This window comes from Stegostoma tigrinum, unplaced genomic scaffold (assembly GCF_030684315.1).
Source record: "Stegostoma tigrinum isolate sSteTig4 unplaced genomic scaffold, sSteTig4.hap1 scaffold_270, whole genome shotgun sequence".
Lineage (NCBI taxonomy): Eukaryota > Metazoa > Chordata > Chondrichthyes > Orectolobiformes > Stegostomatidae > Stegostoma > Stegostoma tigrinum.
Genome location: NW_026728199.1, coordinates 1 through 71,655, shown reverse-complemented (window position 1 = coordinate 71,655; position 71,655 = coordinate 1). Strand labels below are relative to the sequence as shown.

Below are 71,655 nucleotides of genomic sequence, written 5' to 3'. Positions count from 1 at the left end.
CATAAACATCCAGTTCGGCAGCCCTTTCAGTCTCCTGAAGATTGGTGGATTGGAGGAATCTGTGATCGTCCCCACTGAGGGAAAATAATGAGTGTTGAACTGAAGCAGGGCTCAAAATTTTAACAGTTTGCAAAGATGCTCCCAGATCTGTGGGGTCACTCCATCACAGCACTTCCTGTTTTATTTCGCATTTCCCTGGCACCTGCAGTATTTTGCTTCTATTTGATCCAAACCCGTGTTCACTGGGTCACGTTGCTCAGATGCAAAACTAAAAGCTGTCAAGTATAAAAAAAAACACACCTCCCTTATCCATAGATAACTGAGTGTGGAGCTGGATGAACACAGCAGGCCAAGCAGCATCTCAGGGGCACAGAAGCTGATGTTTCGGGTCTAGACCCTTCATTTTCTGATGAAGGCTCTGGGCCCGAAACGTCAGCTTTTGTGCTCCTGAGATGCTGCTTGGCCTGCTGTGTTCATCCAGCTTCACACTCAGTTATCTCGGATTCTCCAGCATCTGCAGTTCCCATTATCCCTTATCCATAGAATGGTGGGGGGGACATGGAACACAGTGCGCACAGCGAGTGGTTGAGGTGCAAAGTGTTTGGGGGGGGCATTGAAGAAGTAGGATAAAAACATGAGAGGAACAGGAATGCAGACAGTCTCTGGGTTACAAACAGTTTGTGCTCGAGTCTGTGTGCAAGTCAGAAAGCAACAATGTTCGCATGTTGGATCTTTAAAATTACGACACTGTGTGGGATGTTAGTAAGTGTGAGGATCTGTAAGTCAGACGTTTATAAATCAGGAACCCCCAATATGTGGGTGGGGTGAGATGGGGGTTAATGGGGCAGTATAAACATATCACAGGCCTGCTAGCCAGAATGGCCTCATGCTGTAGCGTAATATTCTGTAGGATATTTTAAATCCATTGCTTTATAATCTGCTACAGTTCTATCACTTACTGGTCTCCTCCCCCAGTTCCATCACTTACTGGTCTCCTCCCCAGTTCCATCACTTACTGGTCCCCCCCCCCCAGTTCCATCACTTACTGGTCCCCTCCCCAAGTTCCATCACTTACTGGTCCCCCCCCCAGTTCCATCACTTACTGGTCCCCTCCCCAGTTCCATCACTTACTGTTCCCCTCCCCAGTTCCATCACTTACTGGTCTCCTCCCCCAGTTCCATCACTTACTGGTCCCCCCCCCCAGTTCTATCACTTACTGTCCCCTCCCCAGTTCCATCACTTACTGGTCCCCTCCCCCAGTTCCATCAATTACTGGTCCCCTCCCCCAGTTCCATCACTTACTGGTCTCCTCCCCCAGTTCCATCACTTACTGGTCCCCTCCCCCAGTTCCATCACTTACTGGTCCCTCCCCCAGTTCCATCACTTACTGGTCCCCTCCCCAGTTCCATCACTTACTGGTCCCCTCCCCAGTTCCATCACTTACTGGTCTCCTCCCCCAGTTCCATCACTTACTGGTCCCCTCCCCAGTTCCATCACTTACTGGTCCCCTCCCCCAGTTCCATCAATTACTGGTCCCCTCCCCCAGTTCCATCACTTACTGGTCTCCTCCCCCAGTTCCATCACTTACTGGTCCCCTCCCCCAGTTCCATCACTTACTGGTCCCCTCCCCCAGTTCCATCACTTACTGGTCCCCTCCCCAGTTCCATCACTTACTGGTCCCCTCCCCCAGTTCCATCACTTACTGGTCCCTCCCCCAGTTCCATCACTTACTGGTCCCCTCCCCCAGTTCCATCTCTTTTCATTGGAGAAAAGGAGGAGGAGAGGGGACCTAATTGAGGTATACAAGATAATGAGAGGCATAGATAGAGTTGATAGCCAGAGACTATTTCCCAGGGCAGAAATGGCTAGCACGAGGGGTCATAGTTTTAAGCTGTTTGGAGGAAAGTATAGAGGGGATGTCAGAGGCAGGTTCTTTACGCAGAGAGTTGTGAGAGCATGGAATGCGTTGCCAGCAGCAGTTGTGGAAGCAAGGTCATTGGGGTCATTTAAGAGACTGCTGGACATGTATATGGTCACAGAAATTTGAGGGTGCATACATGAGGATCAATGGTCGGCACAACATTGTGGGCTGAAGGGCCTGTTCTGTGCTGTACTGTTCTATGTTCTATGTTCTATCACTTACTGGTCTCCTCCCCAGTTCCATCACTTACTGGTCCGCTCCCCCAGTTCCATCACTTACTGGTCTCCTCCCCAGTTCCATCACTTACTGGTCTCCTCCCCAGTTCCATCACTTACTGGTCCCCTCCCCAGTTCCATCACTTACTGGTCTCCTCCCCAGTTCCATCACTTACTGGTCCCCTCCCCCAGTTCCATCACTTACTGGTCCCCTCCCCAGTTCCATCACTTACTGGTCCCCTCCCCAGTTCCATCACTTACTGGTCTCCTCCCCAGTTCCATCACTTACTGTTCCCCTCCCCAGTTCCATCACTTACTGGTCCCCTCCCCCAGTTCCATCACTTACTGGTCCCCTCCCCAGTTCCATCACTTACTGGTCCCCTCCCCCAGTTCCTTCACTTACTGTTCCCCTCCCCAGTTCCATCACTTACTGGTCCCCTCCCCCAGTTCCATCACTTACTGGTCCCCTCCCCAGTTCCATCACTTACTGGTCCCCTCCCCCAGTTCCATCACTTACTGGTCTCCTCCCCAGTTCCATCACTTACTGGTCCCCTCCCCAGTTCCATCACTTACTGGTCCCCTCCCCAGTTCCATCACTTACTGGTCCCCTCCCCCAGTTCCATCAATTACTGGTCCCCTCCCCAGTTCCATCACTTACTGGTCTCCTCCCCAGTTCCATCACTTACTGGTCTCCTCCCCCAGTTCCATCACTTACTGGTCCCCTCCCCAGTTCCATCACTTACTGGTCTCCTCCCCAGTTCCATCACTTACTGTTCCCCTCCCCAGTTCCATCACTTACTGGTCCCCTCCCCCAGTTCCATCACTTACTGGTCCCCTCCCCAGTTCCATCACTTACTGGCCCCCTCCCCCAGTTCCTTCACTTACTGTTCCCCTCCCCAGTTCCATCACTTACTGGTCCCCTCCCCCAGTTCCATCACTTACTGGTCCCCTCCCCAGTTCCATCACTTACTGGTCCCCTCCCCCAGTTCCATCACTTACTGGTCTCCTCCCCAGTTCCATCACTTACTGGTCCCCTCCCCAGTTCCATCACTTACTGGTCCCCTCCCCCAGTTCCATCAATTACTGGTCCCCTCCCCAGTTCCATCACTTACTGGTCCCCTCCCCAGTTCCATCACTTACTGGTCTCCTCCCCAGTTCCATCACTTACTGGTCCCCTCCCCCAGTTCCATCACTTACTGGTCCCCTCCCCCAGTTCCATCACTTACTGGTCTCCTCCCCCAGTTTCATCACTTACTGGTCTCCTCCCCCAGTTCCATCACTTACTGGTCCCCTCCCCCCGTTCCAACATTTACTGGTGACCTCCCGCGATATTCCACAGTTTCAGATGCAATTTGCAGCAGGCGGAGCTGACTCTCAGCGGTGCTGAACTGTCAGCGCTGATCCCACACTTGACTGAGTGCTCATTTTATTGGTAATTCATATTGGCAACTGGAACCATTGTCCAGATCAATTCCAGCCAAATGCAACTCCCAGCCAGCCTGTGGAGAGAATGATAGAGACAGGCACAGAGAAAGAGAGAAGGAAATGGATATGAGAGATAATGGGAACTGCAGATGCTGGAGAATCCAAGATAACAAGCTGTACAGCTGGATGAACACAGCAGGCCAAGCAGCATCTTAGGAGCACAACGTTCTGTGTCATCTGAGGAGCATAGTCTGTGCTGTGAGACCCGTTCTAACATTGACTGCTCTGTAATTGTTCGTGGAGAGCTACAGAGAGCGGGGAAGGATTATGTTCTGTGGCATTTGAGAAGCATCGCCCTCTCTGCAGGAGATCCACTTGGACTTAGAACGATCTGCAACTGGCTGCTGGAGAAAGAGAAGAGAGATATAGCGTGACGAGGAAAGGGTTATATTCAGAGGCGTTTGAGGGACTATTGTCTGTGCTGGGTGTGGGAGGGGCTGCCTTCAGAGGGCATTCTATTTCTGACAAGGGAGAGGGTCTGAGCCAAGGGAGTTGGGGAGGTGGGGTTTACCCTTGGGGAGTGGGGGAGAGAGAAGCGAGAGAGGGGGAGAGAGAGGGGAGAGTGGGGAAGAGAGAGGGGCAGTGGGAGGGAGGAGAGAAGGGGGAGTCGGGGGGAGCAGAAGTGAGAGAAGGGGGAGTGGGGAAGACGGGGGAGTGGGGGAGAGAGAGGGAGGAGTGGAGGAGACGGCAGGGAGTGGGAGAAAGTGGTGGGAACGGTGGAGGGAAGTGGGAGCGCAGGAGAGAGAGGGGAAGTGGGGGAGAGAGGGAGAGCGGGAGAGAGAGTGGGGGCAGTGGGGAGAAAGGCCAGTGGTAGGGGAGAGAGGGGAGAGTGGGGGAGCGAGGGGAAGTGGGGAAGGGAGGTCTGGGGGTGTTGGGGGTGCTGTGTAACCCTCAGGGATGGAAGTACCAGCTGGGAAGCTGAAGGTGATGGAGAGATTCTTTAGCCCCCAGATGCAGAGGAAAGCAGGACAAGGGGGAGGGGGGGAGTTGCAGGAGGAGGGAGCGAGGAGGGGGAGAAGCTACAGGCCCCTCTCCTCCTCCTCCTCCAGCTCCTGGTCCTCGGGGGAAGAGGAGGAGGACAAAGGCCCCAGGGCCAAGGGGAATCCATTCTCCGCCAGCCCCGGGCATCACTCGAGATCTTGTGGGGACATGAGGGCCTCCACTTCGTCCCCACCCCTGGGGAGACAGGCCCCCACCCAGGACAGGGAAGGGGAGCGAGCGCGGGACTCTCCCTCCCTGAGGAGGTCCAGGTCTGCAGAGGGCTCCGCTCTAGACCTGGGTCTCAAGGCCTTGGGAGGGGAGCTGGGGGCCTCCAGCTCAGCCCAGGCCCAGGCCCAAGCCCAGGCCCGGGCCCCAGGGAGCCTGAGGCGGCAGCGGAAAGCTGAGTTCTCCCAGTTCCTGGATGAGATCACGGTCCAGCTCCTCAGCCCGGCAAGGCTTGATTTCTTCAACGCCAGGCCGCGGGAGGTCCAAGGGGCAGGAGGCCGGAGAAGGAGACACAGCCTCGAGGGCCCCAGGCCCCTCAGCGCGGACTCGGCCTCCAGCCCGGAGACCAGCACCGGGCCCACAGCCTGCACACACCCCACCGGCTCCGATTCCGAGTCCGGGGCCGGCCAGGAGAAAGAGGAGGAGGAGGAGGAGGAGGGACAGACCACATTTGTCACCCGAGGAGGAGGATCCTGCCAGGTGAAAGGCTCTCCCTCCCCCCATGGCCCCCTCCCCTACCTCTCCGATCTCCCCATCCCCCACACCCCCATGATCTCCCCCTCCCCTACCCCACCGATCTCCCCATCCCCCTCCTCCCAGCCTCCCCCACCACTACCCGACTGATCTCCCCATCCCCCTCCTCCCAGCCTCCCCCACCCTTACCCCACTGATCTCCCCATCCCCCTCCTCCCAGCATCCCCCACCCCTACCCCACCGATCTCCCCATCCCCCTCCTCCCAGCCTCCCTCACCCCTACCCCACTGATCTCCCCATCCCCCTCCTCCCAGCATCCCCCACCCCTACCCCACCGATCTCCCCATCCCCCTCCTCACAGCCTCCCCCACCCTTACCCCACTGATCTCCCCATCCCCCTCCTCCCAGCATCCCCCACCCCTACCCCACCGATCTCCCCATCCCCCTCCTCCCAGCATCCCCCACCCCTAACCCCCGATCTCCCCATCCCCCTCCTCACAGCCTCCCCCACCCCTACCCCACCGATCTCCCCATCCCCCTCCTCACAGCCTCCCCCACCCCTACCCCACCGATCTCCCCATCCCCCTCCTCCCAGCATCCCCCACCACTACCCCCCGATCTCCCCATCCCCCTCCTCCCAGCATCCCCCACCCCTACCCCACCGATCTCCCCATCCCCCTCCTCCCAGCATCCCCCACCCCTACCCCCCGATCTCCCCATCCCCCTCCTCCCAGCCTCCCCCACCACTACCCGACTGATCTCCCCATCCCCCACACTCCCACAATCTCCCCTTGTCTATCCCACTCCCTGATCTCGAACCCCTCCCTGAAATCCCTTCCTCCTGATTTGATCATCCCGCTGATATCCTGCTCCCCACACAGTCCCTATCCTCCCCGATCTTCTCCATTTTGCCTCCCCACCACAACAACCCTTTCCCCGCAACCCCCCATTCCCCAAGATCTCCCTTGCCACCTGAACTGCCCCTCCCCCCAGCCCTGATTTTTTTTCCCTCTACCATCTTGATCACCCTGTGCGCACCCCCCGACGATCTTGCCTGTTGAAGCTTCGCAAACCCTCCCCCCGCCCCCAAAATATGCCCCCAATATCCTTAACTCTACCAGTTTCATTCCTGAGGCCCTGCCTGACATCTTGTCCCCTCCTGCTCCTAACCCGGGCCCCACCGAACGCTCCGCCCGATTCCCCCCCTCAACCCTTGAGCCTAATCCTGAACCCTGCCTCATCTCCACTCACCCTGCTCGCTGTGGGGGCTCAGATTTTCCATTAAGTTGGGCCTTCAATCCCAGATTTTACAAATTAAATGTAAACTCACCCAGCCGTGCTTTGACCCAATGTGCTCAGAGTCCTGGGCCTCTGGCTTATGGATCCATTGGCATTTTCCATTGAGGGGGAGTCAATGTTGCACAAAATCCAGGCTGTCCCTCTGTCCGCCAGGACGGGAGAAATGTTGTACAGCTATAGGCGCTCCTCTTCAGTGAAACCATGTTTGCCCCCTCAGGCCACCCCATACGAAGACGATCGGCCTAGAGGCTCGACACCATCCAGGACAAAGCAGCCCCGGCTTTGATTGGCCCCACACCCACAAACATCCCACTCCCTCCACCCACCGACGCTCAGTCGCAGCAGTGTGCACCACCTACAAGACGCCCTGCAGCAACTCACCGAGGCCCCTTAGACAGCACCTTCCAAACCCACCACCACTTCCATCCAGAAGGACAAGGGGCAGCAGATACATGGGAACACCACTCCCTGCAAGCTCCCCTCCGAGCCACTCCCCATCCCCACTGGAAAATATATCAGCCGTTCCTTCAGTGTCGCTGGGTCAGAATCCTGGAATTCCCTCCCTAAGGGGCATCGTGGGTCTCCCCACAGCACACGGACGGCAGCGGCTCAAGAAGGCAGCACAATCTCAAGGGGGCAATTAGGGACAGGGGGCAATAAATGCTGGGCCTATCCAGCGAGGCCCATATTCCATGAAGAACTAAAAACAAATTAACCCTGATTTTAAAGAAAGGGTCATCTGTTCACGATTAAATTGAGGTCTGTGGAATCTTTCTGCGCACAGATTCACAGTAATGCTTCTTGAGTTCCAATGGTGATGACAATGTCGAACATTAACTGTCGAGTATCACCTGCTCAACTAAGTCTGACACAGAGATAATGGGAACTGCAGATGCTGGACAATCCAAGATAATAAAATGTGAGGCTCAATGAACACAGCAGGCCAAGCAGCATCTCAGGAGCACAAAAGCTGACGTTTCGGGCCCAGACCCTTCATCAGAGAGGGGGATGGGGAGAGGACCTATCCCCTCCCTACCTCCCCACCTATACTCTCCTCTCCACCTATCTTCTTTTCTCTCCATCTTCGGTCCGCCTCCCCCTCTTTCCCTATTTATTCCAGAACCTTCTCCCCATCCCCCTCTCTGATGAAGGGTCTAGGCCCGAAACATCAGCTTTTGTGCTCCTGAGATGCTGCTTGTCCTGCTGTGTTCATCCAGCCTCACATTTTATTATCTCGGACATATTTATGATTATTTTCGATGGCTTCGAGAGAGGAAAACAATTTAATTATTTTACTTTTTACTTTTGTCCTCTTCTGTCATCTGTCTTTAAAAAAAAATTGCTCTTCCTTCCCTGTTTGAAGATGCATCATGCTCCCCCCCAACCCTGCCCCGTAATCTCTCCCTTTGTGGTGCCCAATTATGGATTACAGTGTGGATGCAGACCATTCAGCCCATTGAGTCCACACTGACTCTCTGAAGACCTCCGAGCGAGACCCTCCCCATCCCTGTGACTCACCAACCTGCACATCCCTGGGCACTATGGGACAATTTAGCACGGTCAATCCACCCTAACCTGCACATCCCTGGACACTATGGGACAATTTAGCACGGCCAATCCACCCTAACCTGCACATCCCTGGGCACTATGGGACAATTTAGCACGGTCAATCCACCCTAACCTGCACATCCCTGGACACTATGTGACAATTTAGCACGGCCAATCCACCCTAACCCGCACATCCCTGGGCACTATGGGACAATTTAGCACGGCCAATCCACCCTAACCCGCACATCCCTGGGCACTATGGGACAATTTAGCACGGTCAATCCACCCTAACCTGCACATCCCTGGACACTATGGGACAATTTAGCACGGCCAATCCACCCTAACCCGCACATCCCTGGGCACTATGGGACAATTTAGCACGGTCAATCCACCCTAACCTGCACATCCCTGGACACTATGGGACAATTTAGCACGGCCAATCCACCCTAACCCGCACATCCCTGGACACTATGGGACAATTTAGCACGGCTAATCCACCCTAACCTGCACATCCCTGGGCACTATGGGACAATTTAGCACGGCCAATCCACCCTAACCTGCACATCCCTGGGCACTATGGGGCAATTTGGCACGGCCAGTCCACCCTCACCCGCACATCCCTGGGCACTATGGGACAATTTAGCATGGCCTATCCACCCTAACCCGCACATCCCTGGGCACTATGGGACAATTTAGCATGGCCTATCCACCCTAACCCACACATCCCTGGACACTATGGGGCAATTTGGCACGGCCAATCCACCCTAACCCGCACATCCCTGGGCACTATGGGACAATTTAGCATGGCCTATCCACCCTAACCCACACATCCCTGGACACTATGGGGCAATTTAGCACGGCCAACCCACCCTAACCTGCACATCCCTGGGCACTATGGGACAATTTAGCACGGCCAACCCACCCTAACCTGCACACCTTTGGGATAGTAGGATCTCCCGATGCTGGAAAATCCGAGATAACAAGGTGTGGAGCTGGATGAACACAGCGGGCCCAGCAGCATTAGAGGAGCAGGAAGGTTGAAGAAGGGTCCCGAACCGAAAAGTCAACTTTCCTCCCCGTCCTCCTGATCATCCTACCCCCTGATCTCGGTGGGGAGGGGGATGGGTGGTCTTTGATGATGTTGGCTGCCATTCCTCTGCAACGAGAAGCGTGGATGGAGTCCGTGAGATGGGAGGTTGGCTTTCATGATGGCCTGGCCTGTGTACATCGCCTTCTGTTTTGTGTTCAAAAGAGAAGAATGGTTCATTCACACATTCAACCTCGTGGGAGGATGGCTGTTGCAACGTTCACACACACAAACATTTGAGGAGGAGGAAGTGAATGAGAGTAAGATTTTGAGTGAATCATCCATTGGCATCGTTATTTTCTGAGACCAGTGAGTCACTGCCCAGTGATTGTTGATTCAGATGGTCCAAACCTGCAGAATTCCTTTCGAAGCACGCAGAGGCTCAGTCAAGGTGATGTTTCTGTCCGGACATGGTCCACGTTGCAGGTCATAACAGGAATCTCTCAGAGTATCGGACTTTGAGGAGGCATTGGGCCTAGCTAATACTTCCCGCAGCCTCAAGCCTGGTATTCAGTTATAGGGACTTGCAGGTAGAGTAGATGCCAACAGCTGACTGGATTTTATTTCTTACCAGGCTGAGGGAAGAGCTCAGAAACGTATAATTGTGACATTAGTGCCATGTCAGGCAAAATTAGGTTCGACAACTCACTTTGATTTCCCGCATTCTGCACACAAAGTCCCGACAAGCGCAAGGACATGTGATCCTCAGGAGGACGGTGTCCACGACCTTTGGAACTTTCTGGAAATGTCACCAGCTTGCACCGTGTGATCATCTGCAGCCCGTGTTTTAGCCCAGCAAAGTCCATTTTGAATTTCAACAAGAAAATCCCTCTTTTTAAAGCATTTATCCATCTCCTTTCATGTTTTGAGGATGTGACACTGACGTTAGAAAAGGGTTTTTAATTCGAAGGAAAAATAGCTGTTGTGTTAGAATTTCAAGCCTGGGAAGATTTGCATCATCATCAATTTATTTTTGTCTCTTTTTACTTAGGAGACGCTGGTAGATGCCCATTGCTTGAAGTAAGTGTTCATTTTCCATTTTCACACCTGCCATTGTCATCTCTAACCACTATTCACTTTCAGACATTATCTCAGAGTTCTAGGAACTGAGCTGAGGTGTGGCAAATGGAATTTAAAGTGGGTGAACGCGAGGTATCGCATATTGCTAAAACAGTCAATTAAATGTAGGTAACACAGCGAGGAGCTGGAGGAACACAGCAGGCCACGCAGCATCAGAGGAGCAGGAAAGTTGACGTTTCGTTTCAGGCCCTATTTCCGAAGAAGGGTCCCTTCCCCACACCTCTGATGCTGCCCGACCCCCTCTGCTCCTCCGGCTCCACGCTGTTTTACCTCAAACTCCAGCTTCCGCAGTCCCTACTGTCTCGTAGGCGACAAGTGAGTGCAGGCAGCGAGGGGTGGGGACTGGTCAGTGAGGTGGGAGAGAAGGCGGACATGTTGCGTCAGGTCGAGGAGGCGGGGGTGAGAGGGAGGGTTGCACGTGGGATGAGGCCGGGGTGCGGGGTGGGGGGGTGGAGGTGGTGCGTGAGGAGATTTTAAAACTGGCCAATTCCACGTTTAGGACATCGGGCTGTGAGCTCCCAAGGCAGAAGGTGAGGTGCTGTTCCTCCAGTTTGCGACTGGCGTCATTATGACACTGGAGGAGGCCCAGGATGGACGTGTTATCCAGGGGGAGAGAGTCTTGGGGAGCATTGTAGAACAGAGAGAGACCTAGGGCTTCAGGTACATAATTCTTTGAAGTTTGCGTCACAGGTAGACGAGGGGTTAAGAAGGATTGTAGCACGCTTCCCTTCATTGCTCAGCGCTTTGAGTATAGAGGTTGGGACGTCATATTGAGGTTGTACAGGACATGGGTGAGGCCTCTTCTGGAGCACAGTGTCCAGTTCTGGTCTCCCTGTTACAGGAAGGATATTAAGCTGGAGAGGGTTCAGAAGAGATTTGCCAGGATGTTGCCGGGAATGGAGGGTTTGAATTACAAGGGAGAGTCCGGGACATCTTTCGCTGGAGTGTAGGAGGGGTGACTTTATAGAGGTTAATAAAATAATTAGGGATATGGCTAGAGCGGGAGGTGGCTTCTCCTGGGATTTCTAGACTAGGGGGCATACCTCAAGGTGAAAGGAGAAAGATTTTAAAAAGTCACGAGGGGAAACATGTTCACACAGAGTGTGTGGTTTGTGCGAGGAATGGGCTTCCAGAGGAAGTAGTGGATGTGATTAAAGGACATTTGGATAACTACATGAATAGGGAAGGGTTCAGAGGGACGAGCCAGGAGCAGGGTGGGACTGGTTTAGTTTGGGGATTATAGTGGGCACAGTCTGGAGTGACCCTTCCTCAGAACAGGGAGAGAAGGCGGACATGTTGCGCCAGGTAGAGGAGGCGGGGGTGAGAGGGAGGGTTGCACGTGGGATGAGGCTGGGGTGGGGGGTGGTGCGTGAGGAGGTTTTAAAACTGGCCAATTCCATGTTTAGGACATCGGGCTGTGGGTTCCCAAGGCAGAAGGTGAGGTGCTGTTCCCCCAGTTTGCGACGGGCGTCATTATGACACTGGAGGAGGCCCAAGATGGACGTGTTATCCAAGGGGAGAATGACTCATGGGCATCTTAAATGTCCCAATCCAGGCTTAGGGCCTCAGGCCCTGCAGCATTGTGTCAGGTTGTTCACTTTGCGATAGCTGTTCCTGGGCCTAGACTCCAGGCTGTTGTGCCCCAAGAGGTCAGAGTTCAGCGACAAATCCTCATCACCTGCACCTTAAGCTGGCCTGCACACCCAATTCTGTGGCACTAACTTGGGTCGAGGGGCAAACAGGAATGTTTCTGCGGGTGCAGCCTACGTTTTAACATAGAAGTGTCGGTTCGCAGGCAGGAACTGCTCACCCCAAGCTGCTGTGTCCTTACCCCCACCCCTCACCACCATCCAGGCTTCTACAGGAGGAGAACAAGGATTTACAGAGACGCCTCCTCTGTGCCACCTATCGAATGGAGAGGATGGACACAGACTTCAAAGCCAGCCATGGGCACCTGGAGACCGAGCTGCAGAGGGCTCGGGTGGACATGGAGAACCTGCGGGACAAGTTCTGGAGGTAAGTGAGGTTGAGAATAACACCCCAGCCTTGAGCTTCAATTCCCCAGTGCAAACCTGTTTGTAATGGACCCCCTTTTGTCACAGGCGAACAGTTCCCTTTGTACGCCCGTAGAAGCTTTTGCAGTCCATTTCCGTGATTTTTGCTTTGTTCATCTATCTTCATATTCTGTTATCCCTTAGCGATGCACATCATGGAAGCTGGCACTTTGGTCCAACCCGTCCGTGCCAATCTGATATCCTAAATTAATCTCGTCCCAGCATTTGGCCCCTATCCCTCTACACCCTTCCTGTTCATGTCCCCATCCAGATGCCTTTTAAATGCTGTAACTGTACCAGCCCCCACCACTTCCTCTGGCAGCTCGTTCCATACACGCACCACCCTCTGTGTGAAAATCTTGCCCCCCAGGTTTAAATCTTTCCCCCTCTGACCTTAAACCTATGCCCCTCTAGTTTTGGACTCCCCTACCCTGGGGAAAAGACCTTGTCTATTCACCCTATCCATGCCCCTCATGATTTTATAAACCTCTATAAGGTCACCCCCTCAATGCTCCAGGGAAAATAGCCCCAGCCTCTCCCTGTAGCTCAAACCCTCCGACCCTGACGACATCCCTGTAAATCTTTTCTGAACCCTTTCGGGTTGAACAACATCCCTCCCTATAGCAGGGAGACCGGGATCGAATGCAGTATTCCAAAAGTGGCCCTAACCAATGTCCTGAACAGCTGCAACATGACCCTCCCAACTTCTACACTCAACACACTGACCAATAAAGGCCAGCGTCCCAAACAGCTTCCTCCCTGTCTACCCATGACTCAAAGACCTATGAACCTGCGCCCCCCCCCCCCCCCCCCAAGGTCTCTTTGCCAAACTCCCCAGGGCCTTACCATTAGGTCTTGCTCCCTGACTTCCTCTACCTGATCCAGGCCTTGAGGTTTGTGGGCTGCGCTAGCGAATGAAGTGGCTGACTTCAGGCCCTCAGGGAGAAAACTCCTCACTGTGAGCAAACGTATGCTGAAAGCTCCATTTTAATCCCAGGAAATAAATCCTTTGACGTTTGGACACTCGAGATAAATGAGAGAAATGGCAACTCAATCTCAATGTCTGACGTTGGGTTCCCGGAATGGCGCAGACGAGAGCGTGGCCAGGGGAGCTGAAACATCTCATCTGCTTCGTTTTGCAGGCTACAGGAGAATTATTCTAGCGCACAGCAGGCCAAGGAGTTCATGGAAGAGAAACTCTACACCATCGTAAGTAGCCGATGGGCTTGCTATATTGTTTCTAAGGCCAGGCAGGAGGGGTTGGGCAGCTTTGGGAATATCTGCAGGTCATACCTGGGGTGAGGGTGCCATGGGGCAGGCCAGCATTTAGGCCCCAAGAGCATGGGCCTGGAGCCACACACAGTCCAGACCAGGTGAGGATGGCAGTTCTGAGATAATGGGAACTGCAGATGCTGGAGAATCCAAGATAACAAAGTGTGGAGCTGGATGAACACAGCAGGCCAAGCAGCAGCTCAGGAGCACAAAAGCGGGCGTTTCAGGCCTAAACCCTTCATCAGAGAGAGGATGGCAGTTCTGTTCTGTAAAGGGGATTGAGTGAACCAGATGGGCTTGCCTCCAAGAACTGGGTCACAGATTCAGTCAGCTGAGGCTCCAGATTTCTGAACAAATTGAAATTCCACCATCTGCCGAGGCAGGATGTGAAGCCAGCCCCGCAGCGTTACCTGGGTTTAATATTCGCGCGATAATGCCACTCGGCCGTCGCCTCCAGTGAGGAGACAGCCTCCCTGTTGGAGATGAGGAGAATTTCATTTCACTCAGTGGGTGCTTTCAGCTGGTTCGTGGCTGGAATCTTCATGCTTTCGCCAAGGTGGAAAAATCTGCCCAATGAGAATCGGACGCTCCCTGAGGAGATTTTGGGACACCTGAGTAAAGGGTTGGCAAATTCGAAACTGTGTCCTCAGGGAAGAGAGAGAGAGAGAGAGAGAGAGGGGCGGAGGGGTTCAGGGACGTCCAGTCAGATCTCACGGCCCCAGGCAGCTGAAGGCACGGGTCACCAGTAATAGAGGGGGGAGGAGGGTGTGGTGGAATGGGGAAATCGGGGGATTGCAGAGATCTCGGAGGGTCATAGCGAGTGAAGATTACTGTGATGGTTGGGTGAGACCCAGAGTCATAGGGTCAGGGAGATGTGTAACACAGGAACAGACACTTTGGTCCAAGAGATAGTAGGAACTGCAGATGTTGGAGAATCCGAGATAACAAGGTGTGGAGCTGGATGAATGTAGCGAGCCAAGCAGCATCAGAGGAGCAGGAAGGCTGACGTTCATGAGGGGCATGGTTAGGGTGAATAGCCAAGGTCTTTTCCCCAGGGTAGGGGAGTCCAAAACTAGAGGGGCATAGGTTTAAGGTGAGAGGGGGAAAGATTTAAAAGGGACCTGAGGGGCAACTTTTTCACACAGAGGGTGGTGCGTGTATGGAATGAGCTGCCAGAGGAAGTGGTGGGGGCTGGTACAGTTACAACATTTAAAAGTCATCTGGATGGGGACATGGATAGGAAGGGGTTAGAAGGATATGGGACAAATGCTGGCAAATGGGACTGGATTAATTTAGCATGGATGGGTTGGGCCGAAGGGTCTGTTTCTGCTTTGTTTGACTCTACAAATCCCAAGGTATACACCGGTGAGTCCTTTCCTTTCAGAGTGGTTTTCAATTTGGGATGAGAAATTTAAAATTGTAGCTGATAGAGTTAGGGTTAGGGTTAGGGTTAGGGTTAGGGTTAGGGTTAAGGAGCCACAAACTGATCGAATGGCCAAGCAGGCTTGAGATTTTGCAGCAGCTGGGGAAAGGACTATTAAACACTGTGAGAAAACGTTGCATTTCTCGGTGCGTCACGAACCACTGAGCCTTGCTTAATTTGAATTTGTCACTGTTTCAGTCGCAGAAGATGGAAACTGAGAGGAAAGGCCTAAAGCAACAAATTTCTGAGCTGACCAACAGACTGACCAGTGCCCACAGAACCATCAGCACTTTGGAAAGTGTTAATGTAAGACTGATGGCAACACTGTACACTACAGCCGTTCATGCTATGTCAATACGATTGGAAACGAAAGAATTGTAATGTTTGTTTGGTTCAGCTTGTTGGGGAAAATCAGTCTCAACCCTAATAATTCGCCCTCTTATAGCCCTGTATCACTTCCCAAACTAATCCCACTGCCCCACCCTCTCCCATAGCTCTGTATCAACCCCCAAACTAATCCCACTGCCCCACCCTCTCCCATCGCTCTGTATCAACCCCTAAACTAACCCCACTGCCCCACTCTCTCCCATAGCTCTGTATCAATCCCCAAACTAATCCCACTGCCCCGCTCTCTCCCATAGGTCTGTACCCATCCCCAAACTAATCCCACTGCCCCACCCTCTTTCTCCATAGCTCTGTATCGATCCCTGAACTAATCCCACTGTCCCACCCTCTCTCTCCATAGCTCTGTATCAATCCCCAAACTAATCCCACTGCCCCACTCTCTCCCCATAGCTCTGTATCAATCCCCAAACTAATCCCACTGTCCCACTCTCTCCAATAGCTCTGTATCAATCCCCAAACTAATCCCACTGCCCCACTCTCTCCCCATAGCTCTGTATCGATCCCTAAACTAATCCCACTGTCCCACCCTCTCTCTCCATAGCTCTGTATCAATCCCCAAACTAATCCCACTGCCCCACTCTCTCCCCATAGCCCTGTATCAATCCCCAAACTAATCCCACTGTCCCACTCTCTCCAATAGCTCTGTATCAACCTCCAAACTAATCCCACTGCCCCACTCTCTCCCCATAGCTCTGTATCGATCCCTAAACTAATCCCACTGTCCCACCCTCTCTCTCCACAGCTCTGTATCAATCCCCAAACTAATCCCACTGTCCCACTCTCTCCAATAGCTCTGTATCAATCCCCAAACTAATTCCACTGCCCCACTCTCTCCCCATAGCTCTGTATCAACCCCCAAACTAATCCCACTGCCCCACTCTCTCTCCATAGCTCTGTATCAATCCCCAAACTAATCCCACTGTCCCACTCTCTCCAATAGCCCTGTACCAATCCCCAAACTAATCCCACTGCCCCACTCTCTCCCCATAATCCTGCTCTGATTCGGATGACCAAATCTAAATTAAACACTATCTGCCACTCCTCGGCCCATTGGCCCATCTGATCAAGGTCCTGTAGTGCTCTGAGGTAACCTTCTTCGCTGTCCACTGAACCTCCAATTTTAGTGTCATCTGCAAACTTACTCGCTGTACCTCTTATGTTCACATCCAAAGCATTTATATAAATGACAAAAAGCAGTGGGCCCAGCACCGATCCTTGTGGCCAGCATTAGTCATGGGCCTCCAGCCTGAAAAGCCACCCTACCCCACCACCCACCCTCTGTCTCCCACCTTTGAGCTAATTTTGTATCCAACTGCCTAGTTCTCCCTGTTTCCCAAGTGATCGAACCTTGTGAACCTCTCTACCATGTGGAGCTTTGTCAAACACCTTAATGAAGACCATATAACCAATGCTCATCAATCCTCGTTGTCACTTCTTCAAAAAGAACTCCTTCCAGTTCTGAGACATGATTTTCCCATGTGCAAAGCCCACGCTGACTATCTCTAATCCCGTCTATTTTGCTTTTTTTTGATTCACCTGCAGGATGTGGGCATTGCTGGCTGGGCCCAGCATTTCTTGCCCCGTCCCTAGTTGCCCCCTTGAGAAGGTGGTGGGGAGCTGCCTTCTTGAACCACTGCAGTCCGTGTGCTGTGGGGAGACCCACGATGCCCCTTAGGGAGGGAATTCCAGGATTCTGACCCAGTGACACTGAAGGAACGGCCGATATATTTCCCAGTCGGGATGGGGAGTGGCTCGGAGGGGAACGTGCAGGGGGTGGTATTCCCATGTACCTGCTGCCCCTTGTCCTTCTGGATGGAAGTGGTGGTGGGTTTGGAAGGTGCTGTCTAAGGAGCCTCGATGAGTTGCTGCAGGGCGTCTTGTAGATGGTACACACTGCTGCGACTGAGCGTTGGTCGGTGGAGGGAGTGGGATGTTTGTGGATGTGATGCCAATCAAAGCGGGGGCTGCTTTGTCCTGGATGGTATCGAGCTTCTCGAGTGTTGATGGAGCTGTCCCCATCCAGGGGCAAGTGGGGGGTGTTCCCTCACACTCCTGACTTGTTGATGGTGGGACAGGCTTTGAGGAGTCAGGAGGGGAGTTACTTGCTGTGGGATTGTGTTTATTGATGTCTATTTTCTATCTTGTGGGCCCTCACTCACCTTTCTTTCCTTACATGTTTTTTTTGGTTCTCTCTCTCATCCCCCCCATCGCACAGCCACCCCATCAGATCCCCAGCTCCCGGTTGGAGATGAGAGCCCCTCACAGGAGTGAGGAGCAGGGGGCGACGGTCGGCTGCTCGCTGCTTCTCGACGTCCCGGTCTTGGAGCCACCCAGCCCCTTCAGGGATCGAGGGCCAGACACGGCCGACGAAGCCTGCGGAGATCGAATGTCGGGAGCCGCGGCAGGATCCAGTCAGCTTCACCGACCGGCAGCCGCCGTCCCGGAGGGTGGGAGGCGGCGGCGAGGAATTCCGGGCCCCCGGAGGCCGCCCTCGGCCTTCACCCCTTGGACGCCGAGCCTCCGTGCCCCTGGGCCCCGCTCTCTGACGGTCGGGGGTTCCGAGCAGGCAGAAGGCCCGAGGGGCTGGAGGGAAACCCGAGGAGGTGGAGGAGGAGGAGGGGAGGAACCTGGGAGGGGCCAGAGTGCCGAGCCTCAACTCGGGCCCAGGGGTTCCGCAGGCTCCAAGGATGAGGCCTTATCAGAAGGCCGGAGTGAGGCCTTGATGGAAGGCCGGAGTGAGGCCTGTGTTGAAGGCTGGAGTGAGGCCTCGTTGGAAGCCTATGTGGCAGGCCCAGCGCCTGGCTGGAGCTCAGGTGGGGATGCTGCATTGGGAGGCTTCAGGGAAACTCTCCTGGCCCCAGGCCTGTGGGGAGCAGGCCCCACGGGGACCCTGCGGTGGCCCGACCCATGGGCGGAGGAGACTGTCGGCCGACTCCTCAGGGCAGGCCTGGGAGACACCAGAGGCCTGGAGGTCAAGAGGCACCCCCGGTGGCAACAGGAGGGAGGGGAGACCTCTGAGGACAGGCCCGGGAGAGACCACAAAGATGGGGGGCTCCCTCCAAGCACCGAGCAGCCGCAGATCCTGGAAAACACGGCCTTGCGGGACCATGCGCGGGCCTGCAGTCCGAGTGCTGGCCTTCGGAAGGCTTCCAGTGAGTCCGGGAGCAGCGAGACCAAAGGCCGGTGTCTGATCCATCTTGAAAAGGCCGAATGACAGGGCTCACATCAGTCAGCGTGGCTGTGAGCGCATGCCAGTGGCACCACGAACATTACCAGTGCCATGTGTGTAAGAACAGGCCACTGAGACTTGAGCAGATGCAACAAGACCTTGAACTGACGTTATTGACCCAACAAGTCCACACCGCCCCTTGCAGCATCCCACTCAGAGCCATCCCCCAGAACCACACACCCCTGAACCCTACGGGGTAATTTCCCATGGCCAATCCACCCTAACCCGCACATCCCTGGGCACTATGGGACAATTTAGCACGGCCAATCCACCCTAACCCGCACATCCCTGGGCACTATGGGACAATTTAGCACGGCCAATCCACCCTAACCTGCACATCCCTGGGCACTATGGGACAATTTAGCACGGCCAATCCACCCTAACCCGCACATCCCTGGGCACTATGGGACAATTTAGCACGGCCAATCCACCCTAACCCGCACATCCCTGGGCACTATGGGACAATTTAGCATGGCCAATCCGCCCTAACCTGCACATCCCTGGGCACTATGGGACAATTTAGCACGGCCAATCCACCCTAACCCGCACATCCCTGGGCACTATGGGACAATTTAGCACGGCCAATCCACCCTAACCCGCACATCCCGGGACACTATGGGACAATTTAGCACGGCCAATCCACCCTAACCCGCACATCCCTGGACACTATGGGACAATTTAGCACGGCCAATCCACCCTAACCTGCACATCCCTGGGTACTATGGGACAATTTAGCACGGCCAATCCACCCTAACCTGCACATCCCTGGGTACTATGGGACAATTTAGCACGGCCAATCCACCCTAACCTGCACATCCCTGGGCACTATGGGACAATTTAGCACGGCCAATCCACCCTAACCTGCACATCCCTGGGCACTATGGGACAATTTAGCACGGCCAATCCACCCTAACCTGCACATCCCTGGGCACTATGGGACAATTTAGCACGGCCAATCCACCCTAACCCGCACATCCCTGGGCACTATGGGACAATTTAGCACGGCCAATCCACCCTAACCCGCACATCCCTGGGCACTATGGGACAATTTAGCACGGCCAATCCACCCTAACCTGCACATCCCTGGGCACTACGGGACAATTTAGCACGGCCAATCCACCCTAACCTGCACATCCCTGGGCACTATGGGACAATTTAGCACGGCCAATCCACCCTAACCTGCACATCCCTGGGCACTACGGGACAATTTAGCACGGCCAACCCACCCTAGCCCGCACATCCCTGGGCACTATGGGACAATTTAGCACGGCCAATCCCACCCTAACCTGCACATCCCTGGGCACTATGGGACAATTTATCACGGCCAATCCACCCTAACCTGCACATCCCTGGGCACTATGGGACAATTTAGCACGGCCAATCCACCCTAACCTGCACATCCCTGGGCACTATGGGACAATTTAGCACGGCCAATCCACCCTAACCCGCACATCCCTGGGCACTATGGGGCAATTTAGCACGGCCAATCCACCCTAACCTGCACATCCCTGGGCACTATGGGCCAATTTAGCACGGCCAATCCACCCTAACCTGCACATCCCTGGGCACTATGGGGCAATTTAGCACGGCCAATCCACCCTAACCTGCACATCCCTGGACACTACGGGACAATTTAGCACGGCCAATCCACCCTAACCTGCACATCCCTGGGCACTACGGGACAATTTAGCACGGCCAATCCACCCTAACCTGCACATCCCTGGGCACTATGGGACAATTTAGCACGGCCAATCCACCCTAACCTGCACATCCCTGGGCACTATGGGGCAATTTAACACGGCCAATCCACCCTAACCTGCACATCTTTGGACTGTGGGAGGAAACCAGAGCACCCGGAGGAAACCCACACAGGTACAGGGGAGAATGTACAAACTCCACACAGACAGTCGCCCGAGGGTGGGATCGAACCCGGGTCCCTGGTGCTGAGAGGCAGCAATGCTCAGCTCCAATAACACTCAAGAAGCTCAACACCTTCCAGGACACAGCAGCCCCCGCTTTGATTGGCACCACATCCACAAACATCCCACTCCCTGCACCCACCGACGCTCAGTCGCAGCAGTGTGTACCATCTACAAGACGCCCTGCAGCAACTCACCGAGGCTCCTTAGACAGCACCTTCCAAACCCACCACCACTTCCATCCAGGAGGACAAGGGGCAGCAGGTACATGGGAATACCACCCCCTGCACGTTCCCCTCCGAGCCACCCCCCATCCCGACTGGGAAATATATCGGCCGTTCCTTCAGTGTCTCTGGGTCAGAATCCTGGAATTCCCTCCCTAAGGGGCATCGTGGGGCTCCCCACAGCACACGGACTGCAGCGGCTCAAGAAGGCAGCACCTTCTCAAGGGGGTAAGAAATGTTGGGCCTCACCACTGATACCCTCGTACCTTGTGTGATTGAATGCAAAAATATCTGCAGCCGCTGCCCCACAACAAGTGGAAGAGTTCCTGTAGAACCCCAAAACCCTGTTGCCTCCTCTCTGCATAGATACTGCACCTTCTAAGCCTCTCCACCGTTCTCTATGTTTGTTGCATTTTGCCTCCATTACCTGTCCTGGATAGGTCATACAGCGTGGAAACAGACCCTTCGGTCCATCCCGTCCATGCCAACCATAATCCCGAACTCAAACAGTCCCACCTGCCTGCGTTTGGCCCATGTTTCCACATGCACTCACCTATCACCATCCAACCTACCTTCCCTGGTTCCCCTCGCCCAACGTCTCTTTATTTCTGAGCTCCCTTCTTCCCTCCCCCATTTCTGAAGAAGTGTCCTAACCTGAAATGTCAGCTTTCCTGCTCCTCTGATGCTGCCTGGCCTGCTGTGTTCCTCCAGCTCCACACTGTGTTATCTCCTACCTACTTGCTTGCCACCAGAGATTGCTGGGCTAGCGCGCTTGATCTTGGGCTCTCCCTCTTGTTATGAATGCTGCAGCATTCAGTCTGATCTAAACATTCCTAGAGCGAGGGTGTTTTTGTCTTTAGCTCAGTCGCTGAGACTTGAAGGACTTTGGCAGACGTTAGTGTTTGGCCCTCGGCCCAGCTTTCGAGCTCAGAAGAAGTTTTTGAGCCCTGATCGCAGTTCTGCAAATCCACGCGAGTGAAGAACTCAGGCTGGCCGGTGTGCGCACACTTTGTGTGGGGCTGTATGTGACCGTAGCTGGTCGTGTCCACTGGGACACTCTGTTCTGGGCAAGGTCTCAGTGGAAAGGCACATTGAGAATTAACAGAGATAACAAGTTGTGGAGCTGGATGAACACAGCAGGCCAAGCAGCATCAGAGGAGCAGGAAAGCTTACGTTTCGAGCCCAAGCTGCTGGGCCTGCTGCATTCATCCAGCTCTACACCTTGTTTATCGCAGATTCTCCAGCATCAGCAGTTCCTACTATCTCTGCAAATTAACAGCTGCGTCAGGACCTCTCGTAGGGATCAGAGGATTCACACTCTGTGCTTTCACACTGGCTCAGTGCTAATGCTGAATGCTACAGAAATCAGTCCCATTGAAATTTTTCGAACTGTCAAGGACTGACCCCATCTTTGTCTCTCTCTCTCTCTTTCTTTTTCTCTCTCTCTTGCTCTCTTCCTCCTCTCTCTCTCTCTCTCTGTTTCCCTCCCCTCTCTTTCTCTCTCTCTTTCTCTCCCACCCCCCTCGCTCTCTCTCCTCCTTCCCCCTCTCTCTCCCACCCCCCTCGCTCTCTGTCCTCCTACCCCCTCTCTCTTTTCTCCCTCGCTCTCACTTTCTCCCTCCACCCCTCTCTCTTCCCTGCCTTTTTCTCTCTCTCTGACCCTCGCCCATCTCACTCTCTCTCCCCTGCCCCTCCTCTCTCTCTCTCTCTCTCGCTTTATCTCCCTCCCACCCTCACTCTCTCTCCTCCTCCCCCACTCTCTTTCTCTCTCTCTTTTTTCTCGCTCTTGCTTTCTCCCTCCCCCATCTCTCCCTCCCCCATCTCTCCCTCCCCCCCTAACTCTCTTCCCCCCTCCCCCTCTTTTTTTTCTTTCTCACCTTCCATACCCCTCTCTGTCCCTCCCCCATCTCCCTCTGCCCCCCACCTCTCTCCCATCCTCCCTCTCTCTCTCTCTCTCTCCCACCCTCCCTCTCTCTCGCTCTCTCCCACCCTCCCTCTCTCTCTCTCTCTCTCTCTCCCCCACCCTCCCTCCCTCTCTCTCTCTCTCTCCCACCCTCCCTCTCTCTCTCTCCCACCCTCTCTCTCTCTCTCTCTCTCTCTCTCCCACCCTCCCTCTCTCTCTCCCTCCCCTCTCTCTTTCCTTGCCCCCCACCTCTCTCCCACCCTCCCTCTCTCTCTCTCTCTCTCTCCCACCCTCCCTCTCTCTCTTCTTCCCCTCTCTCTTTCCTTGCCCCCCACCTCTCTCCCACCCTCCCTCTCTCTCTCTCTCTCTCTCTCTCTCCCACCCTCCCTCTCTCTCTCCCTCCCCTCTCTCTTTCCCTGCCCCCACCTCTCTCCCACCCTCCCTCTCTCTCTCTCTCCCACCCTCCCTCTCTCTCTCTCTCTCTCCCACCCTCCCTCTTTCTCTCCCTCCCCTCTCTCTTTCCCTGCCCCCACTTCTCTCCCACCCTCCCTCTCTCTCTCCCACCCTCCCTCTCTCTCTCTCTCTCTCTCCCACCCTCCCTCTCTCTCTCCCACCCTCCCTCTCTCTCTCCCTCCCCTCTCTCTTTCCCTGCCCCCCACCTCTCTCCCACCCTCCCTCTCTCTCTCTCTCTCTCTCCCACCCTCCCACTCTCTCTCCCTCCCCTCTCTCTTTCCCTGCCCCCACCTCTCTCCCACCCTCCCTCTCTCTCTCCCTCCCCTCTCTTTCCCTGCCCCCACCTCTCTCCCACCCTCCCTCTCTCTCCCACCCTCCCTCTCTCTCTCTCTCCCACCCTCCCACTTTCTCTCCCTCCCCTCTCTCTTTCCCTGCCCCCACCTCGCTCCCCCTCCCCTCCTCTCTCTCTCTCTCCCACCAGCCCTCACTCTCTCTCTCCCTTCCCCCTCTCTCTCCCTCCCCCCTCACGCTGTCCTCCTCCCCCCTCTCCTTCTCTCTCTCTCTCAATTTCTCCCTCCACCCCTCTCTCTCCGTCCGCCCTGTCACTGTCTCCCCCCAGGTCTTTTTCTCTCTCTCTGTCCCTCCCCCTGTCTCACACTCTCTCCCCCTCCTGTCCTCTCTCTCTCTCTTGCTTTCTCTCCCTCCACCCTCTCTCTCCCTCCCACCCTCACTGTCTCTCCCCCTCCCCCACTCTTTTTCTCTCCCTCCTCCTCTCTTCCTCCCCCCTCACTCTCTCTCCTCCTCCCCCACTCTCTTTCTCTCTCTCTCTTGCTTTCTCCCTCCCCCATCTCTCTCCCTCCCCCCCAACTCTCTTTCCCCGTCCCCCTCTTTTTTCTTTCTCACCTTCCACACCCCTCTCTGTCCCTCCGCCATCTCCCTCTCCCCCCACCTCCCCAGCCCCTCCCTCTCCCTCCCAACATCCTCTCCCTCTCTCTGTCTGTGGGTAATTGTAACTTCAGCATATTGTGCCACGCTTGGTGTTCCTGTAGAATCCCACTGTCCCTAGGAATGAACCCTAATCCTTTCAATCCGAGATAACAAGGTGTGGAGCTGGATGAACACAGCAGGCCAAGCAGCATCAGAGGAGCAGGAAAGCTGACGTTTCTCCTGAAAATACAATTTCTGAAGAAGGATCCGGGCCCGAAACATCAGCTTTCCTGCTCCTCTGATGTGCTTGGCCTGCTGTGTTCATCCAGCTCCACACCTTGTCATCTCAGATTCTCCAGCATCGCCAGTTACTGCTGTCTCACTCCAGTAGACAGCTTGGGCTTCTCTGCGGGTGGTTCGTTTTCAAGTAGATGAAAGAAGCACGCATAGGCATGGTTGGGGCTCACTCAGACCTAGGAAGGTTTCTGATTTTACTTTCAGTTAGTGAAATAATTTCAGCTGAGCTACAGCTTGAGCTCACTGCTGCTAGAATCTTGGAGGAGAGGCCTCCTCGCTGGAAATAAACAGAGGTTGGCTGTATCTTTCAGTATTTCATTCTGCTGGAATGGAGAGGGGCAGCCCGTGAGAACTTTAACTGCTCTGCAAATTTGCCTTTGCCAAGGGTGTGCTCATGGGGGTGCTGCCGATATTGGAGTAGTTGATGTTTAGCTGTTAAATTGTGTATTATCGTTCTGAGTATTTCAGTAGAGTTAGAATTAGTTTGTTCTTGTTTTAATCGTGTTGGAAGAATAAAGTGCATTTTGCTTAAAGCCTACTGGTGAAGCAATGGAATCACATCCGTAAACTCAGTACTATAAAATAAATATAAGAGACACAATCTGGGTGATCTCGTTACTGTAGTTTTGGGGAGCCTGGTCTGATAACAGTGTGGAGAAAGCTGAGTTAAGATTTCGGGTCAAGTAGCTTTCCTCAGAAAGTGGTACATATGGATTTAAGATAACAAGCTGTAGAGCTGGATGAACACAGCAGGCCAAGCAGCATCTCTGGAGCACAAAAGCTGACATTTGGGTTAATTGCTTGGTAGCACAGAATCTAAACACACAGAGGGTGGTTCGTCTGCAGAAGGAACATCCAGAGGAAGTGGTAGATATGGGTACAGACATTTGGATAAGGACATGAACAGGGAAAGGTTCAGAGGGATATGGGCCAGGAGCAGGCAGGTGGGGCTGGTTTAGTTTGGGGGCTATGGTCAGCACGGACTGGATGGACCGAAGGGTCTGTTTCCCTGCTGTATGACTCTACGGCTCTATAAGCACATACCCAGTCATGCGCTGACCCAGATATCCAGCTATTCAACTCGCAGGCCTGGTGGATGTCACGTTATCCATGGTATCTCTGGTGTCAAGAGAGAAACAACAAGACTGCAGGAAGGCAGTCACAGGGTCATACAGTACAGAAAGCAACCCTTTGGTCCAGCTTGAACATGTCGATTGGTTTCTTAAACTTTTCCTCCACCACTTCCTCTGGCAGCTCGTTCCACACACGCACCACCCTCTGTGTGAAAAGGTTACCCCTCAGGTCCCTTTTAAATCTTTCCCCTCTCACCTTAAACCCATGTCCCTCTAGGTGTGGATTTGATTTGATTTATTATCACGTGTCCCTAAGTACAGTGAAAAACTTTGTTTGCAGTCCGCACAGGCAGATCACAGTGGACAAGGACATACAGATATTAGGGTGAAAACGCACATAGACAGAGTTACACTGCATGGTAGGTGCATGAGCCAAGTTCAACATGAACAAGGTCAACATTATTTGAAGCTGGAGAGTCCATTCATCCGTCTAATAACTGCAAGGAAGAAGCTGTTCCTGAATCTGCTGGTGTGTGTGTCCAAATTTCTGTATCTTTTGTGGACACCCCCCCACCTTGGAGAAAGGACCTTAACTAATTACTCTATCCATGTCCTTCATGGTTTTATAAAGTCACCCTTCAACTTCCTAGAATCTGAGGAAAATAGCCCCAACCTATCCAATCTCTCCTTATAAATCAAGCCCTGCGTTCCTGGCAACATCCTGGTAAATCTTTTCTGCACCCTCTCCAGCTTAATCACATTCTTCCTACAACAGAGGGACCAGAACTGGACACAGTTTTCCAGAAGAGGCCTCACCAACATTCTGTACAACCTCAAGATGACGTCCCAGCACCTGTACTCCAAGGCATGAGCAATGAAGAGGAACTTGGGAACAAGTAATCAGCATCTTTTGGGATTATGGAGTTGGAGCGGAATGAAACTGCGACTGGAACATCTGGGCTCTGTCGAAACAGCATTTCACCTCTGCCGTTTAACAAAGGGCACATCCAAACCATCTAAGCAAAGACGGTTTTAGAGCAGCAGAGAAAAATCAGTGAGCAGAAAACAAAAATTCAATACTTTCCACTGCCGGAAGCAACTGAGCTGCAATCTACTGACCTTGCAGAGCTTTCCAATGAGATATTCACCCCATCTCTAACATCTCCTATTTCTGCCTCTATAACATTGAACGGTGTCAGCTGATCAGCTGCAGGAAACCTCCCTAAAGTCTTTGTTACTTTGCTTATTCATACCACTCCCTGATTGGTCTCTGTCCTTCCACCCTCTGTGATAGCCAGAGGTCCTGTACAGTTCTGTTGCTGGCGTTACACTAAGTCCCATTTCCCTGGCATTGTCCCTGTCCCACTGAATGGAACCGGCACCCAGGCAAGGAAGGGTGAATTTCAACCAGAGGTAGTAGGAACTGCCCATCTCTGTCATGCACTCCAGCCCCTGCACCCCCTCCCTATCTCTGTAACCTCCCCCCAGCCCCTACACCCCCTCCCTATCTCTGTAACCTCCTCCAGTCCCTACACCTCCTCCCTATCTCTGTAACCTCCACCAGTCCCTACACCCCCTCCCTATCTCTGTAACCCCCCCAGCCCCCTACACCTCTCCCTATCTCTGTAACCCCGTCCAGCCCTGACACACCCTCCCTATCCCTGTAACCTCCCCCAGCCTCTCCACCCTCTCCCTATCCCTGTAACCTCCCCCAGCCTCTCCACCCCCTCCCTATCCCTGTAACCTCCCCCAGCCTCTCCACCCCTTCCCTATCCCAGTAACCTCCCCCCGTCCTACACCCGCTCCCTATCCCTGTAATCGCCCCCAGACCTACACCCCCTCCCTATCCCTCTAACCTCCCTCAGCCTCTCCACCCCCTCCCTATCCCTGTAACCTCCCCCTGCCTCTCCACCCCCTCCCTATCCCTGTAACCTCCCCAGTCCCTACACCCCCTCCCTATCCCTGTAATCTCCCCCAGCCTCTCCACCCCCTCCCTATCCCTGTAACCTCCTCCAGCCCCTACACCCCCTCCCAATCCCTATAATCTCCCCCAGCCCTACACCATCTCCCTATCTCTGTAATCGCCCCCAGACCTACACCCCGCCCTATCCCTGTAATCACCCCAGCCCCTACACCCCTCCCTATCCCTGTAATCTCCCCCAGCCCCTACACCCCCTCCCTATCACTTGAACCTCCCCCAGCCTCTCCACCCCCTCCCTATCCCTGTAACCTCCCCCAGCCTCTCCACCCCCTCCCTATCCCTGTAATCTCCCCCAGCCCCTACACCCCCTCCCTATCTCTGTCACCCCCTTGAGCCTCTCCACCCCCTCCCTATCCCTGTAACCTCCCCCAGCCTCTCCACCCCCTCCCTATCCCTGTAACCTCCCCCAGCCCCTACAGCCCCTCCCAATCCCTGTAATCTCCCCCAGCCCTACACCATCTCCCCATCTCTGTAATCGCCCCCAGACCTACACCCCCTCCCTATCCCTGTAACCTCCCCCAGCCTCTCCACCCCCTCCCTATCCCTGTAACCTCCCCCAGCCTCTCCACCCCCTCCCTATCCCTGTAATCTCCCCAGCCCCTACACCCCCTCCCTATCACTTGAACCTCCCCCAGGCCTACACCCCCTCCCTATCCCTGTAAACTCCCCCAGCCCCTACGCCCCCTCCCTATCCCTGTAATCTCCCCCAGGCCTACACCCCCTCCCTATCCCTGTAAACTCCCCCAGCCCCTACACCCCCTCCCTATCCCTGTAAACTCCCCCAGCCTCTCCACCCCCTCCCTATCCCTGTAACCTCCCCCAGCCTCTCCACCCCCTCCCTATCCCTGTAATCTCCCCAGCCCCTACACCACCTCCCTATCCCTGTAATCTCCCCCAGGCCTACACCCCCTCCCTATCCCTGTAAACTCCCCCAGCCCCTACACCCCCTCCCTATCCCTGTAAACTCCCCCAGCCTCTCCACCCCCTCCCTATCCCTGTAACCTCCCCCAGCCTCTCCACCCCCTCCCTATCCCTGTAATCTCCCCAGCCCCTACACCACCTCCCTATCCCTGTAATCTTCCCCAGCCCCTACACCCCCTCCCTATTTCTGTAACCTCCTCCAGCCCCTACACCCCCTCCCTACCCCGTGACCTCCCTCAGCCTCTCCGCCCCCTCCCTATCCCTGTAATCTCCTTCAGCCTCTCCACCCACTCCCTATCCCTGTAACCTCCCCCAGCCCCTACTCCCCCTCCCTATCTCTGTTACCCCCTCCAGCCCCTACACCCCCTCCCTATCTCTCTAAACCCCTCCAGCCACTACACCCCATCCCTCTCTCTGTAACCCCCTCCAGCCCCTACACCCCCTCCCTATCACTGTCACCCCCTCCAGCTCCTACACCCCCTACCTATCTCTCTAAACCCCTCCAGCCACTACACCCCCTCACTCTCTCTGTAACCCCCTCCAGCCCCTACACCCCCTCCCTATCTCTGTCACCCCCTCCAGCTCCTACACCCCCTACCTATCTCTGTAACCCCCTCCAGCCCCTACACCCCCTCCCTATCTCTGTAACCCCCACCAGCTCCTACACCCCCTCCCTATCTCTGTAGCACCCTCCAGCCCCTCCCTATCCCTGTAGCCTCTCCACCCCCTCCCTATCCCTGTAATCTCCCCAGCCCCTACACCACCTCCCTATCCCTGTAATCTTCCCCAGCCCCTACACCCCCTCCCTATCTCTGTAACCCCCTCCAGCCCCTACACCCCCTCCCTATCTCTGTAATCCCCTCCAGCCCCTACACCCCCTCCCTATCTCTGTAATCCCCTCCAGCCCCTACACCCCCTCCCTATCTCTGTAACCCCCTCCAGCCCCTACAGCCCCTCCCTATCTCTGTCACTCCCTCCAGCCCCTACACCCCCTCCCTATCTCTGTAATCCCCTCCAGCCCCTACACCCCCTCCCTATCTCTGTAATCCCCTCCAGCCCCTACACCCCCTCCCTATCTCTGTAACCCCCTCCAGCCCCTACACCCCCTCCCTATCTCTGTAATCCCCTCCAGCCCCTACACCCCCTCCCTATCTCTGTAATTCCCTCCAGCCCCTACACCCCCTCCCTATCTCTGTAACCCCCTCCAGCCCCTACACCCCCTCCCTATCTCTGTCACTCCCTCCAGCCCCTACACCCCCTCCCTATCTCTGTAACCTCCTCCAGCCCCTACACCCCCTCTCTATCTCTGTAACCTCCTCCAGCCCCTACACCCCCTCCCTATCTCTGTAACCTCCTCCAGCCCCTACACCCCCTCCCTATCTCTGTAACCCCCTCCAGCCCCTACACCCCCTCCCTATCTCTGTAACCCCCTCCAGCCCCTACACCCCCTCCCTATCTCTGTAACCTCCTCCAGCCCCTACACCCCCTCCCTATCTCTGTAATCCCCTCCAGCCCCTACACTCCTCCCTATCTCTGTAATCCCCTCCAGCCCCTACACCCCCTCCCTATCCCTGTAACTCCCTCCAGCCCCTACACCCCCTCCCTATCTCTGTCACTCCCTCCAGCCCCTACACCCCCTCCCTATCTCTGTAACCCCCTCCAGCCCCTACACCCCCTCCCTATCTCTGTAACCCCCTCCAGCCCCTACACCCCCTCCCTATCTCTGTAATCCCCTCCAGCCCCTACACCCCCTCCCTATCTCTGTAACCCCCTCCAGCCCCTACACCCCCTCCCTATCTCTGTCACTCCCTCCAGCCCCTACACCCCCTCCCTATCTCTGTCACTCCCTCCAGCCCCTACACCCCCTCCCTATCTCTGTAATCCCCTCCAGCCCCTACACCCCCTCCCTCTCTCTGTAACCCCCTCCAGCCCCTACACCCCCTCCCTATCTCTGTCACTCCCTCCAGCCCCTACACCCCCTCCCTATCTCTGTAACCCCCTCCAGCCCCTACACCCCCTCCCTATCTCTGTAACCCCCTCCAGCCCCTACACCCCCTCCCTATCTCTGTCACTCCCTCCAGCCCCTACACCCCCTCCCTATCTCTGTAACCCCCTCCAGCCCCTACACCCCCTCCCTATCTCTGTAACCCCCTCCAGCCCCTACACCCCCTCCCTATCTCTGTAACCTCCTCCAGTCCCTACACCTCCTCCCTATCTCTGTAACCTCCACCAGTCCCTACACCCCCTCCCTATCTCTGTAACCCCCCCAGCCCCCTACACCTCTCCCTATCTCTGTAACCCCGTCCAGCCCTGACACACCCTCCCTATCCCTGTAACGTCCCCCAGCCTCTCCACCCTCTCCCTATCCCTGTAACCTCCCCCAGCCTCTCCACCCCCTCCCTATCCCTGTAACCTCCCCCAGCCTCTCCACCCCTTCCCTATCCCAGTAACCTCCCCCCGTCCTACACCCGCTCCCTATCCCTGTAATCGCCCCCAGACCTACACCCCCTCCCTATCCCTCTAACCTCCCTCAGCCTCTCCACCCCCTCCCTATCCCTGTAACCTCCCCCTGCCTCTCCACCCCCTCCCTATCCCTGTAACCTCCCCAGTCCCTACACCCCCTCCCTATCCCTGTAATCTCCCCCAGCCTCTCCACCCCCTCCCTATCCCTGTAACCTCCTCCAGCCCCTACACCCCCTCCCAATCCCTATAATCTCCCCCAGCCCTACACCATCTCCCTATCTCTGTAATCGCCCCCAGACCTACACCCCGCCCTATCCCTGTAATCACCCCAGCCCCTACACCCCTCCCTATCCCTGTAATCTCCCCCAGCCCCTACACCCCCTCCCTATCACTTGAACCTCCCCCAGCCTCTCCACCCCCTCCCTATCCCTGTAACCTCCCCCAGCCTCTCCACCCCCTCCCTATCCCTGTAATCTCCCCCAGCCCCTACACCCCCTCCCTATCTCTGTCACCCCCTTGAGCCTCTCCACCCCCTCCCTATCCCTGTAACCTCCCCCAGCCTCTCCACCCCCTCCCTATCCCTGTAACCTCCCCCAGCCCCTACAGCCCCTCCCAATCCCTGTAATCTCCCCCAGCCCTACACCATCTCCCCATCTCTGTAATCGCCCCCAGACCTACACCCCCTCCCTATCCCTGTAACCTCCCCCAGCCTCTCCACCCCCTCCCTATCCCTGTAACCTCCCCCAGCCTCTCCACCCCCTCCCTATCCCTGTAATCTCCCCCAGCCCATACACGCCCTCCCTATCACTTGAACCTCCCCCAGCCTCTCCACCCCCTCCCTATCCCTGTAATCTCCCCAGCCCCTACACCCCCTCCCTATCACTTGAACCTCCCCCAGGCCTACACCCCCTCCCTATCCCTGTAAACTCCCCCAGCCCCTACGCCCCCTCCCTATCCCTGTAATCTCCCCCAGGCCTACACCCCCTCCCTATCCCTGTAACCTCCCCCAGCCCCTACACCCCCTCCCTATCCCTGTAAACTCCCCCAGCCTCTCCACCCCCTCCCTATCCCTGTAACCTCCCCCAGCCTCTCCACCCCCTCCCTATCCCTGTAATCTCCCCAGCCCCTACACCACCTCCCTATCCCTGTAATCTTCCCCAGCCCCTACACCCCCTCCCTATCCCTGTAATCTCCCCCAGGCCTACACCCCCTCCCTATCCCTGTAAACTCCCCCAGCCCCTACACCCCCTCCCTATCCCTGTAAACTCCCCCAGCCTCTCCACCCCCTCCCTATCCCTGTAACCTCCCCCAGCCTCTCCACCCCCTCCCTATCCCTGTAATCTCCCCAGCCCCTACACCACCTCCCTATCCCTGTAATCTTCCCCAGCCCCTACACCCCCTCCCTATCTCTGTAACCCCCTCCAGCCCCTACACCCCCTCCCTATTTCTGTAACCTCCTCCAGCCCCTACACCCCCTCCCTACCCCGTGACCTCCCTCAGCCTCTCCGCCCCCTCCCTATCCCTGTAATCTCCTTCAGCCTCTCCACCCACTCCCTATCCCTGTAACCTCCCCCAGCCCCTACTCCCCCTCCCTATCTCTGTTACCCCCTCCAGCCCCTACACCCCCTCCCTATCTCTCTAAACCCCTCCAGCCACTACACCCCATCCCTCTCTCTGTAACCCCCTCCAGCCCCTACACCCCCTCCCTATCACTGTCACCCCCTCCAGCTCCTACACCCCCTACCTATCTCTCTAAACCCCTCCAGCCACTACACCCCCTCACTCTCTCTGTAACCCCCTCCAGCCCCTACACCCCCTCCCTATCTCTGTCACCCCCTCCAGCTCCTACACCCCCTACCTATCTCTGTAACCCCCTCCAGCCCCTACACCCCCTCCCTATCTCTGTAACCCCCACCAGCTCCTACACCCCCTCCCTATCTCTGTAGCACCCTCCAGCCCCTCCCTATCCCTGTAGCCTCTCCACCCCCTCCCTATCCCTGTAATCTCCCCAGCCCCTACACCACCTCCCTATCCCTGTAATCTTCCCCAGCCCCTACACCCCCTCCCTATCTCTGTAACCCCCTCCAGCCCCTACACCCCCTCCCTATCTCTGTAATCCCCTCCAGCCCCTACACCCCCTCCCTATCTCTGTAATCCCCTCCAGCCCCTACACCCCCTCCCTATCTCTGTAACCCCCTCCAGCCCCTACAGCCCCTCCCTATCTCTGTCACTCCCTCCAGCCCCTACACCCCCTCCCTATCTCTGTAATCCCCTCCAGCCCCTACACCCCCTCCCTATCTCTGTAACCCCCTCCAGCCCCTACACCCCCTCCCTATCTCTGTCACTCCCTCCAGCCCCTACACCCCCTCCCTATCTCTGTAACCTCCTCCAGCCCCTACACCCCCTCTCTATCTCTGTAACCTCCTCCAGCCCCTACACCCCCTCCCTATCTCTGTAACCTCCTCCAGCCCCTACACCCCCTCCCTATCTCTGTAACCCCCTCCAGCCCCTACACCCCCTCCCTATCTCTGTAACCCCCTCCAGCCCCTACACCCCCTCCCTATCTCTGTAACCTCCTCCAGCCCCTACACCCCCTCCCTATCTCTGTAATCCCCTCCAGCCCCTACACTCCTCCCTATCTCTGTAATCCCCTCCAGCCCCTACACCCCCTCCCTATCCCTGTAACTCCCTCCAGCCCCTACACCCCCTCCCTATCTCTGTCACTCCCTCCAGCCCCTACACCCCCTCCCTATCTCTGTAACCCCCTCCAGCCCCTACACCCCCTCCCTATCTCTGTAACCCCCTCCAGCCCCTACACCCCCTCCCTATCTCTGTAATCCCCTCCAGCCCCTACACCCCCTCCCTATCTCTGTAACCCCCTCCAGCCCCTACACCCCCTCCCTATCTCTGTCACTCCCTCCAGCCCCTACACCCCCTCCCTATCTCTGTCACTCCCTCCAGCCCCTACACCCCCTCCCTATCTCTGTAATCCCCTCCAGCCCCTACACCCCCTCCCTCTCTCTGTAACCCCCTCCAGCCCCTACACCCCCTCCCTATCTCTGTCACTCCCTCCAGCCCCTACACCCCCTCCCTATCTCTGTAACCCCCTCCAGCCCCTACACCCCCTCCCTATCTCTGTAACCCCCTCCAGCCCCTACACCCCCTCCCTATCTCTGTCACTCCCTCCAGCCCCTACACCCCCTCCCTATCTCTGTAACCCCCTCCAGCCCCTACACCCCCTCCCTATCTCTGTAACCCCCTCCAGCCCCTACACCCCCTCCCTATCTCTTTAACATTCTCCCTACTTCTGGACTCAGACACCGGGGGAACTGTCCTCCCTGGGTTCACCCCTGTCAGGACCTGCACCGTTCAGTCGAGTCGTTCCCATTGTTTGTCACTGCAGTCCCAATAGGCCTGGCCTGTTCAACCCCTTCGTTGTAAGTTTTCTTGAGGTGTAATGTCTCACCCGGCGGCCCACAGCACTGCGAAAGGAGGGGCTTCCAGCTTACTGACGAGATACCGCAAACACTCTTGGAAGCCAAAATGAAGAGAAAGTGAAATTAAAAAAAGACAAGAGTGATTCCAATTGAATGAGCTTTATTGTCATGTAGAATTATAGGGGGCTACAGCATGGAGACAGGCCCTTTGGCTCAACCTGCTGCCCACTTTTCTCACTGGCCCCATCTGCCTGTGTTTGGTTCATATCCCTCCAAAGCCACTCATATGAGGACAGCGAAAATGTTACAGACTGCCACTTACAGCACCATCGTAGGTACAAGGTACAGATTCTTCAGTACAAGTGAAAACAAATTCGAAAATCACACAAATACAAACTCCAGCATTATGGTGCATACGAATAAATTGGAACATTAGAGAACTGAGAAATTCAGAAATACAGTCCTTACACCCCAGTCCACATTGACACTTCGGCCCTAGTCCGAAACAGGCGTAGAATCATCTTCCGGCTTGGAATCCATGCTGAGGCCACACAGGGCTGGGAGACCACCGGACAGGGCTGAGAGGCCTCCACACAGGGCTGGGAGACCACCGGACAGGGCTGGGAGACCACCGGACAGGGCTGGGAGGCCTCCACACAGGGCTGGGAGACCACCGGACAGGGCTGGGAGACCGCTAGGTCGGGCTGCAGTAAGATGGCCACAGTCTTTTTGTTCTGAGTGCCTTCGGGGAAGGACATCGCAAAGACACAGCGAGCCATTGGTCCGCAATGAGCCCCTTTAATTGCAAACAAAAGAGATGTCGGAAACTGCTGAGCTTCTCTGTGCTTCCATCTCAGAGAGAGAGAGAGGGAGGTTGGACCACAAATGTTGACTCTGGTGGCACTATTTGTGGGAGTGGAAAATTTTGTTTTGGCTATTTATAAACAAAACATTTTCCTCAGGCAGGCTTGCCAACTTTTAGGCCACTGACAATCAACTCTTGGAGAGCCTTCTTACTCCCTGGGTACTTCTAATAAACCATTACCAACATTTCGACTGGGCTATTTCTGAAGAAGCGTCTAGGCCCGAAACGTCAGCTCTCCTACTCCTCTGACACTGCTCTGTCTGCTGTGTTCATCCAGCTCTAAACCTCGTTATCTCTGTTTATTACATGTGGTATTTTCCTCAGGGCAGCATGCCAACTCCTGCGGGCATCCAACAACCCTCACGCCATCCCGTCCCTCTGGGTACTGTTAGCGAATCAATGCTTGAAGAAACACAGAAGTTGCTGGAAAAGCTAAGCAGGTCTGGCAGCATCGGTGAAGAGAAATCAGAGTTAATGTTTCATTTCAGAACTGAGGAAGGGTCACTAAACCTGAAATGTTATTTCTGAGCTTTACCAGCAACTTCTGCATTTGCTTCTGATTTACAGCAGCTGCAGTTCTTTCGGTTTTTTTTATTTGGTAGTGAGGAAAAACAGTGCTTTTTAAAGCAGAAGATAGTGTGGGGAGTGGTGCGTTGAAGTGATAGGAAGCTGGTAGTGTAGAGCTGGAGGAGCACAGCAGGCCAGGCAGCAGCTGAGGAGCAGGAAAGTTGACGTTTCGGGTTGGGAACCTGCTTCGGGACCCCATTTTCTGAGGAAGGGTGATGACCCGGAATGTCAACTTTCCTGCCCCTCCGACGCTGCCCGGCCTGCTGTGTTCCTCCAGCTCCACACTGTGTTGTCTCTGACTCCAGCATCGGCAGTTCTTCATCTCTGGTCGTAACCCACAAACTTTTCTCGCTGACAGATGTAGGCGTTTCTGTTTTTGTCTCTGTCTATGCTTCTGACATCCAGCATAAACAAAACATTAGGTTGGGCTCCTTACAAACAATTTAATTTCCTTGGGGTGAGGGGTGTAAGGGCCGATGCCAAACTCATGGGCCACCGACAGCGAACATTTCGTTATCTGACCCCCCCTTCCCACCAAAACCTATCAAAAGCAGAAATTGCTGGGAAAACTCAGCACGCCTGTGAGTCTCTGCAGAAAGAAAGCAGAGTTACCCCTCCAGGATAGATAAACAGGAGGCTGGAAGAACACAGCTGACCTGGCAGCATCTGGAGGAAAGGCGCAGTCCATAATTCCAGTATTCCCCTTCCTCAGGGCATTGTGGGACCCTGCCTCAGAACTGACTGTAACTAGGAAAAGCCTGGAATGAGTCCTGATGAAGGGTCCCAACCCGAAAAGTTGACTTTCCCATTCCTCTCTTTTTCCTGTTATTCATTCACGGGATGAGGGCGGGCCAGCATTTACTGCCCTATCCCTAATTGGGCAATTATGAGTCAACCACATTGCTGTGGGTCTGGAGTCACATGTAGGCCAAACCAGGTAAGGATGGCAGTTTCCTTCCCTAAAGGGCATTAGTGAACCAGATGGGATTTTCCAACTATCGACAATGGATTCATGGCCATCATTTGACTCTTAATTCCAGATACTTATTGAATTCAAATTCCACCATATGCCATGGCAGGATTCGATACAGGTCCCCAGAATATTAGATAATACGGTGTGAAGCTGGATGACCACAGCAGGTGACCCGAAAACATCAAACTTTCCTGCTCCTCTGACGGTGCTTGGCCTGCGGTGGTTCATCCAGCTTCACACGGTGTTATCTCAAGATTCTCCAGCATCAGCAGTTCCTGCTATCTCCCCAGAATATTAGCTGGGTCTCTAGGTTAATGGTTTAGAGACAATACAAGTCACCCTATCGTCCCCTCCCCTCCATAGCCCTTAGACAACAAAATAATTATGTCCATTATCTTGGTCTCTGGGTTAACAGTCCTGCAATAACACAACTTGCTAGTCTGATGCAACCTGACCTGCTGTGTTCCTCCAGCTGCATACTTTATTGAAAAGGTTGGTATATGCTGCAGAGTTGTGGAACAACGTGTCTGAACACATTGGTTGGAAAAATAAGAGCTTAATAAGCAATAGGAAACCAATGTGCACACACTCACATAGATCTATTACTATTTTAGGGTTTTTTTAAAAAATGCACAATTCAAACAAATCTGCATTGGTTTCTCAGAGGCCTCGTTTTGTTTGCATTCTTTTTTTCATGGTCTCTGCACTGCGGAAATCTTTCTGTACTGTACGTGCACAACCGGTTCTGCTGCATGGAGCCCTGCTCCCACAGAGCTGAGTCATGTCCTTGTAGCTGTCAATCATCCTTCCCTCCCCCACCCCGGGATTACGTCACAGACCGTACCCGCGCAGGCGCGCTGGAAGCGGCCGCAGCCGGTTCTGACCGGTTTGACCGCCTCACCATCAACATCGCTCCCCATTCCCTTATAGCCGTCCGCGGCCGACAAACAAATTCAGGGATTGTTTTCGTTTTCAAAAAAAAATGGAGAGGAAAGGACGAGGCCCTCACTCCTCCCTTTTAACCCCCAAATTGGATCTGCCCGCCTGGATGGCACCCCGCCGCTTTGTGCCGCAAAGACCCTGTGGGACTACTTGACGGCGGAGGCAGCCAGCACACTGGGAGGAGGTGGAGGGGGCCGAGCATATAAAAGGTTGAGCTCGGCGCTCTGTTGCGCAGATTGCTGCGGGAGGAAGGAGAGTGTTGTTGGTGTGTCTGAGAGCCGGGCTATGGTGGAATTAATTTGTTTTTGTTCACGGCTTGAGTGGTCAGGGTTGCTTTACGGGCTGAGGAATTTAAATGTGAGGTGGTTTTTGGCGGCGGGGAAGGGAGCGAGGTTGGTTTTACTTATACTCGGCGGTGGGACAGTTGGGGGATGAGGTTGTTCAACCGTCATTAACGGGGGGGGTGTCGTCTAGGCGGGTGGATTCGTTTGCGTCCATTTTTCTTAAAGAAATGGCGCGCTGTCTGGTATTGGGAAGCGGTAGGAAAGTTCTGGAAGGCTGTCGCGTTAGGCTGTCGGGGATGGGCGTGCAACGGTAGGGTTTGTTTTGGCGGTGGGCTCGGCGAACGTTGGGTTTGGAGGAGGAGAGAGAGAGGGTGAGTTCGCCATATTGAGAAGGTCGGGCGGGGAGGGGAGAGACGTTGGTTGCGGTTCGCCATCTTGAGAAGGTCGGGGTGGGCGTGGCTGGGGGCCATCCGCCATAATGTGCAGGTCGCAGCGGGTGGGACCGCCATTTTGTGGACGTCTACGGCTCGGCAAGATAAGGTGGTGTTAGTTGTGGGAGGGAGTCTTCTAGATGAGGCGTTTCCTGCGCACTTCGGCATTGAGTCGCACTTTTTCCAGATCGCTTGTGTTGATGTGGACGAAGAGTGATTGGAGGGTGGGTTCTTAAGGTGCCAAAAATTACTGATGTTTGTTGGGGTAGTGTGGGGTTATCTACAGTTGAGGGCAGTCTTCTGTGACTGGGTTGGGGTGGCAAACAGTTTTTGTGCTTTATAATAGTAGGCAGGAGCAGAATGCTGTGGGTGTGATAATGATGTCTGAAATTCCCCTGCGTGTATGTTGATCTGTGACGTGAGTCATCGTTTTGCCAAGTGGAAAATTTCGTGAACCTCTGAAATGTTGAGAGCTTTGTAAGCATGTTTTGGTAAAGCACCGAAGATACAAAGGTTTTCAGTTGTTGCACTTTGGAAGGCTGAACATATGGTGCGGCTGTTGTCTGCATGACTGTTCCAGATGGCAAAAAAGTGCTTTTTTTTATATCTGCTAATCTTAAGTTTTAGATGCATAGTGAAACAAAAACTAGGCATTGGATCACTTCTTTTAAATTGATAGACTTTGGTTACGCAGAATGTTCAGTGTCTACTTGAAAGAAAGTGAATGTGAAGTTGTGAAGGACTGACGTGAGTACGGACTGGCATGGAAGTCGACCAGAATGAACGGATGAAACAACACGCAGGTTAAGATTGAAGATCCTCAGGAGGAAAGGGTTTGAATAGCAAGAAATTGCTAAAGCAACGCAGAATGAGTTAGCCAGTACAGATGAAGAGTTCCTGGAGGAGCACATTGGCAGAAGTTGAGAGCAGATGGGGGCTGATGAGGCGGTTGTGTAAATGAAGAATGCGTTTCAGGGCTGAAGTCTTACGGAACCTGTCAGATAAGGACAGAAATACGGACTGAGCCTGGTTTGTATGTTGAGTCCAGTAATTTGATGCAAAAATTGAGTTTGATATACTGTTCATGTTGAGCTGCTCCGGGTAATTTTGTCTCAACGGTTTGCTTGGGTGGGCAACATTGTCTAGTTTTATCTTTCAGGCATCTGATTCAAAAAGCAAATCCAGCTTTCTGCCAGCGAGATGATATGGCTGTCTTATTGTAGCGAATGCTGATGTGCAGTTCCAAACCGGAAAGTTGTTTCTTTGCTCTTCGTATTTTCTCTATCTTACCAATAGGTTGAGATTCAATATTACTTGCAAGTGTGTATTCGGGAGACGTGGCTCCAAGTAACGTTCACCTTAAGACAGCTAAGTGCCTGTTTGGACTTAATTAATTGTCATGAGTCTTTGGGTGCTTGTTGATTGGATGATGGATTGTTAGAATTTATTCTTGGATGGCTACTTGGGGGTTTTTACTGATCTCTGGGAGCTTTGTAGTTTTAAAAATGCAGTTGGGATGCTCCTTAGGGCTTTATGCCTATTAGCTCTGGTAACTTAAAAATCGTATGGATGTTTATTTGGGAATATCTTGGTGAGCCAAGATTAGACATTCTGGGCTTTATGCCTGCCATGCAAAAAACTATATTTCCAATCAATCTGACGTTGATGAATGGGCTTTATGTCACAAAGGAGGGGCTGGTGCTGATGACTGGCTTTACGCCTGATGAACTGGGGACTGTTGTGGATGGGCTTTATGCCTGGAGTTTTGGGGTTCCAACAGTGTTACTGATGGGCTTTATGCCTGGTGAGCTGGGAGCAGCCATCAGAGGGTTACTGACAGGCTTTATGCCTGGTGAGCTGGGAGCAGCCATCAGAGGGTTACTGACGGGCTTTATGCCTGACGAGCTAGGAGCAGCCACCAGAGGGTTACTGATGGGCTTTATGCCTGGCGAGCTGGTATTGGGTAGACTGGCTTTATACTTTCCTTATGGAGGGCTGGGGGCAGCTGGGATTGTGGGGGGAGGGGGTGGCAGTGTAATGATGGGCTTTATGCCTGAAGTCAGAAGTTTGGGCAGGGGTCTGATGCGCTTTAAGCCTGGATTGTGGGGCACATAGACAAATTGAGGGCTGAAGAGGGTGGCGATGTTTCTAGTTTTTATTTTGCAGGCCAAACACAGTAATACTATAACCTGGACCAGGCGAGTAATGAAGTTTCTCTTCAAGAGGTACAAATCTGCTTTGGCATCTGCCTTATTGATCGTGATTATTTACAAGAGATCTGAATTAGGCAGTGATTTAGTCCCTTGAATACTTCTGCTTTCTATCAAGACCACCAGAACTGCTTCACAGTTGAGCGTGAGCAATGTTTCTCTTAAATATCACCACTTCTGACTGTAAATGCTCATTACATGTAAAATTTGAAACTTGTAAATTGTGCAACTTATCCATTAGTTGATGTAATTTAGTAAAGGAAAATATCCATTGACAGAATACCAATGTATGCTGGGTAGTACTGATGGGTGGGGCTACAACAAGCTTTCCTAGACTTGTCTTACAGATGCTATAAACTACTAACCAGAGCAAGGCCGCAAGAAACCTAATCTTCAGGACCATGAAGATGGCTGTTGATCTTGAATGTCCAGTTAAAGCCGTTTGGATGAATGAATGTTGGCATCTGCATTAGCAACAGTCTGGTTTTCTTTACCTACAATTTGAGTTAACTGCATCTTGTCAAATCTTATCTGTCTAGCTGAAGGTAATTGTTTCTGCTTTATGCTCAACAAAAGTAACTTAATTGATCAGCTTTGCATGTGGTCCTTTTTTCCTGGACCATTTTGGTCAAAAACTCATTGCTGCTTAAGCAATTAATGTTCTTAGCAAATCTTCCTGAGCAAGAGTAATCTTTGAACAATGATGTTTTAGCATCTAGTTAAATATGAGCAAATTGTTGGGGTGGAACGAGTGTTGTTTAGACTTTTCACAGGCATCCAGGGAGTGAAATGCAGACCTTCAATGAAATGTATGATTTCCACTTTGGGACAAAGCAAATGAGGATTGAGCTATAATAAGTGGTGAGCACAGATCTGCTGCAGTCCAGGGTCTTAACTTCCACAGTCATAAGACAAAGAACTACCTAAGAGTGGTGCTCTTCTTCTGAAGATAAGTCAGCTAAGTATGTGTTTCCTGTTTGAAGTTGTACGCCTGATAGCATGTGGCAAATTTCAGCATACCAAAGCAGTGTATGTTCTGGGTTAGTGTTGCTGGGTCATACTGGAAGTGCTACACTAAAGCCAAATCAATGAGTTGGTATTCCCCCTTGTCATTCACAAGCTTGAATTCCAGCCATGTTCAGAGTCCATGGGACTACTGTGCAACTATGTACAGAATTAAAACTAGTACTGGCGTTTAAACCAACCCTGGTTGGTTTAAAGTACTTGTCTTTGCATTAACAATAAATTTTCAGATTCTGAGGAATTCACTGTTGCTATTTTTTGAATTGGGGTGGGGAATAGAACTCGAAGTTTGTCCAAGATTTTATTTTCCAGGTCCACTCTTTTCAAAGTGTCTGCAAGTTCGGCAAGTAAATCGCAAGTAATATACCTTTTTTAAAAAATCAAACTTGGCAATCCACTGCTTCAGAATAGAGAGGCTTATTCTTTCCTGTGTTCGAGGTAACTGCATAAGATGCTGTCGAATTGGCTTTGAACCATTTTTCAGATTCTCAGTTGAGAAGTGGAGTGCTATTGAAGACCAGAAGGCTTCAACTGGAAGACTAGTTGAGTAGTCGTCATTTTTAAAAATATTTTAAATTCTGTTTAAATCATTAAAAGTGGGAATAATTAATTCAGTTCTACCTACAATGGAACTTGTAGTATGGAAATGGTTTCTGATTGGCTGTCTCTGGTTACTGCAATCTCTAATCATGTTTTGTAGTATATTCCCTGTATTTTTGGGGGATTGATTCAGTTCCTGGGTCTTCCCATGTACCCACTCCTTATGGATTTTAACTTTAATTTGCTAGCTAGTAGTTGCTCTTAAAGTTTGGGGCATTAGATGGGAAAAGAATTAATTGTTGCATGAATTCTAGGTAATGATTAAAATTTAACCAGTTTTCAGTTGAAAATTCAGGAAACATGTAAATTTGAGGCTGTATGCGTGAGTGTTTTATGATTTAATACCTCTGAAATGGTACTGGAGAGGGGAGGGGTTAGCCATTTTCCTTCAGACTTTTGCAGGTGAATACACAAGGCTCAAGCCACAGTCCACAGATGTAGAAGAATCAATGATGAACTTGAAGCTGAGAGTGTTCGTGTCACTGATATCTTGGAATTTGTCATTGTATGCAACATTCTACTTGTATTACAAGCACTTAATACAGTCTACAATCCCCCAAATTATGGGTTGATAATGGAAATCCATCTAATCCAGATAAGTCTCGATTGCAAAGTCATTTTAATTTCAAATTGGAAGGGGAAGGTGGGGAAAATGTCTTTGCTTCTAAGATTTTCTTTTCCAGATGTCCAAAGAATAATTAGAAACTGCTTGGAGCCATAAAATTTGCAACTGATCCAGGTACCCTCACTGTAATGCAGTAGTTCTAAACAGTTGTACTGTAGAGGTGGTAGTCTGTCACCTATTTCTGTTGGGAATTTGGGAAAGCAAAATAGTTCCATGTTTTAAGTGTGCTACTTAAGGAAAGGACACCCAAGAATCAGTCTGGTAAGCAAATTACTTCATAACATTCATCAATAGTTTAACCCATTGACCTAAACTTGTAGATTAAATTTTCAAAGAGCTCTTAAACTTTATACTCACTAAATCTCAAGCAATTTTAAACGTAATTTAGTTTGGTCTAATGGGATTTTAGGGGATGCATGTTGATTTTGTAATTGAAGAGCTGATTGCTCATCCATGTAATGGGTATGGGGATAGGGTTATCAAACAGCACTTCTCTAGTTTTTTCCAGATCTCCAATCCCTTGCTGTTCAAGTGGAACTGGATACTTGCAAGATGCTGGCACATTCTTGAAACTTTGCAGTGAGGTTTAGGATTGCAGCCTTAGTTGTCCCTGCATCCAGCATTGGCTCCATGTGGATAAACAGCGTTGGACAGCCTTCCTGAAGGTGCTAAATGTTTAGTTTTTAGGCTATGTTTGTGCTGCTTAGATAAGCTCATTTCAACTTACGAAAAGCTTAAATGGAGTATTAGTACACCTGACCTAACTGGACAGCTGTAAAACCTTGTTGAATATTTAACACTTCAGAAGGGTTTGGGTGGGGCAATATCATTGTTCTTAGTTCTTTCAGATCTCCAGTTTGTACTGCTTAGCCAAGTGAAATATACCACCACAGTGGACCCAACTGGACAGGTGCAGAACCTTATTTAATATTTAAAACATTCTGACAGGGTTTGGGCTGGGGCATGTCATTGTTCTTAGTTTTTTTTCAGGTCTCCGGTCGTTGCTACTTCACACAGATCAACTATAAATTCCTCATACAGGTGCAAATATAATTTAAAATCTTTGAGTTGAGTGGGGGGGGGGCACAATATTGTTCTTAATTTTCTTTCAGGTCTCAAGCTGGTTAGACAAGACCAACCATACACAGGTGCTCACTTTCTATTTTTTTAAAAAGGGTTTAGGGTGGGCAATGGCATTCTAGTTCTTTCAGACCTTCAGTGTTTCTAACATGAAACATAAGCAAAGATGCTCATTCTTGAAAATTCAGGTAGTACTTAGGATGAAAAACAACATGCAAATTCAGTCTGCTTAGACTTGGATGTACTACCTGTGTTTGGGTAACTAAATCTCATTCCCGTTCAAACCATCTCAGGGTTTAACTAGGGTGGGGAGCATTACTGTTCTTAACTTTTTCAGGTTTCAAGTCCTTGCTGCTGAAGTGAAAATACTATGGACAATCTTTGACAGGTGCCAATTTCATAATTAAAAGAAATTTCAGTGGGTTCTTTTTGGGGTGGGCGCAAACAGCTTATGTTTTTAGTTTTTCAGATCCCTGAATCCTGAAGCTCCAGATCAGCGACTTAAAAAGTAATTCTCCATGATCTCAAGTACTTTTGTACAACAATGTATCAGTAAGCTGCTGTTGTGTGAGCATATAGTGTATGAATGAGGTAGTATTCTAGTGTTGGCATTCTGTATCTTATGAAGCTGTCATTTTTTAGTATTCTGCTCATGTACTGTGGAATCTTTGTTTGAAGAGGCTGTCTGCTGTGTTGTGGTGTTTGTTTGTTTCTGTTCAATTTTTAGGATGTGTATTACAAAACATAATACAATCAATGGACTACATAGATGTTTCATCCTGGGCGTTGTTGGTGATAGCTGGCTTAAAAGGGTCTGCATTTTAGGATCGCAACTATTGATTGGGATTTTTCAGGTTCTCGAAGGCAGATTGTTTTGAATACAGTGGTCTGAGACGGAATTTCTACTGTTTGACTTGGGTGATCCTGGATAAAGTTTGGAGATCATTAGGCAGCAGTTGGGTTTTCTTTTACTGAGAGAACAAATTTTGTTTTCTCAGGTTTTGCTTTTGCCTTACCACTTTACTCCCCCAAAAAAAGCAAAAGATGCTGGTGGTTGGCACTCCTGGTTTCCAGGATAGGGTTCGAATCCCTGCAGTATCTGCTTTTTTTTGGCATCCATTTGTTAGTAATTTGTACTCCATTGGGGGGTAAATGGGTATAGCGGCTCAAAGCCCAATGGAATGGAGTTCTAATGTTAGTCATCAGAATTAATGGTTTAATTTTCATGCATGAATCCATGACTTGGTTATTAGGAAACGTAGCAGCTACTTTGACTTCTGATTTAAAGGTCAGTGAAGTGTGCTCACTAGGCCAAGTAGCATCTTAGGAGCAGGAGAGCTGATGCTTTGAGTCTAGACTGAAGGGTCATTTCTGAAAGGTCTACACCTGAAATGTCAGCTTTCCTGCTTCTATCCTGCTCTACACCTTGTTATCTCAGGTTCTCCAGCATTTACTTGTGTGCTCACTAGTCTGGCTTTGGGATCTCTCAGACTGGGACTTGGACTTGAACTTGAACACCACGATAGCTGTAAATCCCACTTTTTTTGCATCCTGTTTTGGCTTTTTGACCCTGCTGTGCTGTTCAAATTTATAGTTAATCCACCATGCCTTATTGTCAGAATTTGTATCAAAGAGATCATAATCTTGTGTCTCAAATAAAATCCAGTGGCTGTGTAGCTGACTGTTCAGCCATTCTAATCCCAGAAATGGATCTGGTGAACCTTCTCTGAAATCTTGAACAATTGGATCTTCTGAAAGACAGCAACCAGAAATAAGTGGTCACAATCCTACATAGAATTGCATTCTAGTTTTGTGTAAAGATGTTTCATTTGCTTGATTAATGCATTACTGTACTTGCTAACTATTGATCACCACCCTATCAACCACTTAGTTTGTTGGAATGTTTCCTGTTTTAGATGGGACTCCCCTGCTGGCTGAATTAGTATTGTGGGATGACACCTATGCACTCTGTACAAGACTGAGATGAAATTTCATGAGCGCTCTGGCAATGGAACCATGGATGACCAAGAATTTTCTTAAGTCAGACTGCTGCATTTGAATACTTAACCATTGTACAGATTAGCTTTATCTTCATATTAACATTCAGCCACTTAAGCTCAGAATGCATTGCTATTCCTAAAAGGCCTCAATTTAACTAATATCCTCTAGTAGAGGAGTTGGTTATACTGTGGAAGCTGTTGGGTAAGTTGCCACAGATTGAATAATAGACAAAAGTATATTTGGGTTTTCAGTTTCAAGTATTCTACAGCATGACTCTAAACTGCACACCATAAGACATGGGAGTGGAAGTAAGGCCACTCTGCCATTTAAATCATGGCTGATGGGCATTTCAACACCACTTCCCTGCACTCTCCCTGTAGCCCTTGATTCCTTTTGATATCAAGAATTTGTCGATCTCTGCCTTGAAGGCCTCCACTGCACTCTGGCAATGAATTCCACAAGCCCACCACTCTGGCTGAAGAAGTGTTGTCTCATTTCAGTTTCACAACAAGTTAAACTGTTCTTATTGACTGACTGGGATTGCTGTTGTTTGTAATTCAAATGTTGGTCTGGCTGATTTGTTTGATTCCAGCTGTGTTTCCTCTCACCATTGGAAATGTGGGGTTATGAAGATGGGTTGGAGACTTGTTGGAGGGTCAGATGGCTGCCTTCTGTACTAGGGATTCAATGAATTTGTGGAGTCAATGTATTAAATTCTTAACTTATCAAGAATTAGAGTGAGAAACATTAACCATCATTGAGTCAGCTATATTTGAGCTAATGGGCCAAAAGGCCTAGTTCTACATGGTACTACAACAGGAAAATAACAATGTTTAAGGAGTTTGCCCAATTTAGGAGCATTTAGAAAAATACCAAGCCCTCATCCTTGATGACCAAGGAGTTGGAAGATTTTTGGGAATATGCATGAATGTAGAGTTCGGACACAACCAGATGGGCTTCAGTGGCATTGACTACAGATTCAACCTTCAATATCTAGAGCATCTAAAAGTTTGCTTCACTAGTTTTGAAATAAATGTTTCTCCTGACTAAACTTATGTAATGTATGCTTAATAAATCAGTTGTGGAATCTATTTTGATGCACAGATCAATTTTTTTTTTTAGAGGTTCAGGTGGTCAATCCACTAATGGTACACATCACATTGATGTTTGAGAACTGTTTAAAAAAAATAACCTGGAAATCACTAGGAGGAAGGAGGTTGAAATTGCATGTCAGTGGTCTGGGATTAAGAATTACAATTGACTGCATGTGTTTGTGATGCTAGCAACATGTTTATTCCTCCAAGATAGATTCTCCAGCGTCAGCAGTTCTTCCTGAGATTACATGTAGAGCCGGATGTTCTCTCTTCTCCTCCTCCTCTCTTTCCTTCTCCCCCCCCCACTCCCACTGACATGTCTGTCTTCCCTTGAGTGACCATCCCCAGCTACACTCACCTTTGGCTCCATCTTCCAGACACATCTTGCACTATCCATTTCAGAATCCTTTCCCCTCGCCCATTTCTGAAGGGTCCAGATCCGAAATTGCAGCGTTCCTGCTCAGCTTGCTGTGTTCATCCAGCTCTACGTTCCTCTGTTGTTTTACCATTCTAGGGTGAGACTTAAATTATGCACAAAGTCACACAGCCCCCTGTTAGCTTTCAAAGACTTTTACTGCTCAGCTGTGTAATTGCACTACAGTCTCATACAATGAATATCCAAACAGGGCATGATCAGTGTAGAGGTCCCACGTAATGTGAAACCAGCAACTTATCATGCTTTGAGAATCCAACTGTTGCTACAGTTTTTGTTTGGTGCATCTTCATCCACTTCCCATTGTCCTTACATACATACTGCATAGCACAGAATTCCTTGAGAGTAGAGGCTCCAGAAGAAACAAGGGGTGTGGTGGTTAAAGCATAGGGACTCCCACAAATGAAATGGAACACAAAATTGCACTGTCATAGTGATCAGCAGCTGCATCACTTCAGTCAACTTTTCGGCCACCAAGCTTCAATGGTCCTTTGGCAGCTTTTCTCTCTGCTCTCTTTGCCTCTATTTCTCTCTTCCGCTCCTCCCGCTTCTTCCTGGCGAGATCTGATTTGCTTAGTCCTGAAGTGAAGGGAGCAGAGATTACAAAGAATTGGTCAAAGACTCAAAACCACAGGTTACAGATCAGACACACAAACAGCCCCCTCACTGGAATAAAGTGCACCAGAGCGGAGAAGCACAAGACAACCAGGGAACTCTAAATCAAAGTTAACAGAAAAGGGGGCACATGTGGACCAGGTACTGAACGTCCACAGTAACCATCCCAACACAGTTCCGATGTGTGCTAACAATGAGGGTACACGCACACCATCTGGCCACACAAAGACACAACCACGGGAATTCCTAGAAGCATGGCACTCCACTACGAAGGAAAACGGGAAGTGAGGCAATCCAGCTCAATGGACTCGAGTTTAAAAACCAGGACGGGAAAACACTGACGCTGCACTGGAGACCCGCTGAGGATGTTACCTAGCTCGGCCAGCCGGCCTCAACCCGAGCTACAAATCTAGTCCAAAGCCCCTCAGCCCTTGCCTCGTTGGATAGCTGTTCTGCTTGCTTGTATCTTGATCCTTCTGTCCCAAGCCAAGGGTTCAGTTCCTGAGACAGATTGGGCTGGTTCTTTCTGGTCTGCAAGATATCAGAAGTATGCCATTTGTTCTGCATGAGGGAACATTTCACCCAAAAGGTGGTACGTCGCAAATAAGGAACATTCTGCGTATCTTTGGGACTATTGTACAATTTGTGGCCTCACACTACCAGGAACCTAATTCCACCCTAGGGCAACTGTGTGGAGTTCAGACATTCTTTCAGTGTCTGCATAGGTTTGCTCTCAGTCCAGAAATATTTAGTTAGGTGGATTGGCCATGCTAAATTTGCCCGCTATGTCTGAGGATACGCAGGCTAGGTGAGTTAGCCAGAGGAAATGCAGGTTTATAGGGTTGGGGTGAATCCCGGGGTACAAGTGGACTTGATGGCTCCAATGGCCTGCTCCCACACCATTTAGATTCTAAGACACTAAAGACAAGTATTTATATTGTTTAAGTTAGGAGTTGTCCCCTTGACCATGGCATTTCATTCTACTATTCAATAATTCTGACTCCACTATCTCATGTTCTTTTTGGACATAAAGTAAGCTCCCACCTGTTTTAAATAGCCAATCCCCAATTCTAAATTCTCCCACAAGAGGAAACATCCTTTCTGCATCCACCCTCCTCAGGATTTTGTCTGTTTCTATCAAGTCTACAAGTCTAGCCTGACCAACCTTTACCCATTATACTGGAAAATGGGGAACTGTCTTTAGTAAACCCCATTTACAGCCTTGCTTACATTGGGAGACCAAAGTACCCCAGGTGTGGTCTCAGCAATTCACCATGATAATGTATGATCATTTAATTCAGTACCTTGTTCCTGCTTTCTTCCTATACCCTTCAATCCTTTTCGCCCTAAGAACTATCTCTTAACTTTCCTTGCAAACAAATAGTTGACCTCAACCACTTCTTGTGGCAGAGAATCCACTGTCTGTCAATAAATTTCTCATCTCTGTCCTGAATGGCTGACCCTGTATCCTTAGATCATGGCCCCTGATTCTGGACTCCCCTGTTAGAAAGATGTCAGATTCTATGACATCCCTCTTCACTGCCCTAAGCTCCAGTGAATACAGTCCTAACCAATCCAGTCCATTTTCATTTCAATAAACAATAACAGCTTATTGTTAATTGCTGCATCTGTATAATCTGAGATTCATGTGATAGAACACCCAGCTTGCTCTGCAATCTCACCATTTAGGCAATTTATTAATTTTTCAGTCAAAGTGGATAATCTCACATTTTTCCACATAATATTGCATTTGGCAGATCTTTGCCTGCCTGCTTCACCTATCTATATGTTTGTAGCCTTCCAATGTCCTCTTCATAACTTAAGATAGGAAATTATGCATTCAGCAAATTTAATAACCACACCTCTGATCCTCTGTGCACATGGTAAAGGCACTGGTCGCTATGAGACACCACTCATTCCATTTTTACCAACCAGAAAACAACTCATTTATGATACCACTTGGTTTCCTGTTAGCTACCTAATCTGTCCATGCTTATATTATCCCTTGCAATATCCTCAATCCAGTGCCTTACTGAATGCTTTCAGCAGGTGCAAGTACAGTGTATCACCAATTCTCTTTTATCCACAGCATATTACTTCCTTTTCGAAACTTTGAAAAAATTCATCAACTATCTTACTAGCCACCTTTAAGACTCTAGAATGAAGTTTATCAGGAACTTGTCTGCTTGACAATTTGCTCTGTACCACTTCCCCGAAGTGGAGTGAATTCCCCATTCCTCCACTGCATTTCTGGAATTCAATGTTTAATTATATCTAGTATTACCTCTTGGCTTCGAGCAATCAGAAATCATGAGGCATTTGAAATCAAGATGCGTTTCTAATATTCTGCTCTGCCTTCCACCTTTGGATAATTACACGATTCTATTTAAATTCAATGATGGAATTTTACTCTTGTTGGAATCTATCCCGTTGTTCTGAAATAGTGGCTACTGCGTTTCTATTGAGGTGTTCCACATAAGACAGTTCAGTTTAGCTGTCTCTTAACTGGTGTGCCCTCGATCACCCGTATTTAAAATACTAGTCTTGGATGTGAGTTTGCTCGCTGAGTTGGAAGGTTAGTTTTCAGACGTTTCATCACCATTCTAGGTAACCTCATCAGTGAGCCTCCGATGAAGCGCTGGTGTTTCGCTAACCCTAACCCTATCACCAGCGCTTCGTCGGAGGCTCACTGATGATGTTACCTAGAATGGTGACGAAACGTCTGAAAACTAACCTTCCAGCTCAGCGAGCAAACTCACATCCAGAACCTCAACCTGAGCTACAAATCTTCTCAGAACTCGCTAGTCTTGGACTAAGACTGTTTTCTATCCCTCAAACTAAGCAGAAATTCAATGAGATTATGACTGCTGTCAGCCAGGGGCATCAAAGGTCTAGGCCCAAAACGTCAGCCTTCCTGCTCGGCCTGCTGTGTTCATCCAGCTCTACACCTCGTTATCTCATTTAGGCTACCTTTGTCCATCTGATTTGTTAATGTCTACAACCACATTGAAATGGTCATTGCCACAAAGTTTTGAAAAGCTCCCATTGTATCTCCCATTATAATTCATCCTTTCGTGTGGTTACTGTTTGGACCAGTACAGAGCTGGTAGAGTGGTACTGGGGCCGACAAGTGAAATGTGATGTAAATCTGTTTTAATCAGACGGTTCAACTCTTATGGCAGTGGTCACAGACGGTAATTTATTTTGGAAGGGGCAAGAGGTGGTGCTGGAATCTCTAGTCCCTGACCTTGTCCTTAACCCATGATTTCACATCTATTTAAGCCTTCACCTGCAGAGAATCTACATTCTACTCTGTGGGATCAAATCAACATTAATTAAAGCCAGGTTCTCAGAACTCAAATGCTTTCTATTCCCAGGTCTGCTCAAAGCCAAAAGGTACTTAGATTTATAGAACATGGAACTTAACAGCACAGGAGTGTGTCCTACATCATGTTGTGCTGAACAAGATGCCACTCAAACCTCTCATGCAATATTCCATCAACAGAAAAACCACATTTATGCTTTCATTTATCCACCTGCTGTCAACTCCACATTCAGTGAACTGACCTGGTTCAGCTTCGATTGACTCCCAGTTTTCTTCAGTGTCCCAGCCAGCTGTGGGATCCACATTCCAAGTATCCTCGTTTTTCTGTGGAAATGAGGACATGTGACAACTGCGTAAACACAGTTCTACATCCAGCCGCTTCTCACCTCTCCCGTGATGTCCCAACCATCAATGAAATGCTTTTCAAAGTGTAGCTACTGTTGCGACGTACGAAATGCGGCACCAAATTCGTGCACAATAGGCTCCCACTAGCAGCCCTGCAATAATGCTCTTGACGACTTTTCACTGGTGTGGCTAGCTGAGGGAGAAGTATGGGCCCCAGGGAGAACTTTTCGTTGGGCTCAGCCAATGAGAAGTGACAGAATACCAGCTTAAATGCTGTACTTAAGTGTCTGCAATAGGGGCCGCAGCTGAGCGCTAGTTTCACTGGTCCAGATTATAAGGATTTCTGTCGATTCCCAAATCCATCCACTTATGGCAAGGGGGCAAACCAAACCCGAATAACGGTTTGGGCAGTGAGAGGGGACCACACACTTTCAAGCATTCCCCGGTGCTCCCAGCAAAAAGGCGGTTGGTCCAAACCAGACAGAGAAATACCAGGAGACAAAATGTACCCCACCAACCTCCGGATACAACGCATTATCCTCCGACACTTCCGCCATTTACAATCCGACCCCACCACCCAAGACATTTTTCCATCCCCTCCCCTGTCTGCTTTCCGGAGAGACCACTCTCTCCGTGACTCCCTTGTTCGCTCCACACTGCCCTCCAACCCCACCACACCCGGCACCTTCCCCTGCAACCGCAGGAAATGCTACACTTGTCCCCACACCTCCTCCCTCACCCCCATCCCAGGCCCCAAGATGACATTCCACATCAAGCAGAGGTTCACCTGCACATCTGCCAATGTGGTATACTGCATCCACTGTACCCGGTGCGGCTTCCTCTACATTGGGGAAACCAAGCGGAGGCTTGGGGACCGCTTTGCAGAACACCTCCGCTCAGTTCGCAAAAAACAACTGCACCTCCCAGTCGCAAACCATTTCCACTCCCCCTCCCATTCTCTAGATGACATGTCCATCATGGGCCTCCTGCACTGCCACAATGATGCCACCCGAAGGTTGCAGGAACAGCAACTCATATTCCGCCCGGGAACCCTGCAGCCATATGGTATCAATGTGGACTTCACCAGTTTCAAAATCTCCCCTTCCCCTACTGCATCCCTCAACCAGCCCAGTTCGTCCCCTCCCCCCACTGCACCACACAACCAGCCCAGCTCTTCCCCCCCACCCACTGCATCCCAAAACCAGTCCAACCTGTCTCTGCCTCCCTAACCGGTTCTTCCTCTCACCCATCCCTTCCTCCCACCCCAAGCCGCACCCCCAGCTACCTACTAACCTCATCCCACCTCCTTGACCTGTCCGTCTTCCCTGGACTGACCTATCCCCTCCCTACCTCCCCACCTACACCCTCTCCACCTATCTTCTTTTCTCTCCATCTTCGGTCCGCCTCCCCCTCTCTCCCTATTTATTCCAGTTCCCTCCCCCCATCCCCCTCTCTGATGAAGGGTCTAGGCCCGAAACGTCAGCTTTTGTGCTCCTGAGATGCTGCTTGGCCTGCTGTGTTCATTCAGCCTCACATTTTATCATCTTGGAATCTCCAGCATCTGCAGTTCCCATTATCTCTGACAAAATGTATGTTCAGGTGAAGGAGGAATCTTGATGTGGGTTTTCTCAAATTCATTCACAGGAGGGGGTGGGGGTAACACGTTGCTGGTCAGGTCAGCAATTATTGCCCGAGGGTAGTTAACTGCATTTTTATCTAATCTTAAGCTACATCTGTTCCAACAGTGTTCGATGGAAACAGGGTCAAGGAAGTTTTATCTTTCGTTTAAAAAAAAGAGTTGGAGTTTCACTATATCTAACCCAGCCTCATATCAGTCCCTGTCCTGGGGATATACATTAGTTACCTGGCTTGGTGCAGATGGCTGACTGAGCGTCGCAAACAGGTCCTCGTCTTTGCTCAGGCCACTCGTCCCGTCCCAGTTGTACTCACTCGCCAACCGCACCTCCTGCCGACTTGCCGAGGCCCTGACCTTCAGGGTCTTGCTCTGACTCAGCATCAGCTCATTGCCCCACTCGCTGGTCCAGCTGTCTGTTTCCGCAGGACCCTGATCCTGGGCCGCTTTCAGTTCCCAGCTGTCGCTCACACCCCAGCCCGCAGTGTCCCAGTCGGAAGCCACGCGACTGGGATCCTTGTTGCCGCTGGCAGAGATGCTCTGTAAATGGCGAAACACATTTGAAATGTCCTGCGCGCCCCCCCAATTCTCTTCTTACAAAACTGTTCACACAACGTGGGTGGCACCAGCTGGGCCGGTATGTATTACCCACAGCCAACGCTTCCCACCCCCGTGCCGTGGGGGGGGGGGGGTTTGGAGTCACAGGCTGGGTAAGGATGCCCCAAAGGCATTCGTGAATTACTTAGCCTTTTACGACAAGCTGGCAGGAGCTGCAGACTGGTTAGCTAGTTAGTGCAGAGATTTTAAAAACAGAACTTAAATTTCAGCACCTGCCGTGGTGGGATTCGAACTCATGCACCACAAGATGTTAACATGGGTCTCTGGATTACTTACCCAGGGATGTTATCGCTACCCCGTGCCACCCAGCGTCACTTGTGCTCCACGTTAAGTGACAGCCTTCACCCATCTAGTAAACGCCAACGAGTACCGCTACGTCGCTGCCTCCTGTTCCGCTGCTCCCGACCTAACTACTGCTATCTGATGAAAAGCTGGGGTTGATCCTTTTGGAGGAAAGTGGGGGCGCAGATACTGACCAGTTCCAAACCACGAGAGGCAAAGAGACGGCTTCCAGAGGAAGGCAAGTTGGTAACTGGACAGGAACACACTGAGCTAACCGACAGAGTTTCAGATGGAAAACGAGCAGAAATCTCTATGCACTGTGCATTACGATGATCTGGAATGTGCTGGGTGGTGGCTGCATTGATCAATAGGTAAGTTTCAAAGTGAAACCCGTCAATACTTAGACAAACAAACTGCAGTGCTGTGTTAGATAAATGGGTCCAGCTGAGGTACAGGCCATTTGGTCCATCCACTCTGTGCTGCTGTTGCTGGTGGTGCCAGCAAACCCTCTTCCCGACCCATGAAGATCCCTCCCTTTCCTCGTGCCCTCGCCTATTTACCCAGGTTTAAAACGCATCCACCCTGTCTCAGCCACTGTCCTTGTGGAAGCAAGGTCCACATCCAGTCCTGCAGGCTGGACACACACACACACACGACAGCAGTGGTGACCCACATTTATATAGCACCATTAACCCCTGGAAAGGCCTTTCAGGGGAGTTTGAGGGCACACAGCAGCAGGCCGTCTGGCCCAGTTGAATAACTTCTTTCCCAAGAGTCAACGGGCAGAACTACTCCGCTTCAGGAAGCCACCGCCTACCCCCCACCACACCTCGATGCAGCCACCTCACAGGGACATAGAAACACCCAACATTCTCTCGTTATTTACACCCAGTGACCAGTTGCAACTGCTGACACTTTCCCCCTCCTACTGCTTGCTCTCGTTTACAAATCAGGGAGTAACTGGTCACACAAAAGGTTGCAGCAGGACCCATCGCAGCTGGGTACTCCTCTCAGCAACTGCCCCCACAACAAACAGCCACTGACATGCCTCCTTCTGACTGTCCAGGTGAGGTTCATGCCCCCTCTCACCCCCACAGGCACCAAACAAGCACCTACCTCGAGGCTACCCCAGTCTTCGTCATCCCACTTGTCTGCCGCATCCTCCTCGTCGGCTGGCTCTTCGCAGGGGGCCGGTGCTGCGGGGGTGACGGCCGTGGTACTCGGTCCGTCACCCGCCTCTGCTGGGTCACACAGGGCAAGGTATTAATGGGGTCTTCCAGCTCAGAAACAGGCCACTCACAGAAATCTCCGCGCGGGGACGGGCGCACACGCACACGAGGCCCTTAAATACGTCAGCCTAGACTGTCTGGATAATTACGTTTAAAAACAAAATGTGTTGCAGGTAATCGTCCCTTGAGCTGAGGGCTGGGATTTGAACCTGTGCCCCACAGGTAGACGCTGAACCTCCAGATTATGAATCCAGCAGCACTTGCGCTGTGCCAGACCCTGACCCCGTGAGCAGCATTCTCCAGAGCTCCCTATTGATTTTGGGGGGTGGTTATCTGACATTGGTGGCCCTGAGGTTTGGTCTCACCCATTAACGCAAACATTTTGGTCTATGCTGTATTTTGTCAAATCCCTTCATAGAAGGCTGAAAGACCCTCTATTGAGATGACATCTCTTTTCCAGAGAGAACAGTCTTACTGGCTACTCATAGAATCCCTACAGTGTAGATTCAGCAGTGCATTCAGTTCACCAAATCTGCACCAAGCCTCTGAACAGCATCCCACCCCGACCCACCCTATCCCTGCATTTCCCACGGCCAATCCACCCTAACCCGCACATCCCTGGGCACTACGGGACAATTTAGCACGGCCAATCCACCCTAACCCGCACATCCCTGGGCACTGTGGGACAATTTAGCACGGCCAGTCCACCCTAACCTGCACATCCCTGGGCACTGTGGGACAATTTAGCACGGCCAATCCACCCTAACCCGCACATCCCTGGGCACTGTGGGACAATTTAGCACGGCCAGTCCACCCTAACCTGCACATCCCTGGGCACTATGGGACAATTTAGCACAGCCAATCCACCCTAACCTGCACATCCTTGGGCACTACAGGACAATTTAGCACGGCCAATCCACCCTAACCCGCACATCCCTGGGCACTATGGGACAATTTAGCATGGCCAATCCACCCTAACCCGCACATCCCTGGGCACTATGGGACAATTTAGCACGGCCAATCCACCCTAACCCGCACATCCCTGGACACTACGGGACAATTTAGCACGGCCAATCCACCCTAACCTGCACATCCCTGGACACTACGGGACAATTTAGCACGGCCAATCCACCCTAACCTGCACATCTTTGGACTGTGGGAGGAAACCGGAGCACCCAGAGGAAACCCACACAGACATGGGGAGAATGTGCAAACCCCAGACAGTCACCCGAGGGTGGGATCGAACCCGGGTCCCTGGCGCCATGAGGCAGCAGCACTAACCACTGAGCCAGCTTTCTGGAGTTTAGGATTCCAATCCCACTCTAGCAGCAAGTGAAATCTGCATCAAAAGTGAATGATTACATTTGGAGTAAAAGTCTAGCCTAATGTTCAGTGTCGTAAAAGCTCATCTCATTCACTTACGTTCTTGAGGGACTGTGGTTGGATACTTAGCCATAAGGAATTGGCCACATACGCTGGCCCAGTCAAACACACCCATCTCCCATGAAAGATTAAAAAAAGTGATATCTTTTAGCAAATCCTTCTGGTGCCTTCTCCAATGGTTTGTACACCAGACAGGACTGTTTAGTGTGTTAGTGGGGTTGGATATGCAATTAAAAAACAAACAAACTTAAGCCGTAATGTGAACGAAACAAAACCTTCTCTCGTCTCCGGCTTGTCTCCTGGGACCTGTCCTGCAGCTGGCTGCCCTCCAGCTGCTGGATTTCCTCGGATTAACTTCGAAGTGAGAGTGGACACCCCCGTGACAGCCCAGCCTGCCCAACTGCCAGTCATCAGGGCACCTGTGGGACTTGACGAAGCAGAGTTGATATCTTTCTCTACAAAAGAAGGTGAACGCTGTCAGCAGACTGATGATATTGGCTTTCACCCGAGCAGACTGCCATCTGAAAGATAAGACTCTCATACCAGGGCAGTACTCCCCCATTATTACAGCAGTAGTGACAGTAGGAGCAGGGCCTGCCACCTCCAATGCAATTCTTACCTTGCTTCTGGTTTAGGGATGTGGGCAAACGTTGGGAGGGTGGGGGTTAAATCTTCACAAAAAGGGCCTACTAATCAAAGAGGGGGGAAGGCTACTACGATGAAAGTCATGGGATCTCCAATCTCCAAACATCTGACGTATGAATGGGATCCCATATCGGGTGTAGGCTTCAAGACCCAACATATGAACTGTCCTTACAAACTGCTACTTTACACTGTTCTGCATTATGTCCCAACTCGCAAACAAACCCTGGAACTGCGTCCATTGATAACCCAAGAGCTGCCTCCATCAACATTCTTTTTGGAATTTAGATTTCGAGCCGGAGGTAGATGTGTGTTGATTACTTCTGTGAAGGATTTTCTTTATTGAATAGAAAGATCACAGCGCCTTTCTACAGCAATATCTAAATCCAGCGTGTATCAGTAAGGTGACTGCAGAACCTCCGCACTGTAGTCAAGACAATGTCCTTTAAAAAAATTCAGAAACAAGTCAAGGATTGTGGAAGGGGGCTGCTGACTTTAGTAAGTTACCTGACACTCACTGCAAGAGCTGTTAACACTGCTACTGGTTCAAGCAACTGGGCGGGGGGGGGGGGGGGGGGGGGGGGGGGGAGGAGAGAGAGATTAGGACAGACAATCTAGCACAGAGTGCACACAAGATTCAGCTGGCAATATGTAGCTGATAGGTGACCAAATTGTCGACCATTGGCCTTACAACACCTACATGATTTACTCCCAGGTAGCTAACCAGCTCGCGGGTGTGAACGACATGACCGAAAGCCTCCAGACTTCTGGGATGGGTAGTGGTGTCTCTCTGCAGCAGAAAGTACCTTAAAGAAGTCAGTTTGTTTCCCCTCATTCGCTGCTGTTTCTAGCCAACAAGAACCTTAAACAAGCAAGAGACTTCTAAGTCATGCGAGAAAGTGAAAAGCACCTGAAGGAGAAAAATTGAAGAGCAGCAAGCCGTAGAGATCAACTCTGTGAAGCCTGTACAAAGGGACTGCTGAACTGCCTTCGCCGTTTTCCCCTCCATCCATAGTACCACTTCTTTTTCCCCTGGGTGATGGAGGGGTCACTTTAACAAGGTTAGAATTTAAACTAATCGAGTTATATGTTGCTCATTCATCATGTTTAAAAAAATACCATATCTATTTGTGACAGTCATTCTTGCTAAATACAGAAACTCAGTCTGCACTTTCCATTGACCTGGTGGGGAATTGTGCACTTTGATAAAATATTTTAAACATACCTTTATGGGGTGTGATGTCCAATGTGCTACCCTACATTCACCCCCATCCAGTGAGTTGTGACAAGTAGAAAAACGTTCACACTGTTAGGTTGACGTCAGGTAGACGCCATTCTCTAAGCGTGGACCTCAGGCGAATGCTTCGCAAAGAAATAAAGACCGGGAACATTGCAGGTAGGGCAGAGACTTAAAGCACATTTGTCCCCCAGTTCGGAGAATCCAGGATGAAGCAAGTCATATTTTCACGCAGCCAGGGATCAGTTCTTCTCTCAGGAGTGCGCTCAGGGGTTAAATCTGTGAAGCTTCTAAAGCAAAACCGTTTGGTTAGAGAGCTGCAGCTCATTAGAAGTGAGAAAGTCTAGGGCTGTCGGCTTTTGGAAAGGTCCCATGGGCAGAATTGGAAAGGACCCACTGCCCTGCATCCACAGTTTATGGCAAAGACACCAGCTAAGCAGAAATATTGCGATGGGGTGTTATTTCCGAGGACTCATGTTGGTGTTCAGAAAGAAAAGTTCAGACTTTGATTCGCCATGTATTTGTAGTGCTATTATATTTGGCTCGCTTGGTTAATTTTCTCTTAATCTGCGTAATAAACTTCTGCAGTTAAATGCCTCATGTGAATGCGTTTCAGAGACTGACCATCACAGAGAACCAACTGCAAAGTGCAAGCAAGCCAAGTTTTAATCTGGGATCTGACTTGTCCTGCTTTACCAGAAATAACGAATGCAGAACCGAGTTACCGCTGGCTCTACTGCGATATCTCTCTCTCTCTCACCCCGCCTCCCCCAAATGGCACTTTCACCAACTCACTCACCCACTTCCGGGAGTTTGGACGGATCTTCCGAGACCGTTTCCAGCTTTGCCAGGAAGCTCCGCACTGCTTTAAAGGCCTAAGGGGACAGAGAAGATGATCAGCCAGAGGAAGAGGGCTCAAAAACATACCCAAGTAATGAGATATGCCGCTGGGCAAGAGCAATGCCTTTCAATTCCACCACCCCTCAGCCACTGTCCACCGTGCTGTCCTATTAACTCAATAACACGCAGTCACTTTGCCTTGCTGGTCAAGCAGAAACGCTTTCCCCCCTTTCACAAAGGTGTGCGGCACAGGCAAAGGCTGAAGCATATCCCTACTGGTCAAAGGGCTCACCACCTCTTTGCCAGCACGTGGCCCTTAGCTCTGCATACACGGCTTGCTGCTGCCTGGTTGAGATGCTCCTTTGGATGTGAGTCACTATCGTTAAATGGTCAACATCTTGCGGTGATGTCTGCACTTTGCAATCACAGGGGAGAATGGAGGTTAGGTGCTTTTTCGGAGACACAGGCGTGCGCGCACACGCACACAGACATGAGGTGTTAGCGGGGGAGCACTTTTAAAGCTAATAGACATACTGTCACTGGTCTCAAAGTGTTATGGAACAATATAGGCCAGGTTAAAAACCTTACGAATTCTCTAATCCAGGAAGGCAGTGGGCGCTCAGACATTGTTAAAGGTTTAAATTGGGGCAAGGTCAATTTTGAAAATATTAAGACAGGAACTTTCAAAAAAATCGACTGGGGCGTTCTGTTCACAGGTAAAGAGACATCAGGCAAGTGGGTGGCTTTTACTAAAAAGTGAGGCGATGAGAGTCTGGGGACAGCGTGTTTCTGTTTGTGAGATGGGCAAGGCTGGTACAAGAAGGGAACATCGGATGATTAGAAATATTTTGGCTGAGCTCATGAGGAAGGAGGAGGTATACATCAGGTATAGGCAGCTGGGATCAAGTAAGTATAGCGATTCTATGAGTACGCTTAAGAGGGCAAAAATGGGGCATAAGATAGCTTTGGCAGATAAGGTAAAGGAGAATCCAAAGAGATTCTATGAGTATATTATGGGCAAAAAAGTAACTCGGGAGAGTTAAAGATCCATGAGGCCAAACATGTGCTGAACCAGAGGAGATGGATGAGACCCTAAATGAATACTGCATGTTAACAGTTACTGTCGAGAAAGACACTGAAGCTTAGTAACTCCAGGAATAAATAGCGATGTCTTGAAAAAGGTCCACACTGCAGAAAAGATGGTGCTGGAGGTCATAAAATGCATAAAGGCAGATAAATCCCCAGGACCTGACCAAGTGCATCCAAGGACACTTTGGGAAGCGAAGGAGAAGGAGGAGATTGCGCGGCGCCTAGGAGATATCTGTATCATCGACAGCTGCAGGTGAGGTGTCAGAAGACTGAAGGGTAGGTAACATTATGCCATTATTTAAGAAAATTGGAAGGAAAAGCCAGGGAATTATAGATGGGCGAGTCTGACATCAGTGGTAGGCACGTTGTTGGAGTGAATCCAGAGGAACAGGATTTACATGTATTTGGAAAGGTAGGGACTGATTACGGATAGTCAGCATGGCTTTGTGCGTGGGGGAAAATCATCTCTCATTAACTTGACTGAGTTTTTTGAATAGGTGACCAAGATTTAGATGAACACAAAGTGGTAGGTCTTGTCTATGTGGATCTTAGCAAGGCTCCGCACGGTAGAGTCGTCAAGCAAGGTTGGATCACATGGAATCCAGGGAGAGCTAGCCATTTGGATAAAAACATTGGCCCAAAGGTAGGAGGCAGTGAATGATGATGGGGGTGGTGGGGGATGTTTGCTTTTCAGGCTGGAGGTCTGTGGCCAGCGATGCTCCATAAGGATCCACTGCTGTTAGTCATTTATATAAACAATTTGGATGAGAATACAGGAGGTATGGTTAGTAAGTTTGCAGACAACACCAAAATTGGCGACACAGTGAGAAAGGTTATCCAAGAATACAATGGGATCTTGATCAACTAAGCCAGTGGGCCGAGGAATGGCTGGGGTTTAATTTAGGAAAATGCAAGGTGCTCCATTTTGCTACGACAAACCTGGGCAGGACATACATAATTAACCATCAGGCCCTGGGGAGTGCTGTCAAACAGAGAGACCGAGGGATGCAGCGTGAGCCTTGAAAGTGGAGTCGCAGGTAGACAGGGTGGTGAGGGCAGCGTTTGGCGTGACTGCCTTCGTCAGTCAGAGCACTGAGTACAGGAGTTGGGGTGTCATATCACAGCTGTACAAGGCATTGGCAAGACCACGTTTGAAGTACTGTGGGCAGTCCTGGTCACCGTGCCTTAGGAAGGATGTTATTAAACTGGAAAAAAGTGACAAAAACATTGACAAGAATGTTAATGAGACTGGAGGGTTTGCGTTTTAAGGAGAGGCTGGACCTTTTCCCCTGAGCTTTGGAGACTAAGAAGTAACCGTACAGAGGTTTATAAAACCATGGGGGACATGGATAGGGTGAATAGCCAAGGTCTTTTCCCCAGGGTAGGGGAGTCCAAAACTAGAGGGTCATAGGTTTAAGGATGAGGGGGCAAGATTTAAACTGGACCTGAGGGGCATCTTTTTCCATACAGAATGAGCTGCCAGAGGTAGTGGTGGGGGCTGGTAGAATTACAGCATTTAAAAAGGCATATGGATGGGGAGATGAATAGGAAGGGTTTAAGAGGGATATGGGCCAAATGCTGGCAAATGGAACTAGTCAGTTTAGGGAACCTGATCAGCATGGACAAGTTGGGCCAAAGGGTCTGTTTCAGTGCTGTATGACTCTGTGAAACACACACAAGAGAATACAAAAGTAGGGATACAAGTGACGAAACAGTGACACCGGTGAGGGCATTACCGGTGTACTGTGTGCAGTTCTGGGCAGCACATTACAGGAAGGAAAGGACATTTACTAGAAAGTTTCCACGACTGGAGAATCGTAGCTACAAGGAGAGTTCGGGGTTGTTTCCCGTGGAACACAGAAGGCTGTGTGTGAGTATGTGCGCGCGAGCGTGAGAGTTGGGGGGGGGGGGGGGGGGGTGGTGACGTGAGGTAAAATCTTTTTACACAGAGGGTGATGGGTGTCTGGAAATCACCGCCTGGGCTCGTGGTGGAGACGGAGACCCTAAACCCTTTTGAAAAGGAAAAGTACCTGGATCTGCACCTTAAGTGCTGACAGCTGCAGGGCAATCTGGGATAGGCTTGCTCCAAGGCCTCAGTGGGACCTGCCTGAGCGTATGGCTCCCAGTTCTCGTATTAAGGACATTAGGAAACACAGCCCTTTGGGTTTGCTCCTGCATTCAGTACGACTGACCCCGTTACCTCAAACCCACTTCCCCACTTCTCCATCAATGCCTTGGCTGCCCAAAGATCTCTCAATTTTGGTCAATGTCTGAGCGCCCATGGTCTTCCTGGATTAGAGAATTCATCAGGCTCACCAGCCACCAACTGAAGGGATATCTCCTCACCTCAGTCTGAAATGGCTCAATATATGTCCTGAGACTGAGGTGTTCCAGTACTAGGCTCTCCAACCAGGGTTAAAATGGACTCAAGCATTTCTCAAGTTCTGTTAAACCATTTTACACATTGCAGCAAGATCCTCTTCATTCGCTAAATGTGGCCCGATTGGACGGAGGCACAGGTCGGGGTGGGTGGCGAGGGCGAGAGGGCGATCAGTCAGCCTGCTTACCTGATCGCGGACATTCTTGTCAGGATCCACCATCAATGGACAAAGCACCTGCAGGATTTTACAGGCACAGTCGCTGACCGAATAGTAACTGTGTGTGGCAGCAAAGCCCAGGACACCAGCTGCCCTGGAGGGAGCAAACGGATCCTTTGTTGCTCGGGAGAAAGCGGAGATGAGGATCCTGTGCCTGGTCTGAAAGAGGAAGGAATGATGGAATTACTGATGTGTGGCTAGACTGGTGGACCACGAAAAGGCTCATCTACTTGATGGGACCCTTACACGCACGCATGCCCCAGAGGGGTGTGTCTCTCACTCACACACACACTTCCTGGAGAATCCCCTCCCAAATACTGACAGACTTCCCAAGAAATCCCCTCCGAATAAGGACACAGTTCCCAGGGTGCCGGTGTAAAATAACTGAGTGGGGGGCGGGCTCACCCAGCAGGAGGAGGAGCAGGGAGCTGCGACTGAGGGGAAAGCATTAGTACTTACACCAGCATTGAGATAAGAGGAGATCTTCCCCAGGCAGACTGTGGTGTTGCAGCGAATAGGCCCCTGATCATCCTTCGCCTGCAGCCGTGCAAAGTGTTTCATCAGCTCGACGTTCAGGTTACTGTCACTGAGCTTCGGGGCCAGCAGCAGCATCGACTGCAAGCAGGAGGAAGCGGAGAATGAGCCAGATCTCTCGTTGGGGTCAGCGCGCGCGAGTGACGATTCCTAGGCCAATGCGGCTGGACACCATTCCGAATTGGAGCAGCGATGGAAGTCCCAGAAATGTCTCCCACCAACACTGTACACACAGCTCCTTCCTCGGCAAAGATGAGATGGATAGTGGCCCCCTCCTTCAGGAGGATACATGTGGAGCCTTACCAGCAAAGCCTGCATCCTGTTACTGGGGGATGGGGGAGAAAGGGACACGGCACAGGGGTACGAGTAGGAAAATGCCAGACCTGATGATGGCTCCAAGCCTTATCTTTTCGGAATGGGAATCAAAATGACTCCAGGTTTCCCAATAACTGGTCCCAACCCCACTGCAGCTGCAATTTACATCTGGTTCATTATTTAAAGCTAGCTTTGGTGACCACTAAACTAAAATTGTTGGTTCTAAAAGAACGCACCGTGGACATCCCTACATCCTCATAACCAACTGCTCCAGGTGGCTGAGCAAACCCTGAGCGCTGGTCCAGCCCTACCGCGACCCCCCCAACTCCGACATCATTAGCGTGGTCTTGAGTAGCTGCGAGGAAACAGGTGGCCAGCAGCACTGGAGAGAGCGCGACCCCTCCACCAGCACCTCATTTCGCCTCCCCCACCCCCAACACCCTTGCTGGGCATAACATCCACTGCATCCACCGATCGCACCCACCTTGACTGTCTGCTCCCTTATGGCGGGATTCGTATCCATGAAGCCCTGGACGACGTGGGGGAAGATCTGGGCGTTTACTGTCGCTTCGTTCAGGTACTGAATAAACTGTTCCATCTGAAACAAACAGGGCACGGAGCAAGTCATTCACTCACGGGATCCTGCTGTGCCCCAAACGGCTGCTGCCTCTTGGCGCATGATGACAATTTCTGACAGGTCTGCTCCGATCGGCCAAGAGCGTGGGCTCGCACATCCCCCATGCCACAGACCACAGTCTATAGCCCAGGCTGGCAGGACTGAGTGAGCACCGTCCCCTCTGTCACAGGCACTATCCTTTGAACGACGTGGGGGCCAGGGATGGTGCTAAACCGGAGAAACTAGGAAGTCTCAGTGCACAATCTAGGCCCATGTCCCCTGCAGCCGAAACTACAAGCAAGTGACGTACTTTTGGTGCTTTAGGGTGACGGAGGATTAGCAAGGGAGAAACTATATCCTCGGACAGAGGAAAGGATGTTATGAAGCTGGAGGGGGCTCCAGGATGCTGAGATTTACCAGGATGCTGCCAGGAACGGACGGTTTCCATGGTAAGGAGAGGATGGGACTCTTTTTCACTGGAGCGTAGGAGGCTCAGCGATGACCTTATCGAGGTTTATAAAATCATGTTGGGTGTTGATAATGGCAGGGGTCGTTTCCGAGGGTGGGGAATTTCAATACTGGGGGAACAGGGGTTGTATTTTTAAGGTGAGAGGAGAAAGATTAAAAAAAATGAGGGGCAACTTTTTTGTTACTTACACAGAGAGTGGTGCATGTGTGGAATGAGCTTCCAGGGGAAGTGGTGGGTGTGGGTACAGTTACAGCGTTTAAAAGACATTTGGATAAGGACATGAACAGGGAAAGGTTTGGAGGGATAGGGGCCAGGAGCAGGCAGGTGGGACTAGTTTAGTTTGTGATTATGGCCAGCACGGACTGGTCGGACCGAAGGGTCTGTTTCTATGACCGGAGCTGGAGGGAATATTCCAGAAGTCGGGGGCTCCAACAGCTGAAGCCACAATCGCTTAGTCCGGAGGGACTAAAATCTGGTCCAAGCAAGGAGCTGGAATTGGAGGAGTGTGGAGATCTGGAAGGGGATGTTGGGCTGCAAAGGTTTGTGGATTTTTTATTTTTTAAAAAAACTGGGACGGGTAAATGGGCAAGGCCTGCTGAGGTTCCGAACACAAGAATTTGTTGGTACTTTAAAAGCTAGGGTAAAGTCGCAGACCTGCTGGAGCAGGCGGATCCTCATGGCTCGGTCTGTCGAGGAGAACATCTTCACTACAACGGGGATAATCTTCTGCTGGTACTCCTCCACGCTGAGCAACTTCCCCACCTGTGGAGACAGCACTGACAGGTCACGGCTTACCCTGCTTTCAAAACAAAAAGAATGGCCTTTTCAATCCCAGCTGTTAACGCGAGTATTAAGCTTACACGCTATCATCATTCCCACCCCGCCAACACCGACCCTGACTTCTGTTAGCACATGGAACAAAATCACCGCGTTACAGCACAATGCTCTGTCGGAATCACAGAGGCAGCTACGGAGGCAGGGGTACCCTGCAGACGGGCCTGTACGTACTTTGAAGAGTGGGGTGAGGATAACGGCGCCAGCGTTGCCGAACTCAAATGCTGTCAGCAGCTGCGGCAGGATCTTGTGCTTGCAGAAGTTATCGGGGTAAGTGTCGAGCTGCGAGCTCAGCTCCAGGAAGAAGTTCTGGCGTTCCATGGGCTCCTTAATCTGTAGGCAGAGACTGAGAGAGGTGGGCTATATAGTCAGACACACACACAGTCAGACACGCTCTGAAGTAATCGGAGCACAGCGTTGCATTTATGTAGCTCCTTTCTTGTCTTCAGAGCACCGCAAACTGCTTCACAGCCAACCAGAAGTGTAGGTGTTGCTGCGAGGAGGGAAAACGTGGCAGCCAATTTGAACACAGCACGCTGCACCCAACAACAATGCGGTGATGGGTCAGATTCCCTGCCTTCGAGATAATGGCCGCGGAGTCAATATCCCCAAAGTCACATATCCCCTCTAGTCTATCCGGAAAAGACAGACATTCTCTGACAGTGAGGCACTCCCTCAATACTGCACTCTGGGTGTCGGCTGGGATTATGGATTGGTCTCTAGAATAAGATAGTTCAGAAGGTGTTTAGCACGCTTGCCATCATTGCTCAGACCTTTGAGTACAGGAGCTGGGACGTCATGTTGAGGTTGTCCAGGACTCTTCTGGGGCACAGTGTCCAGTTCTGGTTGCCCTGCTATAGGAAGGATTTTAAGCTGGAGAGGGTGCAGAAGAGATTTACCAGGATGTTGCTGGGAATGGAGGGTTTGAGTTATAAGGAGAGGCTGTAACTTTTTCACTGGAGCGTAGGAGGTTGAGGGTGACCTTATAGAGGTTTATAAAATCATGAGGCGTATAGCTTAGGTGAATAGCAAAGGTTTTTTGTCCCTCCCCGTAGAGTGGGTGAGCTTAAAACTAGGGGGCAGAGGTTTAAGGTGAGAGGAAAAAGACTTAAAAGGAACCTGAGGGACTATTTTTTCCATAGAGCGCTGTTCACATTTGGAATGAGCTGTCAGAGCAAGTGGTAGATACAGGTAGAGTTTAAAAGGCCTTGGGACGAATAGGAAAGGTTTAGAGGGATATGGGCCAAACACAGGCATCTGGGACCAGGTCAGTTTGGGGAAACTTGGTCAGCATGAATGAGTTGGACCGAAGGGTATGCTTCGGCGCTGTATGACTTTAACAGGTCCTGAACACAATGTTGCCCCCAGCATGAGGGGAAGCATCCAGACTTATCAAAATCAGCATTCCTTTGTGTTTGAAATCAATAAAGACAAAGACGCAGAGTTACTGACAATCAAGGGTGCCGAATTTTAGGGAAAACTATAGTCCCCCTCCATACCGCGCAGTCTTTCCCTGAGTATTTTCTCGGATTTCTGCTGAAAGCGCAGCATGACACGTCCCTCCATGCATTACTCTGTTCGCCCACCATCCGTACCCAATCACTTCATGGATCCAAGTCTTGGCAGCATTTCCTTCCGAGTGACAGGCACTTGGTGCAAAATATTCAAGTGATTCCCAGCCAATGTTGGGAGCAGCCATTTTTCGGATCAGGGAGCTGGTGGGGGTGCTGGGGTTAAGCTGGGGCTCCATCTGCCTGCCTGCCAGTATCATATCTGTCTTGCACTCGCGCGCGTGCACACACGGAGCTAGCTGTGTGCATGTCAGCTGCTGTCTTTCCTAGACAGGTGTGCTCTCACATTAGAGAGCACGATGCTCTGGGGCGTGGGTTTAACCCGAGGGAGCCCATGCCTCATGTGAGGGAGACGTCACAATCGATGGAACTTCAACTGGTGGGGGGGAAATTGAACCCACGGCTTTGGCATCGTTCTGGACCGACCTGGGTGGCTCAGTGGTTTAGCTCTGCTGCCTCACGGCGCCAGGGAACCCGGGGTAGATACCAAACGTGGGCGACTCTGGGTAGAGTTTGCACATTCTCCCGTGTCTGTGTGGGGTTCCCTCTGGGTGCTCCGGTTTCCTCCCACAGTCCAGGGATGTGCAGGTTAGGCTGGATTGGCCATGCTAAATTGTTCCATAGTGCCCAGGGATGTGCAGATTAGGGTGGATTGGCCGTGCTAAATTGTCCCATAGTGTCCAGGGATGTGCAGGTTAGGGTGGATTGGCCGTGCTAAATTGTCCCATAGTGTCCAGGGATGTGCAGGTTAGGGTGGATTGGCCGTGCTAAATTGTCCCATAGTGCCCAGGGATGCGCAGGTTAGGGTGGATTGGCCGTGCTAAATTGTCCCATAGTGTCCAGGGATGTACAGGTTAGGGTGGGTTGGCCGTGCTAAATTGTCCCATAGTGTCCAGGGATGTACAGGTTAGGGTGGATTGGCCGTGCTAAATTGTCCCATAGTGTCCAGGGATGTACAGGTTAGGGTGGATTGGCCGTGCTAAATTGTCCATAGTGCCCAGGGATGTGCAGGTTAGGGTGGGTTGGCCGTGCTAAATTGTCCCATAGTGCCCAGGGATGTGCGGGTTAGGGTGGATTGGCCGTGCTAAATTGTCCCATAGTGTCCAGGGATGTGCAGGTTAGGGTGGATTGGCCGTGCTAAATTGTCCCATAGTGCCCAGGGATGTGCGGGTTAGGGTGGATTGGCCGTGCTAAATGCAGGGTGACAGCAGGGGGATCGGTCTGGGTGGGATACTCTTTGGCGGGACATTGTGGAGCTGAATGGCCTGATCCCGCACTGTAGGGATTCTATGATGATAAATACTTGCTATGACCACAATTCGAAAGCCACTTCTCCGGTTGGACGGCCCTTTCGGGACACCTGGTGGCCATAAGCAGCATTACAGAAACACAAACATTCCCCTCTTTGCAGCTCCACACCGCACTGGGGAAGGCACAGGCCCAGGGACCTGAGACTTACAGCAATACATACACACACACACACGGAGAGGGCCCATTTACACTGCACACACCCCTCCCTCCACCCAACCCCAATTGTGGACTGACCTGAATCTCCTCCAGGAAGAGGTTGGTCTCTATGAACCTATTGCTCATGAAACCATTGGGGCCCCGGCAGTTCTGCAGAAACTTGGCCGGGTTCGGCCTGGCTTTAGGATTGGCTCCGACCAGCTCGCAGTAATGAGGAACCAGGGACTTGGGAATCTGATAGAGATGGGAGAGGTAAAGTCAGCAGCAGGAAGAACACAGCACAGTGGTTAGCACTGCCACCTAACAGCGCCAGAGGCCAGGGTCAGATTCCACCCTCGGGTGACTTTCTCCCCTGTACCTGTGTAGGGTTCCCTCTGGGTGCTCCGGTTTCCTCCCACAGACCAAAGATGTGCAGGTTAGGGTGGATTAGCCGTGCTAAATTGTCCCATAGTGTCCAGGGATGTGGGGGTTCGGGTGGATTGGCCGTGCTAAATTGTCCCATAGTGCCCAGGGATGTGCAGGTTAGGGTGGGTTGGCCGTGCTAAATTGTCCCATAGTGTCCAGGGATGTGTGGGTTCGGGTGGATTGGCCGTGCTGAATTGTCCCATAGTGCCCAGGGATGTGCAGGTTAGGGTGGGTTGGCCGTGCTAAATTGTCCCATAGTGCCCAGGGATGTGCAGGTTAGGGTGGATTGGCCGTGCTAAATTGTCCCATAGTGTCCAGGGATGTGTGGGTTCGGGTGGATTGGCCGTGCTAAATTGTCCCATAGTGCCCAGGGATGTGCAGGTTAGGGTGGATTGGCCGTGCTAAATTGTCCCATAGTGCCCAGGGATGTGCAGGTTAGGGTGGATTGGCTGCGCTAAATTGTCCCATAGTGTCCAGGGATGTGTGGGTTCGGGTGGATTGGCCGTGCTAAATTGTCCCATAGTGCCCAGGGATGTGCAGGTTAGGGTGGATTGGCCGTGCTAAATTGTCCCACAGTGCCCAGGGATGTGCGGGTTAGGGTGGATTGGCCGTGCTAAATTGTCCCATAGTGCACAGGGATGTGCGGATTAGGGTGGATTGGCCGTGCTAAATTGTCTCATAGTGCCCAGGGATGTGCGGGTTAGGGTGGATTGGCCATGCTAAATTGTCTCATAGTGCCCAGGGATGTGTGGGTTAGGGTGGATTGGCCGTGCTAAATTGTCCCATAGTGTCCAGGGATGTGTGGGTTCGGGTGGATTAACTGTGTGAAATGCAGGGAGATAGGAGTAAGTGGGAATGCTCTTCAATGGGCTGAAAGACCTGCTTCCACAGTAAGGATTCTGGTTCGGTGCAGGAGAGCAAAGATTTGGTTGGGGGGGGGGGGGGGGTGGCGAGGAGAAAGTGAGGGGGGGGGGGCGGTGGCAAGGAAGAAGCGAGGTGGAGGGTCGCCGGGAGGAAGCGACAGAGGTGGGGGGGGGGGGGGGGGGGGGGAGGTAGTGACGAGGAGGATTAAGCAAGGGACCCAGCCCCGCGAACACAGCAACAATGAAACCCAACGGGAAGAAAACCCTGTGAACACTCAGCACATCGGGCGCCAGTGGTAGAGTTTGCGTTCCGGAGGTTGGGGTTGGGGGGGGGGGTTACCGGCTGTCAGAAATAGGGATGGACACGGGATTAATCACCATTTGCGACTGAACACCAGGGAAACTGCTCCCTTCCGGCATTCCCCTAGCGGGCCTGGGTTAGATACCTCCCTTGGAGCTCCTCGACACTGTACAGTTTACAAATGGCAAGCCATGGTAAAGGGCTCTTGCAGCAGGGCTGACAGCCACTGGGATGTAGCTTGTTGGTACACACCGTTCCGCGCTGGCGGGAGCGCACCCTCTCGTTTCCCCCCCTCCCCCCCCAACCTCCATGCGCGATGGGGACAAGAACAGACCTTTCCGAGGGAGCGGAGGGAGGAGGATCTCTGCAGCGGTCCATTGAAAACTTCCCAGATCAGGCAGCCCAGGCGCCACATGTCCGCTGACCTGTAAGTGGGATAAAGCTGTCAGCTCGGGCTGAGTCTCCTCGGATTCAGCAAGTCTCCACGAGCCGACGTGCAAACACACACTGCTTTGGTCCTGAAGGTGCAGGCTGTGCTCACTCAGACTCCACTGGTCCCCACCATCCTCTGGGACAGAGGGGCAAGCCTTCACTGTCCATAAGAGAGAGAGACCCGCAGAAGGAAGGCAGCACAGACAGTGACGCGTGGGGTGGGGGTGGAGGGGGTGCCCACAGGGTGCCATCTGGTCAGGCTGGGCAACCCCAGAGGAACAGCACGTGTGGCTCGATAGTAACACTTCCTCTACACAGACTAAGACATCCACAGGCAGGGGTTAGAGACAGAATAAAGCTCCCTCCACTCTTAAACTGAAGGTAAAGCTCCACCACACTGCTCTCATCAAACCATCCCAGATCAGCGACAGCACAGGTTAGACACAGCATAAGCTCCCTTGATTCTTGAGCTGAAAGTAAAGCTTCTCTTCCCGGTCTCCCAGTAAACACACACAGGGCAGGGGCAGCAAGTGGTTAGGTAGAGTTAAACTCTCTCTACACTGTACATCCCCCCCCCCCTCCCCCAACC

The 71,655-nt window shown here is 51.5% G+C and overlaps 1 protein-coding gene across 1 annotated transcript; it reads right to left on the bottom strand.

Moving 5' to 3' along the window:
* Positions 1–47,545: 47,545 nt before the first annotated feature.
* On the bottom strand, positions 47,546–71,099 carry scyl1 (SCY1-like, kinase-like 1). The gene is made up of 13 exons (XM_059643791.1): positions 70,969–71,099; positions 69,144–69,299; positions 66,202–66,360; positions 65,848–65,955; positions 64,593–64,706; positions 63,719–63,874; positions 63,230–63,418; positions 59,533–59,608; positions 57,130–57,309; positions 55,359–55,480; positions 53,574–53,882; positions 51,607–51,688; positions 47,546–48,003 (listed from the first exon to the last, which is right to left on the bottom strand). Exons 1-13 carry the CDS (start codon positions 71,047–71,049, stop codon positions 47,879–47,881), a joined length of 1,857 nt encoding a protein of 618 aa, XP_059499774.1. The 5' UTR covers positions 71,050–71,099; the 3' UTR covers positions 47,546–47,878.
* Between the last annotated feature and the right edge of the window lie 556 nt (positions 71,100–71,655).

Coding starts and splice junctions, on each gene's coding strand:
- scyl1 (XM_059643791.1), bottom strand. CDS start 71,049: ATGTGGCGCCTGGGCTGCCTGATCTGGGAAGTTTTCAATGGACCGCTG. Junction 57,310..59,532: donor GTCCAAACTCCCGGAAGTGG/GTGAGTGAGTTG, acceptor CTTCTTTTGTAG/AGAAAGATATCAACTCTGCT. Junction 53,883..55,358: donor AAGACTGGGGTAGCCTCGAG/GTAGGTGCTTGT, acceptor CGCCATTTACAG/AGCATCTCTGCCAGCGGCAA.